The sequence below is a fragment of the Pagrus major genome, chromosome 4, assembly GCF_040436345.1.
Source record: "Pagrus major chromosome 4, Pma_NU_1.0".
Taxonomy (NCBI): domain Eukaryota; kingdom Metazoa; phylum Chordata; class Actinopteri; order Spariformes; family Sparidae; genus Pagrus; species Pagrus major.
In genome coordinates this window covers 27,042,524-27,114,612 of record NC_133218.1, presented here as the reverse complement: position 1 = coordinate 27,114,612, position 72,089 = coordinate 27,042,524, and the positions used below count along the sequence as shown (strand labels likewise).

The 72,089-nt window shown below is 40.8% G+C and overlaps 2 protein-coding genes across 3 annotated transcripts; both read left to right on the top strand.

Annotated features, from left to right (window-relative positions):
* The first annotated feature begins 11,718 nt into the window (after positions 1–11,718).
* Positions 11,719–31,696, top strand: syt9a (synaptotagmin IXa). Its single transcript, XM_073464821.1, has 8 exons — positions 11,719–11,866; positions 20,526–20,750; positions 20,865–20,999; positions 21,313–21,316; positions 22,096–22,651; positions 30,932–31,052; positions 31,144–31,315; positions 31,558–31,696. Exons 1-8 carry the CDS (start codon positions 11,719–11,721, stop codon positions 31,694–31,696), a joined length of 1,500 nt encoding a protein of 499 aa, XP_073320922.1.
* A 13,489-nt stretch (positions 31,697–45,185) lies between these two features.
* On the top strand, positions 45,186–67,955 carry ppfibp2a (PPFIA binding protein 2a). Of its 2 annotated transcripts, XM_073464492.1 has the most exons (24): positions 45,186–45,221; positions 46,856–46,963; positions 47,909–48,147; positions 51,392–51,478; positions 52,602–52,715; positions 54,387–54,518; positions 58,496–58,588; positions 59,780–59,891; positions 60,090–60,122; positions 60,739–60,800; positions 61,846–61,924; positions 62,082–62,206; positions 62,309–62,385; positions 62,476–62,536; positions 62,854–62,992; positions 63,839–63,980; positions 64,750–64,878; positions 65,032–65,182; positions 65,337–65,448; positions 65,729–65,817; positions 65,986–66,108; positions 66,599–66,724; positions 66,854–67,042; positions 67,132–67,955. In XM_073464492.1, the coding sequence occupies exons 2-24, from the start codon at positions 46,900–46,902 to the stop codon at positions 67,351–67,353; spliced, it is 2,700 nt and encodes an 899-aa protein (XP_073320593.1). In that variant the 5' UTR covers positions 45,186–45,221; positions 46,856–46,899; the 3' UTR covers positions 67,354–67,955. The 2 variants fall into 2 exon arrangements, with proteins under 2 accessions (XP_073320593.1, XP_073320594.1); XM_073464493.1 differs by lacking the exon at positions 60,090–60,122.
* The last annotated feature ends 4,134 nt before the right edge of the window (positions 67,956–72,089 follow it).

Here is a 72,089-nt window from a genome sequence, read left to right as displayed (position 1 = left end):
AACCCTACAAAAGAAATGTTTCCATAAAATGCTTGCAGAATTCTCACTGAAGGAAAAAGTCCTTTGAATTTACTTAATTATAAGGTGTGCATCGGTCTCAAATGATCAGAATAAGGCCAACTGACATACATTTTTCTCAATTAATTATTGCTTGTCAAACCAAAACATTTAATTCACATTAGACACATTATTTCTCTGTCACCATAAGACCAATTATTGTGTAACTTTAAAGCATTTTTTTATTATATCCCCGGTACCTGAGTTACATCTGTAAATGTAATTTGATTTGTTAAAGTTAACTCTGTCCAGCGGTATTGCAGATATGCGCTCTATGTTTAAATGTACCTGGTCTTGGTAAATAAAACATTTTAACACTTAATAATGCTCATATGATGCTACATGTCAAAATGATGTATTGTGGCAGCTTTTTTTCTTTTTTCGAGATATAGTTGTGCTGTTTGTCACTGTTACTTGCACCTTAACAGATTCGACCACCCTTGTGACTAATACTGTTATCATATGATAACATTGTGCCTCACAGCCATGACCCGAACACAGGGTTTCTTGATTAGCTTACTTCTGTGTTGCTAAGCAATCTCAGCTGTGCCGGCAGTTACAGATGCCAGAAAATGATCGTTTTTAATTGAAAAGTCCGCCTCAGTCGTAGAAGGATTTTGAATGAAGCATGCAGCTTTAAAAAAGCACTTTCTCTACTTTGTAATGTATTTCTAAAAGCGTACTGCAAAAATTGAGACTAAAAATAGAACAAGAATGTGTAACTTTGTAGTGATAAGACTGGTTAGCCATATCCCCGAGTGGCCCATTTCCGTGCCGATGGAACAGATTTCCACCCTGAAGGAGTCAGTGGTTTCATCAGGTTTTCTTCTCACGTGGTTTTTCGAGTGAGGAACAGGTAGTCGCGCTCAGTTCAGGTCATTCCAAGCTGTTCTGCTCCAGTGCCACCCTGATTCGACACTTGGTGAGCAGAATAGTGATCAATCCATCCAACCTCAGAATGGAAACAGACAGCCATAACCGGAGACATAAGAGCTATAGAGGCACTTGCCGCACTGTTACCACGGCAACAGGCCATGTGGGGGGTGGGGGTGGTGGTTGGGGTGGGGGCATCATCATTGGCTCTCTGAGATTGGCTGTTGGTGGTTTGGTGCAATGGTTCAGCCTAGTTGGGTTGTTCTGCCCTCAGAGAGAAACAGAAAGTGGTTAGCTGGTTTGCAGTTTACCTTGATCTGGAGGAAGCTGAGGGAAAGATGGTGAGGACTGTAGCTCCGACAGCTGAAAGCCTTGGATAATCACATGGAGCTTGAAAATAGACATTTATGACTCAATTACACAACAGCCATTGTTAGAATTTACCATTCAAGAAGCATAAGATTCATTTTGTGTATCACACATCTGTGCTTGTGATATATTCTCACTACATTAGGTGGAAGGTGAGGGTCAAAAACTGTTTTTTTTTTAATTTATTTTACATATATCAATAATATTTATATAAAAAAACAATAAAATTCTGCAACTACTCCATAGTGACTAACTCATTAAATATCTATAACTCAGTCATACCTGGCATATAGTTTTATGTTCCCTAATTGCACTAAGGTTGTGTCTGGATCACCCAGTCAGCAAGGCTTGTTGTGTATCGCTCACCATCCAGAACCCGGGGGACACATGTGCAATATAAACATCCAGGCTAACAGATTCTATCCGATAATGTATTATGACACAGTCTCAAACATGAGATAGCTCACTGTCCCTCGGTGCATGCTGCATGTTCGATATATAATACGAGCCCAGAAAACATGCATTATGCAGCATATGTAAGTACACACATTAACACAAACGGATGAATGCGTGCACACTGATGTACGCACACAACTGTGAGCTTTACCCCTGCCATGCATCCCCTGAGTCTACTTAGCAGAGTTCTCTCAATAAGATGCAGACTTACAGAGAGAGATAGTTACTCCATCGTTCACACTGGTAACCGCCCTCAGGATGAGGCTATCGCTCAAAGAGAATCAATCACAGGGCTGCTACACACAAAGCATTTCAACATGATGTTGTTAAGTGCAACCATTCTCCCACTGAATGTACATTTAATTACAGTATTTTAGGTGTTTAATATTTTTGCACAGGACAAATGTAATTTCTCATCACATATCAATGAGTGGAAATTACAACTTTCAGCAATAAACGTGTCTTCTTCTCCATTAGGGAAATAATGTCTGTTTAGTGTTTAATCAAACTATGACACATGGAACCTGGTAATGTCAGCTCCATTGTTTCCTTGTATTATGCAAATGGCTTATTTTCTAATTGCCATAATGTGCTATGACCAATATGGAACATCTGGGAGCCTGCTACAGACTATGTGACTACTAGCATTTGGTGATTTGCGATTGATTCAAATTGCAATAATGATTAGCACAGCAGCAACGCTCCCCAGTGCCTCGTGGGTAAATGAAACAAAAGAAGCAAATAAGCATTGCAAAGCGGTCCCATGCTTTCAAATGTTAATTGAATTTATTTTCTACAAATGAAGGTATTTCTTCTCCACAGCTCTGGGGCTGTGAAGCACCAGGAACATAGACCATTTATTGTGTCACATACAGCGCATCAACAGGTGAAATGTCAAGGTATGTGGCATGTATAGTGCTGGTGATTGCAGAGATATATTGTAGACTTGGGCCAAGAGATCTATTAAAAGAGCGAGCTGCCTGGCACCAATTCAGGGTTTAACGTGCATGAGGTAAAAGTCAGATACCCTGAATAACACAGAGAGGTCAACACTTGCTCTAACTTTGCTCTGATTTCATACGGATGCCAATTAAATTTATCTTTGCACAGTACAGTAGACGTGTCAGCCGGAGCTGGAAGCTATGTGTGTGTGCATGTGCGTTCCTCTGTTTATCTTCTTCTCGCCCTGCTAAGTCCTTTTTATAGCAGAATCCTCCCACGAGCCTCAGCAGGTTGAGCAGGTGTTAACCTCTCTCTGGGAGGCTCCCTCCTGAGGCAACGCACAGTCTAGCGGAGCAACGCGTCCTGTTCCCTGAGCAGCTCGCAGTCTGCCAGTCACACAGGTGGAGATGATGGACAGGCAGATGAGTCTCCCTCAGTCCCTAAGTAATATCACTCTCTGCCCCCTGTTCGGGAAAACTTTTGAATAATAAGGAGTGTGCACAGCAGTTGTTACTTCCACACTTGGGGCCTCTTGTTATGCTAGCTGTAGCTTTTTAGCTCAATACAGGGCTGGATTTGACACCATGGTAATTGTTGAGACAGCGCTTTGTGGTGCTATTGAATTGTTCTTTTGTACGCCTCTTCAGATTTAATATATTTACAAGGGCTGTTGTGTAATATTGCATCATATTATAAAGCATTCCTGTTATTTCATCCGCTGCCTGTACAGATACAGTACAATCCGTCAAAAATCCTGAGACTCATGAATACAGCATTACTGTCCGTCGGAGGTTTGCCCATAAATAACCTCATTACATGACACGAAATCTGAAAACAAAATTACTTCATTTTTTCCGACCTCATTTTCAGCTACCATACCCTAACCCTGTCTGTGTGCCAATGCTCAGTTATCAAAAGTGTATTTTGGACTTAGCACTGAGTCAGCGCCCTGTCTTGTTACTGCCTGACAGCTGCAGTGAAGGTGGTTAATAATTGTGGAGGGATGTGCTTATCTCTAGCCACCTTCTTGTCCTGATTTTTACAAAGTACATGCTGCACAGAAAGTAAGACAAATCAGCTCTATAGGAAAGAAAACCCAAACCTTTTCTAATAGATTATGAAATAGTCTCACGTCATCTTAATGGAAAAACTACATGTTCAGAAAACAGTGCCCATAAACAGAGACACGATATTTGCTTTGGGAGCTTGAGAGCGCAAGATGGAGCCCGAAAGCATACCTACTGCAAATGCAATAAAGAAGCACCACATATCAGCTGTAGGGATTTGGTGAGGCCTGTATTCAATGACTGTATTAGATGTGAAACATGTTAGAAAAAAAGTTTAGACTCGAGCCAACATAAGTCACGCAGTCCCTGGGATAAACTTTTTCATTTCCTTGTGTCTTCTATCTTGATACAGTGAGACATTTATAAGACCTTGAGGCTTCATGTCCACGCAGATGAGAGACCAGATGCTACATGCTACACACGACGCACATGCTGTAAGTCTGAAATGACTTCTTGATAAAAATCTAGGCGAACAAGGATCTTGTGCGACACACTGCCAGTTAATGGAATTTAAAAAGCAAGATGGAGAGAGAGAGTAATATCTAATATCTAATTCTATCTAATCCAATTCTCTCTGGTTACAGAGAATAGCCCCGCGCCTCTGTGGTTATTTTTAGCATCATTCGCACATGATTTTGCATTCAGGCATGCACAGAGGTTTGAGGCAGTTTAACACTGAACCTTTCAAAGTTGATGGTTTCATGGCTGAAAAATAATTGCCTGACTTTTAATCAGCATATGTTTATCTTCCGATCAGATGATTTGATTTGAATGAAGAAAAAAAAAGTTAATAGGAAATGTGTTGCACACTCGGGAATACGCAGGTCGGATTGTTGTATACATAATGACGCTGAGCGGTGAAACTGCATTTTTCATCTACCATTAGCACATAATACAGAGGGTCTGTACAGAGTGTGTCACAGTGTGCTGGCTGAATCATTAATGCACGTCCATAACTCTTGTGGAGTAAAAAGTTGTAAATATGCCAGAAAGACAAATCTAACTGCCAGCTGGCTGTTTATCCTATTTTTCTTCTTTATTTTCCATTAGAAACCAAAGGATGACCCAAAGGAAAGGAAAAAAAAAACACTTTGAAACATTAGTTATTTCAGTAACGACCCATCTCACTACTGTGAAATGTCTAATGACACAGTGGTTGCAGTAAATGTTTCATATATGAGAGTACTGTATCGTATAATACTTCTATTTGACGATAACCATAACCTCAAGTGCTCTTGTCCGACACGAGTCACTTACTTCTGATGGAGCATCAGAAGTAAGTGATGGTCATAATGTTGCACAGCACACTAGGCCTATGCTCTTCTTGCAAGTGCCTTTCCCACTTGACTTGTCTTTGTGTTTTTAGCCTGGACAAGTAAGTTTGACAATTAGCAAAAGACAGTAGGCTTACCAGCTGGAAGAAGCTGAGCTCAGCGTTATATTTCTGTCTTCTTCTCTCTCTGCAGGCCTCGCAAGCCACAAAACCGAGGGGGGAACTTTTTGTCTTAGCTCAGCAACAAAAGCCAAGGGATAGTAAGTCGATATCTCGGGGCTAAGTGAACGGGTGTTCATCCCAAAACAGCGATAGTCTAAGGCTCTTTTGTTAAGCACAAGTGGGTTGTATTGTATCTTTGTGAAGCAGCCAGCCACTCGGCCACGATCTAAGAGATTTTTATAGCACTCAAGGAGTGTTACATGCTGACAAATCTGATGTAAGGATGTAACACTTCCTGCTTCACCTTTTTCAGGTAGTGTTTTTATCCTTCTTGCACTCAGTCAAAAGGAATGAAACAACTTCAGCATGTCCATCATAGAACCAAAATTCTTGAGTTATAAATACAGCTGCTTAATACTGACTGTTGTCCCACATGACAAGTTTATATCCTTGAATTTCCCTTATTCTCTCTGTGATGTCTTAAAGTTATATACTGTACGTACTAGTTGAAGGAAGAGAAAATGAGTGATTTCATCAGTGAAATGGAGTGCGTTTTTAACCAGCAAAGAAAAATGGCTTGAGGCATTTATGCCAGCTCATGCTGAGGAATGATTTAATGAATGTTTTAGCTTCTGCAGAACAAGTTGTCTGAACTACATGAAAGGGCAGCAATAATATGGAAAATTATACTGTGAGAGCAAATGGTGTTTTGTCAGAACTGTCCAGTTCAAAATATCAAACGGTCATGATGACTCTTTTGCTTCTGTGCCATGTGTTGTTTTGTGGTATCTCGGCTTTACCTCACCTGCCCACCAGGCCCCTTCGGTGCATTTCCTGCTCACCTGCTTTCCATCGACTGATTACCCCTGTGACCCGCCGCCTGCCTGCACAGCTGTCCCTCACTGGCTCATTATCTTACCTGTAACCATACAGGCGTCTCTTTCCAGAGGGACCTGCAATCCCATTGCATGTTATCCGCTTATGTCCTACTTTCCACTGTTGAGTTAAGTGTTTTTTTACACATTATCTGCATTGGCTCACAAGTCCCTTCCTTGACTCCGTGTTGTTATGAAAGGCGAGCAAACTCCCTCTGTGAGCCTCAGATGAATATGTACAACACAATTGTGCAGCTATGCAAGAGGTGGCTTCTGATCAGACTCAACCACTATTACAGGAGAGGAGGGGATGTACAGTATGATGTAGTGCTGCCACAGTCCTGAGGTTTTTAAAAGGGTCACGGTGTTCCTCTTTTCTCAATTTCATTCCAACATATCGAGAGAGAAATGCGATGAGGTCACAGTTAAAGGTCTTATTATCAGCGTACATGAAATAGCTTGAGATATGCTCTTAAGCTAAAATCTTAAAGGGCAACGCTGCCAATTTTAAACATGAAAGTGTGTTAACAGGTCTTGGGGAGTTACTGTATACTGCATACGTGGAAAAAAGTAGTAAAAAGCGTTTTTGTGGCTCAAGAGGAACCTGCACGCAATCTGATAAATTGCCTCCAGTGATGTCACTCAGTCGTTAAGTTGCATTGTGGGTAATGTAGATGCCAGGTTTTAAAAAGTAGTCCACTAATCTAGCATTGCACTCCTATTACACTGTTGGGCTCGTTATGGACAGTTTAAGAAAAAAATATTAAAATCGCGACAGCAGAACCACAGACATTATGCTTTATTCGTCCTTTTCAAAACCTGGTGCCTACATCACCCACAATGCAGCTCGACCACTGATTGAAATCACTGAAGGCAATTTATCCGAACAATGCCATTTCTTCTGGAGCAAATGGCTTTACACTACTTTATCCACATATGCAGTAGTATTGACCTGTAAACACGTGTAATAATGGCGGCTACCAATGGTGGTTGTTGATTTCTGTTTACATTAGAGTAAAACATTTCATGTCGTTAAGCAGTTTCCATCAGATTTGTGAACTGTAAATATACCAAAAAATGAATACACCCAGTGTGTCCAGATATCAAGTCCTCAGAGCATGACTGTCTTCCATGGATGATACATGTATGACACACAAATCCCAGTCTGAGAAACCTCTGCTGGCTTTATGGTGAATATGTCTCTGCGTGTTGCCTGAGTGTATTTTTTTTTCTCTCTTACTTACAATTCTTCCTTCTTATCCCCTCCCCCACACACTAACACCCTCTTCTCCTCTTCATACAAACAGTGTGATCTCACTCGCTCTCTCTCACACACTGTCTCTCACACACACATGCCGAGATATCCTGAATTGGCTCTGCCTCTGTGCCTTTTGTTTTTTGAGACCCGTTCCTCGAGCCCTCAAGGCCTCTCTTTCAGCCATAGAGAAAAATAGAGGCAGAGAAAGAGCAATTGAGATGAGAGAGAATTCCATCTCACTCTCCTCCTCTTCTTCCTCCTCCTCCTCCTCCTCCTCCTCCTCCTCTTCCTCTCTGCACAGCTCCTCTAATAACCACACTTTGTTTGATTCAAAGAATGCTAAGAGGCTTGGGCAGCAGATGTGAGATTTTCGCGGATAACAACTAGTAATTAATCTCCTCAGCACTCATCCAGTCACATGTACGCTGTCTCCCCTGTCTGTGGCTGATGGATCAATTTATAAAAGCAGTGCTTTCTATTCTTCCTGTTATGTATGCACTTAAAGAGAGCATTCACAAGTCTCCATCTATGCATTTTGCTGTTGTTGTTCTTCACATTTGGAGTGCATTTGTTTGCCCAAATTAACACTATTCACACATTCTCTGACAAGCTACATAATTACAATTAAACTAGGAGGTCTTTTTGCCTTCGCATCCTCTGTGTGTTACAGCACATATGGAAACCAAAGGAAACATTTTTAATAGCTCACTCTCAACAATTCACTCAGTGTGAAACACATGTTCAGAAGATCATTACCAGCAAACCACAGTTTTATTGAGATAATCTGCTCAAAATTGAAAAAGCCAGAGGGAGAATCTCATCATTTCTGTCATCGCAGGAAACATGGAGTGAAAGAAGGATCCATAAAACAATGAATACGTCTCTCTGCAGAATGTCCTCATTTCTTCAAAATACATTAGAATTTATGAAGGGATAAGCCAAGGGTACTGGAGAATTTGCATTTAAACGAAAATGGAAGACAGGGCACCAAACCCTATTTAAACACAGCGCTAATTTAAACCTGTTTAATCCATACTTATCTGTTACATCAGCCCTTATTATTCACAAACATGTCGTTTTGAAACGTATATCGGTTATAAAAAATATAGTTTTTTGTATTTATATATTTTTTAATATTTCTGTTTCTGTATATTTAAAGGTGCATTATGTAAGATTTTTTGTTAAAGCATTCAGAAATTAGCAAAGATTATAAACACAGTTTGAAGGTTTGATGTAACGTCAAAGAGAAGTATTTTGTGGCACAAATATGAATTGAAGTTGCATGCTAACCAGCTAGCCCCTAGCTACTGTGTACATTACAATGTGATGGTCAACAACATCAACACTCCCCTGATGCTCTGAATCAATATTCATAACATGAATTAAGTCTTTACAAATTACCATTTTGAGAGATATTACATAAAAAAAACAAAAAACTGCATGCGTTTGTCTTGTGCATCATCTCGGTTTGGAAATTCAAATCCACATCCTCAAGGGTCCAAACCAATCACATTTCAATACAGCACACTCAAACAAAAAAAAGCGAGCCACAGGGGTACTTCACTCTCCGAGAACAGCTGGCTCGTCTTCAGTCCTGATATCGACTCATTTCGCTGCTGCCCAGGCACACTGAACAATCAGATTTTTCTATCTGTGCCAGAAAAAAAATATCAGCAAGTATCAGCATGGCAATGGTTTCAATCCTCCATCATCAGTTGATTTTGACATGTGATGTAGAGAGAAACACCCACAGCAGCTTCACACATGAGCATGGTGTCGCACAAGGTTCAGTGGTTGGGCCCCTCCGTTTCTCTTGATGATGTAAAGGTTTTCCATACAAACTCTGTCTTAATGTAACAGCAGGCCAAGACTGAGTTGCTTCTCTTTTAAAGAAAAGAGCTGTTTTCCGAAGAGGAAATCACGGCAACCAAATTGTACCGATGGTTCTGATGGACTGACTGATTAACTGACTGATTGCTTGGGTGATTGAATTAACTCTTTCAATCCTGTGTGCACCGCAAATTAATGATTCAGTGTGTCGTGGACATTTGGAAAGAATTTCGCCTGTATGCTTCGTATTGGCCTTTCATCACTGACCCGGTGTTTTCGATCTCTTGAGCTACGGGCTTGTAAATCGACAAAATACCACGAGAAAATCATTGAGAGATAACGAGAGACAGAGAGAGTTATGATAGGAAACAGGAAGTAGTTTACAATGAAAGAGGAGTGAAAGGAAAGGAGAGGAAAATGATTTTTAAGATAAAAAATGAAGAGTGGTAGAAAAAGTAGTGGCACATTAAAGGAGGGTGTGGAGGAGGGTGGCTGACAAAATGAGAGTTGAAGAGAGTAAATGGGCGAAGAGTGCCTTCTGTTTTTCACAGTTGCCATGGACACCAGGAAAGCCGACTTCCTTTTGTGCGAAGACTTTTTTGAATGGACAACACACACTCAGACACATGATCACCGCACATTACTGTCACGATAACCACCCTCTCCAATCATAAAACACCCACCTCCTTAGCAGTTCAAAGAAGACAAATGTGTTTTGCATAAATAGCATGCTAACCGCATTCCCATGTTGTCGATTGTGGTGTGATAAAGTCTTTTAGGATGCCTGCTAGGCTCTCATTATTACAAGGTGGGAAAGCTCGCGAGGCGGCGGAGCAACAAGATAAACGCACACATGAGGCGCAGCTCATTAGAAGTTGTGTTTATCTTTGATGGGAGATGACTGCTGGGCTCTTTGTTCTTGGTGGAACAAGCATGAAAATCAGCGACACTGCACACCCGTTTGTCTGTCATCATCTCTTTTTGCTTAGTATCTCCTTTTGTGTGTGTTCCTTTTGAAATTACCAGTGAATGTGGGAGATCCTGAAGCTTTGATATACTAATAAAAAAACTGAAAGTTAGATACACTCTTCCCTCTCTTCATCCTGTTTGAACTTTTCTTTTGTATACAGTAACCTCATTAAGGATTTCTATACATCCCTGCAACATCAAAGCACCATTATAGATAGTATAAGGGATTCTTTCTCATTAAATTTGCCTGAGGCGTATCTTTGTATTATGCATGTCACAAACCACCTAGTTACACACAGCCAGGCAATACACTTTTTGAACCCAAGTGTACCTATATGCACCCTGAAACCCAACAGAGAGATTGAGATATTGACATTTACTGTCCCATGAGAAATACATGGAGCTGCTTATTATAATTATGCCTTGAGCGCCTTAAAAAAAAAAAAATCTGGGACAATGCACCTCTCATGTGATGTCCTCTTTTATTTGTTTATTGTTAATATATTCATTATGTTTTGTCCTTTTTACTCATCTTTGTATATTCATGTTTTTAATCCCTCTGATGTGATGTCATCCTCCTATCGTCCCTTTATTGATTTTATTCTTTTATTTATCTGCACTGCTTTTTTTTTCAACTTCTCCTCAGACTAGGCTCCATTCGTTGGATTGACTGCTGTCATCCTGAGGTCCCTGCTTTTGGTTGCCTGCCAAAACACTTTGTAAACTATTCTTATTCGTGCACGTGCATTCCCAATTTCTAATTAGTCCTGCAAGACACATCATGGGTGTCACTGCAGATGAATCCATAGCTGCTGCTGTGTTGGCAGGACCACGAAGTGAGGAGCTCACTGAAAGTAGGAGGAGGGATCTACGGTGCAGCGCCTCTGACATAATTTACAGTAAACGTACATATGCAACGTCCTGTGAGTGACGTCTCGCTTGCGTCTCAATTAAAAGGGTTCACATAACGAAAAAAAAAAAAAAGCAAAAAAAAAAAAGCATGTCATCCTCTGATTGGCCACGTGCAGCCACGTAAAACCACACCAGGTTCGTCGTATAGGAGAAGTGATCTCTGCTACAGGTAGCACCGCTCCTCTCACATCTCCCTGTAGTAAAATTGCTGCCAAACTTTTCTAGAGCTCGTTCCCGCTCGAAGGCGTGAAGACATCAGGTGAGACCACCTGCTGTCCGCGTCCAGTCCGTCTCCGAGTGCGCGCTCACGTCTCAGCACCTTGGACAGCGCGCGGCGCCGCAGTGGCGGTGCGTGGATTCAACCGGTGGCTTCCGACCAGAGCGGCGGTGTGAGTGTGAGGGGGACCGACTGAGTGCATGTTACATAAAAACTCTTCGTGCTCCACATGTGGGAGAGGCTCAATTTCTGGATCACTTGGACTCGTGTTTTGTCGTTGCTTCTCGCCTCCGTCCATTTCATCGTGCGGGTAGGCGTGCCGCTGGATGCGTGGTCGACTCCGGGAGCCGTGCTGAGCAGCGTGGAATAGGCGGCGGAGTGGTGCGGCGGCGGCGGTGGTGGTGGTGGTGGTGCTGCTGCCTAAGAGACACCTTCATTTATAAGGATGCTGGTGGGAAATGCCTGGAGACAGAGATGACGAGATTTGTCAAAAGGCGCTTGAACTCCTGTCAGATCTTTGCTCGAAGGGGGAAGTGCAGAACGAACACTGTCTGGATTTTATCTACTATTTCCGAGACCTCGCCAGGCCACGGTACACGGATTCAGGTGAGGCATCGTTTTTGCACGCTTCATTCAGAGGCTGCGTTTAATTGAAGCGGAGTGAGCGCGCCTGTGACTTCTCATCCCGCGCGCCTAAAACTCCATAGGCGGTCCGAGCATGTTGGGGGAGAGTGCTTCCAGGAGCAACATCCCTCGTTTTGAAATCATACTTGCATCATTTTTAATTAGCTCACTCATTATGCAGTTTAATTACGCTTTTTTATTTGATTTTTTTTTTTTGCAAGGAAGATGCACCCTTTTTTCTCTTTCTCACCGGGGGGAGATTTTAAATTCTTATTCCTCTTGCACCAATTGGTCGAGTTCATTCTGACACATGTGCACAGATGCCGGCAGCCACATTGTCATATATACAGTGTAATGGGTGTATAGGCTGTAATTCTCCTCTCTGGATGAGTTGCGCTTGTGCCTGCGCTCGCCGGTGTCACTGTGCCATACTTGTTTTAAAGTTCATCTCACATTTAATTCCACGTCCAACCTGAAGCAACGTGAAGCATTCAATAAATGGGCGTGCTAAACTTTAGATAGGCTATATGTTGCAGGAGAGGGCGTTTTTTTTTTTTTTTTTTTTTGATACCCAAAGCAGACATTCAGTCACGTGTGAAGAATTAATGTGACCACAGAGTCACGTTTTATAATTACCAACACCTAGGCTTACCATCTTTATCGGAATGGCATGTGTGTGTGTGTGAGAGGAAGATAATGTGAAGGAGGGAGAGAGCACGGTGACTCCACATACCTACTCCATCCATTCTGCCTCCATTAGTTTGCATTATTATCAGTCATTAGTCACCACATGAAAGCCTTTCTGTGAATTCCCACTCCTCTCCTCTCTGCTGTCCCTCTCTGCAACCCTCTCCTCCAACCTTTCCCTCCTTATTTCCTCTATCTCCCAGCTGCTCCCTCCTCTCTCCCTCTCATTCATCATATAGGCCAAACCTCTCATGTCTTCTCCATTTGACACTTTCAAAAAGTGGAACTGCTATTAGCGGGTGCTGCAGTGGAGTAAGCTATCGGGGATGGCTCACCTATATGAGGTTTAATTTCAGTTCCACCTGGCATGTGTCACCCCACATGATGGAAACACCCGTAATAGAATGACAAGGGAAGTGAATGAAAGGAGATTAAAGATCAAAGGTCCAGCAGCATTTTACTCAGAGTTCAGGATGTTGCTGGTTGGGATTCAGTGTATTTCTTAAGGTGTCATTTATATTGGAAATGTCAGCTTGTCGTATACGTCTGCTTGCAGAAAGGTAATTGGAGTGATAAATGAACATGCAAGTAACAGGAAAAAAACACAAAAATGAATCAATATATCCCTCTCTTCATGTGTAGCGATCAACATTCATGTAACTGTATAAACTTCAGATGTTTTGGGAAATATGTTTGTCAGCTCTAATGAGTGTTAGCTGAGAAGATCAATAAAACTGCCACATCTGCCCATTAAATATGAAGCTATAGCAAGCAGCAAGTTAGCTTAGCTTAGCACAAGGGATTGAAAAAGGCGGTAACGACTGGCCTGGCTCCATCTAAGATGTCAAAAAGACAAATCGGGGTTGTAAGTAATTTTCACTCTTGAGTTTAAAGGTGTGATACATAAGATCTGGAGTCCTGGCATATTGAAACAAACAGGGGCAGCATATCACTAGAAAAACATCTAAATAGCTAGTTAGCTCAGTTAGCTGTGCAGCTAGCAGTCCAGACTGGGAGCTCAGGGCACCGGGGAAGTGTTTGTCTTTACACTGCTAGCACAGGAGCTTTGGACCAGGGCGGACTGGAGCTAGCCTGTTAGCATACTAATTTCAGTAGATATCTCTGTGTCAATCTTTGTATCAAAGCCGTTATTTCTTCATGTTCTGTTGATAATTTAGCTATTTTTTTTATGTTTTCAACTGAAATTCTTACATATCGCACCTTTAAACAAATTATATTTAAAGGGGCTCTGTGGAACTTCTATGTTGTGCTGAAAACCGGTCATTACTTTACGTTAGCGGACTTCACTTCTCAACTAAAGTCAGTTTTTGTTGCTCTCTGTTAGCATAGCAGAGAGAGGCACTAAGAAGAGACTCTCGAGAGTGTGCACAAAGTCACATCCTTTGGACTGTCGTGGAAAATCCTTCATAAAAGAAATCCACAGCACAGCTGCTTTAAACAACTTAAACAAATCGTCCACAGGCTCGTATAGGCAACTGAGAGAGACGGGGCTGGTCTCATTTTTCATGTCGCGTTACAATCCACTTACACATGGACAATAGAAATGTGATTAATACGTGTAAATTGTTCCACATTATTACATAAAGTCCCTTTAATGTGTCAATTAATAAGCTTTAGAGGTGCTGGTAGACTGATTTTGGTACTTTTAAACAGACACAGGCCAACTGTTTCCCCGTGTTTCCAATTTTTAGGCAAAGCTTAGCTGGCAGGCTGCAGGCTTTAGCTTCATAATTACCTTACAGACACAAGGCAGTTAGCTATCATTTCATCTAAGACTTGGAAAGAAAGCAAATAAGTGTATTCCCCGAAATGTGGAACCGTTCCTTTGAGGCTCAGCATGTGCACAACATTTAATAGTATTTGGATCCACAGTAGTGAGGTTAATTATCGCCATCTCATTAGTTAGACACGGACCAGCGGGTCAGTGCAACTTGCAACTAACATCCTGTGAGGATAGAAAGCAGAAGACGTTAGGGCCCTGAGGACAACCAATCAGAACCACCCACATGGGTAATATAACATGTTGTGTATGTGTTGAGAAAATTAATTTCGAACGATTGTAAAAATACAGCTGTTGCTCACAGAGAGATATAATTAAGGCCAATAGCAACATCTCAGGAGGTGGAAGTTCCAGATATTGCTTTTTCAGCACTTGCTTGCCTCCTACACCACTGCACCTTTGAAGGTCCTGGGCTCTAAAATTGGTCCACCCTCTTTGTTGTGGTGGGGTCTCTGAATTCTTCCAGATGTCTGTAGATTCCTCTCCGACAGGCAGTTCTTGTGCGGCCTGCCAAGCTGACTGTGGGCTCAGTGTCCTCAGATGGCAAGTCCCTCAATTTCTCCACATTATTATCCCAAATCGCACATACTCTGGTATACTTCACAGAATCGCAGAGAGCAGAAAGGACAGTTTGTCTGAGTTCCTGTGCGAGGTCTTATGACAGCGCCCACACACACACACAAATACACACACAGAGCAAGTCCTGTTTTAGGCAGTGCTTTTGGATTTGGAAGATTTTAGAAGTAACACAAAAAGCAGTACTATTATTGTTAGTAAGTCTTTTGAAATTTGCTGTGATTGAAACAAAAATTAAGCTTTACAGCATTTCTTCATAAAGTCAGGGCAAAGCAACACCTTCGCAACACATAGTGGTAATATTATCTTATTAAAGGAGACATATGCTCATTTTCAGGTTCATAATTTATTTTGGGTTACTACTAGAGTAGGCTTATATGCTTCAATGCTGAAAAAACTCAGTCTGCTCTGATTGGTCAGCTCACACACGCATGAGCCAGCACCACTAACAACAGCAGAGCAGCAGTTCTTATGTGTCAAACTAGATGACGAGGCGTTTCAGGAGCAGTGATTTCTGTGGGAGACGGGAGCTTCTGCTGGTGCGGACTTTGACCTTTTTAACTTTCAAGACCTTGATGCACAGGAACCTATAAAACATGAAGGAAAGGAAAAAAATGAAAAAACATAATGTCTCACTTAAGCTATATTCCTGTCAGCTGTGACACAGGAGGGGATTAGTGTGCAGCTTTATAAATCTAAATAAAAGTTATCATGGGCACTGCCAAGTAACTGTCATGCGTTTGGTTTAGCCGTCGAGCTGTTTTCATAGACGACTTGTTTGAAAATCAGTCACCGTACAGTGTCCCATCTGGTGGTTTCACTTTATTGTCCAAGCTCTTCATAAAGTCAGCTAAAAATATGTGGCATGCAAATTCTTAATCTACTTAATACGATACTCATTATGTTTACTATGATTATCATTTTCTTGAAACTATATCAGAGGCCATTTCTTATAAAATTCTGCAGTTTTGGCAAACAAAGGGTGACGCTGTGCTAAATAATGTGAGGGTGGAGTTACCCAGAAAAAGCAATCATTAGTGTCTCTACTGAAATGGGATAATTTTACTCATTAGTACAATCAAAGCAATTACACTGATTATACACTCATTTAGTTATTATTTTCCTTGCAAATCCTCATCAATGTTGACTGTACATGCAGGGACGGACACAAAATCCCTTGGATTATTACTGTAGGCAACTAATGGCACGTTGCACAGTCAGCACAGAAACTGGGCACATGTCTGTATCGCTGCCCTCGCAGAGAACGAGGCCCAGCCAATAATAGACATGGTTAGCAGACTGATGCTATTTAAAAAAAAACACACTGTGCAGAAGCCTGGACTGTGCAGATTTCAGATTTACCTCAAAGATGGAAGATATTTCAATACTGTACATAAAACTACTGCAGTAATGCATGTAATGAGTCAATAACTAAAATGTATAATAATGACAGAGGGGGTTCGGCAGATCAATATTGCATAAGCCATCACTGGACGGGCTGTTGTAAGATAGGATGCATCTTTCTTCTTCACGTACAATGTCTGTCCTCCCCGTTTCAAACCGTCTTCTCCCACAACAGTTGTTGCTGGGCAACAGTTCATTCCTGCACATGAATATTAACATGATAATAAAACAATGTTCAATTATCTAAGAACTGAGTCATTCTTCATTTTGGTTTGTCAGCATTCTTTAGCATCATAGGAATATATAAAAGAAAATTGTGGTAACGCACTTCAAAATGTGACAGCAGTGATACAATACTTAGAAATGTCACCCCTAACATCGGCTGTAAATGATCATGTGAACATTTCGATATATGAACATCCAACACAAGCAGCAGAAGCATTTGTATCAACTCTGACTCTCTCACTTTGCTTGGGAGCTGATAAGAGGCAATTCATTCCCATCTGACATAAAAAAATAATAACTGAAGGGAATGAAAGGATGGGATCAGAGTTGTCTTAACACAGTAGGCCTACTCACACATGGACATTGAAAGACTTATTGGTCGCTGCGTTTGTTCTTCCTTTCCATATAAGATATGATGTGATTGCAACTCTGTTGTGCTCCTCCATACCAAACTACATAACATAGTTCAGACAAAGCTAACATGATGCGTCAACAGTCTGAGTTAGCCAAATCAAGTGGCTACTGTCCAAAGTTCCCAGTCTTAATTTAGAACAAAATTCCTTCTTTGTGTTAGCATCCCTCTGCCACAGCAGAGCAAAGAAACACTGTCAAAGGAAGCATTTGGATAATTTTTCCTCAGTGGATCATAGCTTTGGAGGACGTCCATTTAAATTGTCTAACTCAGTGTGCTGAAGCCTCATTTTTAATTTTGGCTGAACTTGAAAATGAATTTCTGCACAGCGTGGACCGTAGAAGTTCCGTAGCGTTTTCCTCTGTCGCACAGTGGAGGGATCACTCCGTGGCTAGTTTGGAAAGGAGGAATGATAACATTTCCTTTTCAGTGACCATGTGAATATTGTGTTATGGTAGACTTGAAAAATTAGAGGGCAAAACTAGGTGAGAAAAAATTAAAGGGGACATTTATGTCATGTCATGGACGGAAATTGCAGTGCCTGGCAACAAATTAACTCTTTGCTCCTGATGTCTAAATGGGCTTGGCTGGTATTAAAACGCTTTAAGGTTCAGAACAATATACGTAATGCTAGTTATTATTTGACAGCACTATCATTATCTGTTAATTTCAAAGCAACTGGCTGTTATATTTTGCCCTCCAGTGAATGCATATGTGAAAGGTACTGTTTAAGACTAGATTTAATTAAGATGCAGTGGACACCGTATCACTCATGTGCAGACTGTGTTGGAGATAGATAACAGCCACTCATGTTGTGAACTGCATTCTGCTCTGCTGTTATCGTGTTGTCGAGTGATTACACAGATCAGCGCCTAATCTTTTCTTTGCCTCAAAAACTCACAAATGCATAGGAGCACAGAGAGTGAGGAGGCGCAGCATATAGAATGTGTATGTCTTTGATTTTTACATGGACCCATTACATATAGTGAGATAGTCTTAAAAAGACTCATCTCAGAAATGTACTCCGTCCATATTGTCATGTGACGTAAACGTAACAGATGAAGTCTTCTGGCTGATTATGCAGATTAAGAAAACAATGTTCTGGACTGCATCTGAATCTTTATCTTTAAATGACTCAAATGATATCAAACATGCTATGATACAACATCTTTATGCAGTTTTTTCGCAGCAAAACGCGCTGCATATGACATTATTTTTGTGGAACTTATCAAAAAGCCATTTCTTTTTTATTTCGCATCATAAATCCTGTTCGGGCTGTGTGTTTTTCAGCTGCGCACCACTGATACCAGATCACTATGAATAAAGAAGGTTCATGGCTTTAAAAGTATAGATCATAGAAAATGTGATTACTATCATGTTGAATGTTCTATTCCTGATGTAAAATGGGCAATTTTTCACTTTAAGACCTGTTTACGATCATTTACATAATGTGTTAAGACGTCAAACTAAAATTACCTAAATTATATGCTGTGCACCTAAATGAAAAAGTAAGGTACACCAGTGCAACCAGTGTAAAAGGTTCAGTCTGCGGCCCTGCCTCTAACCATTCAAAAATATACATTGACTGAAGCAAATTTCACGAGAACTGAACTTTGTGAGAATTTATGAGAAAACATGATTTTAAACTAATGACATGTTCCACAAGTCGGCTACAGAGAGGTCTAAGAGAAAACATAAAGTAGATTTGCATATGTTTTGTATCTGTGATTGATGTTGATAGTACTTTTTACGCAGCACAACCCCTCCCAAATTCTAAATAAGTCTGTTATTTGAGGTTTTTTTCGTCAGTTTATTCACAGGATTCATAAAAAGGTAGTCTAACTGATCTCAAAAACAATAACATCACTTTCATCATATGTGCAAGACTGATTGTGGCAAAAGGCCAGGGTTATCACTTCATTACCTTTCTACATAATGGGTTTAATAATCAATAAAGTCATGTCAATGAATAAAGAAAAAATAGGAGAGATCTATGGGATCTGAGGAATGGGGACGTAAAGCCAATTTCAACAAAACACAAGGGTTACATGTCGATAATAAAGTCCTCCCTCTATTTGCTGATATAAATTCTTTTGACAAGTAAAATTCATCACAAGGAGTCACAGCTTTCACCTCGCACCATTGTGTCGCAGCAGTTTCTATGACTTATCTTTCAAAGAAGAATTCTTTCAGGGAAAGTCACCCACTTCTTGTGTGCAGAGATGATTCAGAAAGCCCTTGATGACTCTGTCGGTTCACACCTCACCTCTCTCTCCATGGCGACTCTCACACCCTGTGCTGGTGTAAACAAATGCACTGCAGGAATATTCAGTGTCATGCTTTGAATCCATAAACTCTTGAAAGACTGGAGCCTGGTGTGATGCTCCTGTAAAACTTTTATACTCCCACATCCACTGCTTCTGCTCTTGCCCACAGGAACATTAACATAAGTGTATGTCGTGCCTGAAAGTTACTTGAGAAATTTTGCTGGAACGTGTCTGGGTAAACTACTTCTGCAGCAGACCTGGTGGGTCTGGTTGGGTTTTATAACATGGCTAAACAACAGTGGTGGATGTTTCAGTGGCAGGGGCGAAGAAAATAAAAAGGGCACCACATGTATGCAGGAGGGGCATCAGCGTGCAGAAAGTCATGATATATTTCTAGTGAGGAGAGGCCATGGTTTGTGTGCTGGAAGGGCACCCTAGAGGTAACTTTATCATGTTGTATCTACCGTAGGGGCATCCAAGAGTCCACCAGTGCTAAACAACATAAATAACAAAGAAAAAAAAGAGTTTGGAAGGCAATTTTAATTAAATGCATCTTCTAATTCTGACAGCTTTAAGGGTTAAATCAACATGAATTTCTCTGTTTTGCATTATGTGTTAACGGCATCCTCTACATGTCGACCATTTTATCGATCCATACTCATTTGTCTAATTCACAGTTGTAGTCACAGACTCAGTATAAAAAGGTTGTAACCTCCATTTACTTGAACACTTTAAATCCCCCCTTTCGAATACTGTTGTAAACAGTTTATATTGTTGTGACTAAAAAACTGCTCAAGCCCTTGACAGTATTCCAGTATGTCAGTGAGAAAGCGTAAAAAAGACTAATGCTGCTTTTGTTTCAACACACTTTTCCCCTGTTATCAGTAAAGCACTAAAAATTACAGCATGGGCCAAAATCCACTTGGGAAGCAGATACAGAATGAGGCTCCACGGGATAATTAAATAAATGTAGCTAATCCTAATTAATCTTGTTGAGATTCTTTGTAACAGTAAAGAAAAGAAGAAGAGGAAATCTCACATGGAACTAACTCCGCCGTTATAATAAATCAAGTTTTAGTTAGGTAGTGTGAAGAAGCTTGATTTGTCACACAGGTGAATGAAAAATCAGCCTAATATATTACATACCTGAGTGTTTTTGTATCGACACTGATAAAATAGGGGTTTTAATACACCTTAATATTTTAAAGTTGCGAATGTTGTTGAATTCATTGTAAGATCCTTATTCCTTGTCTCTCTCGTCACCCTCAGATATATCGGTGAGTCTGTTGTCACTCGTCGTCACTGCCTGTGGCTTGGCCCTGTTTGGCGTCTCCCTCTTTGTCTCCTGGAAGCTTTGCTGGATACCATGGAGGGAGCGTGGGCTTTCCCCCATCACCAAGGAGCCCCATGGGCACCTCAACCCCACCATGAGCCCTCTGCCCTCGCAGGTGGCGCCCAGGCAGCCAGTTTACACAGCCGTGGACCCTCCGGCGCACAACCGCCGTGAGTCGTCGCAATGCTCCATCGCCAGAGAGCCCACTCCCGTGGCGTCGGTGGTATCGGTGGAGGCTCCGGTGACTCCTGTGTCGCCACCACCTGTGGTCTTGGCCACACCAGAGGCAGCTATGAAGATCAGTCATACATCTCCAGACATCCCATTGGATGCCCAGAGTAAAAGCCGGGAGAACGGGGTTCACACAAACCCTCGTATGCAGAGGCAGACCACTGAACCTCCACCCTCTGGTCACTCAATATCTGAAATGGGGTCAGTAGAAGATTTTTCTTTCCTTCGGTGTCTTAGTCAGAGCTAATAGATTTGTCCTTAAAGGTTCCATATTGTACTCGTTTTAAAGCAGCATTATGTATCTTTTTAACCTAATAATAACAGCTCTTATTTGTATTGTACAAAATGCCAATTTCCACATAATGTTGCTTTAAGGTTCATACTCGTATGAAGGGTGTTTACTGGAACATTATCACATCCTTTACTTTGCAACAAACACGTTGTTTTTCTCCATTTTAGTGTCTGTCTCTTTAAGGCCCCCCTCTCAAAAAGCCCAGTCTGCTCTGATTGGTCAGCGCTCACAGGCCTGAGCAGGCACTCGCACCTTGTTTCCACATCAGCTCTGCTGGTGTTTTTGCAGTGTGCTGGGGGCATCTCTGAGGGCGGTGCAAGTCCAAATGACTTGTTGAAGGCACAGTTTGCAAATATGCACCGTGCACATTTCCCTGTAGGTCGACTGTTTTGATACTCTTACGGTACAGTACAGTTACATAGCATCTAGATCTGCACTATAATCAAAAATGACAGGGAAATCTCGCTTTTTAAAATGTGTGACCTTTAAGAAACTTGTAACACTTCTGCTTCTATTATACTGCACTCTATTGCACTGATAGGTGCTCTTCTGCATGTCTCTCAACACTACTGCCAGATAGAATAACATCAATATTTGACAATTCTGCAAAACCTTGTTCAATGCCAACATATTTCAAATTGTTACTCTCAAAACTACAGTTTGTTCAAGCTAGGAGGAGATTGTGGTTATGTTAATGAAATTATGGATAACATTTTGTTAGTGTAAGGCCACTAAAGCACTTGGTTTCAGTTAATAAAGAGCAAACATCAATTGCAAGTGTGTAACAGCACTTGAACTTTGGTCTCCTGCATGAGGGCTGGCCACACTACACACCTTTCCACCAGGCTACATATAGGCTATACTACCTTCTGCATTGGCACACGGGTATATGGGTGTAAAGACTTACATGCCCTTCATGATTCAGCCTGTTGATGTTGCATGATGAAGTTGTCCTGTGTGTTCTTGATTTCCTCTGCCCACAGACAAGGGTCCATACGTAGACATATGAACCTCTCTAACCCAGACTTCAATGTGGCTCAGTTCCAAAGGCAGGACTCCCTCACCGGGATGGGACTGGGCCTCGGTCGCCTCAAACCTGAGCTCTACAAACAGCGCTCCCTCGAGGGAGATGAAGGCAGTCGCAGGGGTGGGGGCTGTGGGCGCCTCAACTTTATCCTCAAATTTGACTGCGACCTGGAACAGTTAATAGTTAAGATCCACAAAGCAGAGGACCTCCCAGCCAAGGACTTCTCTGGTACCTCTGACCCTTATGTTAAGATCTACCTGCTCCCCGATCGTATGACCAAGCACCAGACCAAGGTGCACCGCAAGACGCTGAACCCTGTGTTTGATGAGGTCTTCCTGTTTCCAGTGGCGTACTCTGAGCTTCCCACACGCAAGCTGCACTTCAGTGTCTATGACTTCGACCGTTTCTCACGCCACGACATTATTGGCCAAGTGGTTGTGGACAACTTCCTGGATCTGGCCGATTTCCCCCGGGAGACAAAACTCTGCCGGGAAATCCAGTACGTGTCTACGGTGAGTCAGCGCTTTTGTTCAAACTGATGTCATGTTCAGATACGTTGTGTTATATTTAACTTATCATTAACACAAAAGGCAAAAGGTGTTTTATTAAGTTTGACAGTTTTGTTGCAGCTTTATTGAGAGCCACATATGAGTGCTTCATTTCAGCACAGTCTGCCTCTAAATGACAGTGTCGTGAACAAAGTAAAGTTGACTGCTTTTTGAAACACACTAAGCTGTCAGCTCGGAATAAACAAGCAAAGAATAAGTTGGTAGGTAAGGTGAATAGGTCTCACCGTCAATGTTTTCCAACAAAACGTCTCAGACATCTGCACTGACATGAAATAACTTTAATACATTTGGTTTTATTCCCCTTGAGGAGCCATGTTTTGTAAATGTGCTCTGTTGGGGAGGGGCAGTGATTTCAAACGCCTCCTAGATGCAGATATTACTTTTATTTGCGAAAGCTGTCTACTATTATTACTTTAAAGCCAGTTGATACAAGTGAAGGACAGAGAGGCACTTCCATTTGGTAACACAGTTAACGCATTTACTTTACTACTTATCTAAATTCAGTGCCTTGTGCTGGAACCACCCACTTTTTTAAATGTATGTAAATTTAATCCAGGGTTAGACCGCCTAAGGTCAACAGGATTTTAAGCCTCTCGCCATGTTAAACTGTGTGTGTGTGCTTAGCTGTGTTCTTATACATCTATCTTTCTGAGGACCAATTTGAATTTTAGACCCAGTGAGAGGGGATATTTTCGGGCTAGGGGAGAGAGGAAACGAGTATCTGTCTAAAAACTGACTTGAGCACTGAAGCTGGTACTTGAAGTCACCAGTGTCATTGTTACTTGCTTTACCAGCCATCTTTCTTGCTGCCTCTACCCACATAAGTCAGAGCTCTTTATTATGTTTCTGACTGCTCCCTGTCAGTGATGCTTTCTGCAGCCGATATCTGACAAATCTATTGTGTAACAGACAATATGCGCAGATATGTATGGGTATATGCATCTCGGTGTGTGAGCTTAACCAGCTCTAATGTGCAATTGATCCCCGTTTGTCATGGCATGCCTAATCAGCATTAATAAGGCTCCCTGCCATTGATTGCTGCAGACGTTTCATTCTATCCCAGGTAGGTCAGGAAAGCCAGATCAATGAGGTGAACTGTTTAAAGAAAAACTATGTTAATTTTTCTTTTTGCAACATGGGTTAAATATTCATAGCTCCAGCCCCTTGGTTGTATCTGTTCGGATTAGATTTTACTTGCCAGAGTAATTGCCAAGATCTTGGTTGGAATCACGGCAATACTAAAAATAACATAACAAACACAGACAGTCGGTCAGACGGTCTGTAAACTGTGAACTCATTTTCTCTTGCAAATAAGTTTAACCTGCCTGACTGCTCAGGTTTGCTGCCTGGTTGGATTTTATTTTTAGCAATGTTGAGGTGTTCAGAAATATCCCTTGCGAGCACAATGTTATCATAACCAATAGAACCGATGTCACAAGTTGTAATTTACTGTATAGCTTTTTCTCTGAGACATCACTTTGACTTCTGCTGAACTGAAATGGGAACCGCCTGACACAATTTAGCAACGACTAAGTCAGAACGTTAATAACAGTACATAAAGATGCATTGGGCCATATGACTGAGCAGCTGTAAGTGTCTGTGTATCTAATATGCGAGGTATCCTCTACCTCCACCGGTGTCCAAGTTTGCCTCCTGCAGCTCTCATCCTCGCTGTATATGCAAATGACTTGACTGCACTGCAGCCATTTCAGTTTAATGAGCTTTGTCCCTCAGTAACCTGAATTTGTGTGCCTAACTGATCCAACTGTCAATCCAGGCTAAATATAGCCACCGCTGCAACGTGATGTATGGAATTTAGTCGGGAAAAGAAATCTGTTCAAAAATGAATTGTTTTCTGCTTTGAGAGAGAGAAGAGAGAGCTGCAGCGTTTAATTTTCCTATTAATCTTCGGAGTCATTCATGCTTTCAGTCAGAGTAACTGCTCTGTTGTGTATCATTTCTGTGTATGAATCTTATTATAGCAGCCAGATGGTTGCTTGCTGTACAAGAGCTGAAATACATCAGAAAGGCATCTGTTGAACATGTTTTGATAGTGATGATTTGTGTAACAGCCATATAATAATCGAGAACTGTCTGTCTGAGCATATCTTGCACATTTTGTTCCCAAATATGTTATTTATATGAAATCAAATCAATGACATGCTTAAATATTTTGCCCAGAAAAGCAGCTTAGTTATATATGTAGTTGAATACGACAAAACACCAGCCTCAACCAGAATGTGATCATCAGTCACGTTCATGAGTGTGTATGGGAGGTTGAGTTATATATATATATATATATATATATATATATATATATATATATATATATATATATACATATATATATACATATATATATATATATATATATATATATATATATATATATGAGATATATTTCATTTGTTCATTTTTACAGGGACTATGCACAGCTTCTTAGATGTACCAGAGACAGAGACTATATCTGTGTTAAGAAAATTAACAGTTTGAGTTTGAGTTTCACAATCACTGTCACGTGAAGTAAAACTTGCTTACCTCTACCGAACCCTGAAACAAACTGAAGTCAACTTTAGCACTTTAAAACTTGAAATGTAAAGGAAATGACCAAGGACATTTTGTTCCCTTATTCTGGTCTGTCAGGTTGCTTACATGGCTGCAAATCACCAGTACAGCTTTTTTCTACAATGAGCCACCAGCAAGTTAAGTTAAAACTTCACTGTACAGGTCAGTTTTATAGGTTAGCCAGCTAATATTTTGTATAACCTTGGGAAAAGTCCCAAGGTTTGGAAGAGTCTAGAGTTATACTTATAGACCTTTCATTTGTTCATTTCCAGAAAGGAAACAATATTTATAAAGTCTGTGTGACATATGGTCAGCATTCTTTTGCTTCAAAAGCACTCAAGAGAGTGCTGTGTAATATAATAAACCCTACATTATAATAAAAGCGAATACTCTGCCTTAGACCAAACTCTGCCCCATTGTAAGAGGAGCACTTCTCACAGACCTTGAAAAGTAATATCCAGGGAAGCCAAACTAAATAGGCATCTGAAAGGGAGCCACAGATAGCCATCTCTCACGGCAGCTAGTAACGAACAATCAGGCCACCAAGCTAAAATAGTTTACCTTTTCTTTTCTGAAGATCATTTGTTAACAGTTCATACATTTTACTTAATAATTTCTGTGTCCCTGCAAAAGTAAGCGGGGCGAGTGGCTCTTCTGGTTTAAAAGCTTAGGCGTAGTTGACATAATGCCATTTTGGTTATCATCATTTATACGCATGCAGTGTTCTGTGAAGTTGACATGGGGTTGTATTTTTTTTAGTGTGCCAGATTAATATCGCTTTTAATTAGTTTTATTAAAATTTGGACATCTGATGATTTGCTCTTGTTTTTCAAATGTGTGACTTCAGTAATGAGCTCGTGGCGTGGTGTTTATCTTTCTATTCTGTGGGCTTCTGGTTGCAGCAAATATCAGTTTGCCAGCCAATGGTGTGACACACAAAAAGTCTAACAAACACTGTTCTGCAGACCATTAGCAGCTTCCTACTCATCGCCTCAAAATATTTTATTTCTGCCTTTTTTTCTCTCTCTGTCTGTCTGTCTCTCTCTTTCTTTCTTTCTCTCTCTCTCTTTCTCACACACACACACACACACGCACATAACATAATGTATCCTCCTGCTTCACCTAGCTGCTATATTTGTGCAACCTGTGAGCTCTGAGAAGGAAAGGAAGGTTGCGTGGATCCCTCCAACAGTCTTCTTTGTTTGACCACACTTGCTGCATTGAAATGTGTGTGTGACTGCTCAGCCCCACACAGTATAAGCCATATGCACAGACATCATAACCCCACTTGGCATCGAGAAAGGCAGCAGCTGTGTCCCACTTTCTTGATCCATTCGAATTCTAACTGGGTTCTGCAAAAGTTACAAAAATAAGAAGTATATAAATAGAAAGATGTCAATATGAAGAGTATATTCATTTGAATTTTGACTGTGGTGATAATGGATACTATGGCCTCACAGTATAGGGCACATAGGAAACAGAAGACGTACTCGCAACACGAAAAAATTAAGACTTTAGAAACAGCTGCCTGAAGATCCTCGAAAACAAAACAAAGACTTAAATCTTTGGGGGGAAAAAAGTTTAAATTGGTTCTTCTCGCTAAATTTAATTAGGTGCAGCTGAGTAGTTGATTGATGTTTGCTGACACTTGTCGTCTTGTATCATTTCCCCAACTCAATTAAACTTCGCTAAGCTCAACTTTATTTATAGGGGTCTTTAAACACAACATAATTGACAAAGAACAATGAAAAGTATCGTTAAAAAACACTGGAATAGTTTTTTGTAAGCTCACTGCAAAAAAAAAAAAGCGCACCATACCACTTGTGTTTGTATGTCACGTTGTTTGTAGTGTGCAGTACTGTGTGTTTCAGGGGCATCAGCGGCTTGAGGAGCAGCAGGGTGACAAGTTTAGAGTGCTCTCCCCGTGTTTGTAGTTCCAGGGTCACCATGTGTTTCTCACAGGCCTCAGCCTCTAATGAGCCCTTTAAGTTCACAGGGGCGAAGTACTCCAACTTGACAGGTAAAGGAGTCATACAGAAGTGAGTGAATGCACCCTCAGCACTGTTTGGAAAGGTAGAGAGCCATGCTCAAATGCGATCTATTTGACCCCTATCACAAAGCAAAATCATGCAAAAACACTCTCCCCATGGCAGAACTTGCACTGATTAGCTGAGCAAGTACATGCATATTTCAGTGTTCTTCTCTGGAGGTAGAGCCGCCATGCCAATAGAGTTTGTTAAAGGGCAAAAGAGCCTGTCCTCCTCAGAAAAACGACCATATAAATCGGGCAGCTGCCTTTATGTCATGTTTGGTGTTAGGCGGTGACCTCTAACAACTTACAACTGTAGAGGAGGAAGAGAGGAGAAGTACTAGGAAGAACGAAAACTGCGTACAGGTAGGGAGACGGGGTTGGTGAAGTCAACGGTGAGTTCTTTTAACTTGCTTTGCGTGGCGTAATGTAAGTTACCTAACAGAAAAACGTAATGATTCTAACCCAAACCACAATGTTTTCCTAAACCTTACAAAGTATGTTTCTCACCTAAACCTAGCCAAGTATTTGTCTTGATTAAACCTAACCAGGTATTTTTCTTGCTGAAACTTAACCAAGTATTAGTCTTGACTAAACCTAACCGAGTGATGTTCTTGCCTAAACCTAACCAAGTCCATACAACAAAGGTGCAGTATGTGGGTTGCTGTTATGCTGCCATACAACAGCCATGTTGTTTTGGTAGCAATATGTGTTGTTTTGGGAGACGCTGACAATCGACCTTTTCAGTCTCTTAGGTATGAGGGTGTTGGGGCAAAAGCCTGTCTGATATAGATCACAGGGATGTACACTGACCTGTGCACTTGACTTATGGTTTTATGTAGCTATCAGTTCGATTAGTCTTCATTTACTTATCATGAGAAAGCTGATTTCGGGTCCACATTTGCAGGAAATAAGAGACATGAACAGTCAGTGAGTGAGTAGGAGATGCTGAGAAAATGACACAAAGATATTTTTCCTGTCATGCGGCAGATAGAGACTTGAGGGGAGTATTGATTTTGACAAAAGTATTGATATTTTGTGTAAACTCTAAACTGCTGGTTGTTTCATGGGACAGTACTGTCACTTCTGCCCTCCATCATTGATTGTCAATCAGTGTTGCCCAGTTAGAGTAGAATGGTATGTGACAGCTGGTGATGGGGACCAAATATTCACAGTATCTGGTGTGCTCCGTTCTCACACTGTGCAGTTTTTTTTTCTGTTTCACACCATTGAGCTCATGCACACACAGACACACACACACACACACACACACAGCACACACAGACGCTTGTACAAATGCTCGTTCTCAAACATTTGCACACATTCCCCACACACACATAAACAAGCTAATCATCTCTGGACACCAGTGCTGGAGAGGTAGGGCATTGTGTATGCGATGCAGTAGAGCCAGTTTGTTATAATCACTGTACAGATTCATTGACTTAATTGATATGGGGGATAGAATTATCATTAAGTCATGATTGCCAGTGGGAAGGAGCATATGGTTTGTTTCATTGCCAGATTTGGCTCATTTAGCTCTGCAGAGACAGATTGATGGAAAAATGTGTTTTTTATGATTCTGAAAATTCAAACTACAGCTATGAGTGGCTTTTTTTTATGCATTTGATTTTATTTATCATTTTTGGTTGGTGGTTTTGGCTTCGATGGGCCAGGACAAACAAGTACAGTATGTAGTCGCAATATTTGCACATACTGCAATCCTGAAATTTGGGACAAACCTTATCAGAGACTTGCAGTGTGACATTTTGACCTGCAGGTATTAAATGCCATTTGTTGCCTAAGAGGGATCCTGGAGCACATGAAACACAGCACTAATCTTTCTCTTCCCACCTGTATCTCGAGCGCGCACAAAGACCGTGGACCATGAAGCATGTAAAGCCCACAGGATCCTTCTGGGATGTGAAATGCATTTTCTTTTCTGGAGCCTTTGTCAGTTAATCCATCATGCAAATTAAAATGCCTTATACCATAGCCTCGTTGAATACTTGATCTTGATTGTAACAAAAGAGCCACGCCAAGATACAGGGCGATTTAGGTCTCAGGGGAGCAAATCTTAGACTCTTTTTCTTCCTCTTGCTCCGTCTCTGCCTCGCTTTCCCTCTCTCACACACAGATTGCAGATAAAAACAAGTGCTATATCACAGAAGAGGACATTCATGCTTAGCAACGCTGGGATGACAAGAGAAGACTGAATTATTTTTAAAACAAGGACAGTGAATGAGAGAGAGAAGGACATCGAATGTAATAACTATTTTATCCAGACCTATTTTCATAATGAAATTACAATTTAATTAAATTTCTGCAGACTTGCAAAGCTAAAAGACTGATATTATAATTATGTGTATCATTGCACTGTGTCTCATACTATGCAAAGAGTTTATCTCTCTTTTTAAACAAACATTTATGTTTTAAACAAACTAATCCCAGAGGCTCCAGTTAAAGTTCTACCTAAATTCAGAAAATCTTTTCTCACGCAATGAAGCTCAAACAACAAAGATCAATCACCCAACAGTGTTTGACGCTTACCCAAGGCTTGCTGCAAAAATGAAATGCCATAAGTCATTGATCGCTCCTGCCAGCAGATAGCCAACAGATATGTCTCTCTTAATAAGTGAAAAGTAATTACATTTCTGTCCCATCCCTGTCTACAAGGTGTGTTCAGCCACAGTCAGCACATTGAACACATCGTTCTTGGGCTACAGGATACAGCTCAAGCAGACTAAATTGCTAAGATAAGTGTGTCTTACAAATGCATCTCAGCTTGAATAGAGAATGGACTTTTTGCAAAGGTAAAACCAAGTTCAAATTAAATGTTTTATTTGTCACTCTCATAATACTCATATATGAGCAAACTTTTGATCTCCACAGCAACAATTTTCAACAGACGCCATAAAAGAAAGTCAAAAAAAGAAAAAAAAGAAGAAAGTCCTTAAATGTCTTTATAAACAGATATGAAAAACCTTCTACTTCCTTAATTTTCACACAATACAAGGCTCATTTCAATCTGCTTTAGTCTCCTAATATATTCGAGGAGTGAGATGTCGTTATCTCTTTATCTCAATCCCAGTTAATGGAGTAGCTCTGCAAAATCAATGTGGCACCATAGATTCTTAGTTCTTGGTTTTCATGTGCAGACACTGATTAAATTCTCCGAGCTTGCCTTTACAAATGATTACACTGAAAGTTGATAACAGGTGACAACCTGATTCAAAATACAAGCGTAATCTTCCCGACGTGCCAGTTTATCAGCGAGAGATTCTACTGTAGGAGTTGTTGTCTTCACCAGACACGTTTGTGTGCTTTCCTGGTTCGCACTTCTTTACTGGAGATATTTTAAGAGCAAGTGATAAGTGAGTTCTGCCTTCCTGGGGCTGAACAGAATGTCGGATGAAATGTGGGAGGCTTTTATTAGAGCGATGTGACAGAAGTGAGTGTTCCTTGAGAGAAACGTGTTTCAACTCTGCAACTAAATGTCAGATGGCCACACCATTAGTCTTCACCTTTGGCTGGTGCAAAGTACTGCAAAGCAGCAGTGGTCGATACAAAAATGTGTAATAAATCATCAAGAGAAATCTTATAGAGAAAATGTGTTTTGTGTTGTCTTTCAGGATAATGTGGACCTCGGCGATCTGATGTTTTCGCTCTGTTACCTGCCCACTGCGGGCAGATTGACCATTACCATGATAAAAGCTCGCAATCTCAAGGCCATGGATATCACCGGTGCATCTGGTAATTACAAATTGATACTGTCTAGAAGTACAGACTCTCAAAGTTGAATGAAAATGAATGTCCTCCCGCTCTGTTTCTCTCACTTTCCTAGATCCGTACGTGAAGGTTTCACTCATGTGCGAAGGTCGCAGACTGAAGAAGAGGAAGACATCGACGAAGAGGAACACTCTGAATCCGGTCTATAACGAGGCCATTGTCTTTGATGTCCCTCCAGAAAATATAGAGCAGATCAGCCTTCTGATTGCAGTGATGGACTACGACCGGTTAGGAGTTTTATACAAGTCATACAGCATTCTGAAACTCTTTTGCATGTATAGTTTTTAATTTAAACTTGCTGCAGGACAACAATGGAATGTTTTCATTGTAAGATCCTGGAATCTCTAACTCTATTTCTGTCCCCTGAGTAGTTTGACACTTTTTTTTCCATTTTTTTCATCATTATTCTTGCAGAGTGCAGGGTCAGTCGCGATCACATTATTCCTCTTTCTCTCTCCTGCACCTACAGTGTAGGCCATAATGAGGTCATCGGCGTGTGTCGAGTTGGCAACGATGCAGACAGCCTCGGTCGAGACCACTGGAGTGAAATGCTCACATATCCTCGAAAACCTGTCGCCCACTGGCATCCTCTCGTTGAGGTGAGGTGACCTTACTGTGATGGCTGTGACATGTGTGTCCATGCATGCGCGAGGACCAGATTTGGAGCATGAACACATTTTTGTACTTGCTGAACATAACACTGTCAAAGCTGTTGTGTAGCTCTTACACATGCACTCAGGCCAGAATTGAAATAAGACAGTTCATGTAAAATGTCAATGTTTATGTTAAGAAGCAAACAAAAAGCATGCAAAATGTAGATTTCCAGGAAATAATGTTCGATAAGGTAAAGCTTTATTTAGCTAAGTGATGAAATTGGGTAATTGGATGATCAGAGATCTAAAATGGCAAACACATGGATTACTGACATTTAAGTAAAAGCTTTGACAAGAAAAAGTAAGTATGAGCAATGCAAAAGATTTAGAGAGGAAAAAATAACACTGTTTTGCCAAGGCTGGAGAGGACTGCAGGATAAAAAAAAATGTGTAAATGAATTAATGATTATGATCATCACTGCCCAGTCATTAAGGCACAGTGGGCTCATTAGTATTCAGTGATACAGAAACGTGTTGTTACAGGGAGGCTGTGAAAACATTTTTGGTCAGCTGTAATGGAAAATTGGCTTTAAGCTACTGAACATCGAAGTGAAAAGTAAAAACAGAGAAATTCTGCTTTATGATAGAAGTGCGTAGCCTGGACAGCTCAAAAACTTAAAGGAGACATATTTTACTCAATTTCAGGTTCATTATTTTATTTTGCATTACCACTAGAACAGGTTTAAATGCTTTAATGCTCAAAAAACACATCAGTTTTTTCATTATGTCCAGTGCTGCAGCTCTGTATTCCCCCTCTGTCTGAAACGCTCCGTGCTAGTTCCTGTCTCTTTAAGGCTCATCCTCCGGAATACCAAGTCTCCTCTGATTGGTCGGCTCACACGCGCCTGAGCCAGCACCACTAACGACAACAGAGGAGCTGTGCTAAATCAATTCTTACATGCCAAACTAACAGCTTAGGCTTATGCAAATGTGTGACATGGTACGAATGCCTATTGGTGAGGAGCAGTGTTTTTTGTGGGAGAGGGCAGCTCCAGTTGGTGTGGACTTTATAACTTCCAAGACCTTCGACATGCTTAAGAACCTCTAACACACTGAAGGAAAGGGAAAAACACTAAAAAAGCCTAATATGTCTCCTTTAATATATCTGCTTTAATAATAATAATAAAAGTGGTTCCTTCAAAAAGGTTCACACAAGGGTGATTGTTGAGGTGAAAGTATCTGGATTTGATGGCGGAAACATAACCTGCTCTCAATTAGATCACATCCTTACATGCGCAGTACCTTGTGCTTCTTTTGAGACATAACAGGTCCCTCTACAGGAGAGACCCCTTGTCTTTAAGAGTGTGCCACTTAATCCGTTCTTAGTCTGTGTTTCAATTTTTTTTTTTTTTACATTAGAGTGCAGTAGGAAAGGGAGAGGGAGACAGTGTAGACAAAGCTCTGACGTGATTGAGCCCCAGGCATGTGGTTCCAGATGAGAAGCCACTCAGCTCTCTGAGGGCACTTCATGCTTCTAATATGTGGTAAATGAAATAAATGCAATATGCAATTACCCAAACATCTACCCTTGAATACTAAATATTTACTAGGAATTGCAGAAGAGTAGATGAGGCAGAGCGCTAAGAGAGACTGTAGCCGCTCTTCTGAAAGCAGGAAAGACAAAGTCATGCGAAGAAGTTGAAAGATGGCATTGCTGACCTGTGTGCTCAGCCTGGAAAAATGGCTTCATTGTGTGCATTTGTGTGCACATCAAAGCTCTGCAGCTGAAAAATACAAAGAGACAGTGAGAGTCAGCGAAAACTGGAAATTGTACTTGTCATGTTTCTTCCAGGGCTATTAGACTACGTAGTACTTTGAAATCTTCATTGGAGCCTCAAGAAACTGCATTCATTATTTACTTCTCCCAGTTAATTTCAGTCAAAGTCTTCACAAGCCCCTTCATCTTCACACCACTCCCAAAATGGCAAAGCACTGTAGTCCTAACACGCAGACAGGTTTCAAACGCAGGTCTGTTTACATGTCTGTTTGCCAAGTAAGTCACTTTGTCTGTAAAAGCTTTTATGTTTTTGCCTGCAGTTGGCAAATAAAACAGTCACAGTGGCACAGACTATTCCAACAGAACTGCCTGAATACATAAATAAGCCAACTCCCAACAATCTAAAATAAAATAGGAGACATCCATTGATTGTTTTGCTGCCCAATTCCTAACTCTGTAGGTGGTTAGTACATTTATTTGGAGGTTCCAAGATGAAAAGCTGGGATAAAAAAAAAATATTGGCTCTGGTTTGATTTTAATGACTGTGCATCTGCTTATATGACTGTGTGAGAGATGATTTTGGTAACACTTTCTATGAAGGTAATGTCTATAATGCATTATGAGCACATTCATAAGACATCGTATTGCATTATAAGGCTTTATAAAACTCTTTATGAATGTTTATTTATGTTTATTGACAACTTATTACAAGATTTATGAAGAATTATAAGAGGTGGACATAATATATTGAGTTTAGCTTTATATCTCAAGGCCAAAGTGACAATAGTGTTTGAACCTCAGCTCTGGGTTACACAGGACATTATAACCACAATAACCTTTATAGACATATCTGGTCCACTGCTGCCTGCTGAGTGACAGCAGCATGGGTGGAGCTGCATTAAAGATTGTTAGACACTGGCCCCCGAATTTAATGGAGGCATATTATGCTCATTTTAAGGTTCATTATTTTGTCTTGGGTTTGTACTACAATAGGTTTATATGCATCAATGCTCAAAAAGTTAATCAGTTTTCTCATACTGTCTGGTGTTGCAGCATAATATTCCCCCTCTGTCTGAAATGCTCTGTTTTAGCTCCCGTCTCTTTAACGAGCCCCTTTCCAATTACCCAGACTGCTCTGACACACGCCTGACCCAGCACCGCTAACAACAATAGAGCAGCTTTGCTAAATCAATTCTTGGTTATGACAGAATAGAAGGCTGAGTGTGCCACTATTGTTGGAGCAGCTGAGAACTGCATAGGTTCTTCCTGATCACCAAGATATCATGGTCCAAAGAAACGTAACATAGAGAGTAAAGATAAAAATAGAAAATTCTTCACTTCTAAGTGGAGGCGCCACTGCAGTAACGGTGACTTGTCTACCTCCCTGGATTCGTGTTTAAAGACACATAGAGAACTGCTCCAATGAATCAATGCAAATTATAATTTTCAAGTTTCTAAAATGGAATAATGTCTTATAAACATCAATAATGTGCTATAGCATGACTTTGTGAGCTTCAAGTAAAAGTGACAGAACTGTACACGGTTAAAAGCAATTGAATGATGCTGTAACACGATCATGAAAGCTTAATATGCAGACAGAAAAATGTACAGTGATTATACTCACATCTTCACATTTTGATTAAAACAGACAATATAAGTTCTAAGTGTTCACGCATGACTTTAAATTAACATTTGCATAAACTGCTGTGACATATTCTCTGCTTGACTCTCCTTTGCAGTACCAGGGGACCACAGGTAGTAGCCAGGGAGGATCCTGCAATTCTCTGAAGACGCCTCCTTCTCCGTAGCCTTGAGCAACAATTCACACAAAGGGCACCAATCAGCCTGAAGCCTCGGCCGTACCTTTGGACCTTTGGAGTAGTGCTGCTGAGTGCTGCACGCATAATGGTCCTAAAAGAAGAAAATGCAGATGGCGATACAATTCTACAGAAGAGAGAGAGACAAGAACTGAGCTTTGCTCGGCGGGATCAGTTGCATGTTGAATGACCACAAAGATGGATGTTTTCTTTTCTATAATATCCCATGAGAAAAACAACAGGCGGATGCAGACATTTTAAGTCTGTGCTATTCCTGGGTTTATACAGTAGTTACTGTTTTTTACATAGTCTTGTTACTTGTTTTAATGAGGTGAGTCTGTATTTGCACAATGTACTTACAACCAGTTGAACTGCCATACCGTTTTTAATTTTGGTGGTGAATTGGTGCATGAGGTCATGATTCGGTGGGATATCTTCTCCTCGTTTGTTTGTTTCCGTTTCTATTTTTGGGAATACGATGTGTCGTTCTGTCGGTTGACGTGTAGTGACGGTTAATTTCTAAACAAAATATCTGTATGCAAAATATGTTAAATGTTATCAATAAATATTATTCCATTAAAAAAAAAAACAACCATTGCTGATCTCCAACCAGTTCAGTTTTTGTCTGAATAACAATTTAATTGTGCAGTATATTTTTTGTTTAGTTTTGTTTGTTTTACTTCAATTCAGGAAATAAGAAAACATACTGTCTGATTCTCCTAGTTCTACATGGTGGACAACTAGAAAATCTGTGAAACAATAAAGTATGAAATTAAAATCTTAAAAAGACTTTGAAAAACAATTATATCGTGAGAAAGTTGTAATTTATGTTCACAGCATGTCGGTTCTATTACTGTAAAAGATTAGTGTATTAGAAATAAAATCCATAAAGAGGCAGCCTAGTAGATTTCTGAAAAAGGCAAGAAAGGCTACTTGCGTAAGCAGATTATGTATGCCTGTGGGCACAGCTCTGAAATGAAACTTTGCCAAATTAGCAGCTACTTTAAAGCAGTTTAGATGAAAACAATAAAATAACTTGGAAATACATTATCCCAGCACACATTTGCAATGGTTCCTTTGCAGTGAGCAATCAATTTAATTTTAAAACATGCACAGGATTGGAAGCAGAAGCACTCAAATGTGTTGCTCATAAGTTGGCAATTTGTTGTTGAGCATTAAACTGTGGGATTCAAAATGACCCTCCAGACACTGATGGATGGGTACAGTGTGTTCTATGGCTCAGTTTGTCACATAAACAGGAAGTGATTTTCAAGTTTTATCTAATCCATTTACATCCAGGGGTTGGTGTGACTCACTGGGTGAGTAGGAGAAGTAGTAGCAGTCACGCAGAACTTAATAATCCTGTTTAATATGTTTCCCCCTTTCTATTCCTTTTAAGAACAGCCAGTCACCTTCATACTCATGTCTCATTTTGTTTGCATAAATTGCTTACAACCAGCACTTCTCTCTACTGTGCCTACAGTGATGTTACATGAAGGCTTCTGCTGTTCTATTTGCCTTGTGTGTTGGTGAGAGGCCAGGCCTGGCGGTGAATTAAAGTTACAATAAAATGTTGTAACTGCAATAAAATGTCTTTCATTTATTATTACATGCACAGCCTATGTCCTTCAGGCTACATTCGGTATAGCAAGTGCTGTTTTAATGGAGCGTTCAAAGGTGCAGTAAACACAATTTTCAGAGCAATTGTATTTTCAAAACAACCAGAAGGGAGAGACTTTCAAATATTGAAAGCAATTTTCCATTTACATTACCTTTTCGTCAATGATATCCAAGCCGCTCTTCGATTTCAAATTCAGTTTGGTGTAATGTACTGAATAGGTAAAATGATAGATCGCAATCTAAAATCACATTTGTATTATTCTAGCTTGTACAATAACTAAAGAATAGTACCAAAGATGTGCATAGAGGAACCAAGTTAAGGCAGGTGAAAAAGGGAAGTGAATTTCTAGATCTTTTCCAGGCTATGGGGATAATATATATATAAATAGATATAATCCAAACCAAGATTATGAGTGTATAGTTTCACATTTGGGGACATATATCCCTTATATGATATTTTTCTAGGTTAAGATGAAAGCGACAGGAGGACCAAAAGGAACAATGATGTAACGCCCAACACTTCATATCAGATAATAAATCTTGGTAGGATAAAAGAGTTGAATCTGATAACGACTTGTACTTTACAGATATTAAACTCACGTCATTACATGCTTCCTCGTTTTAATCTACTATATCTATGCATGAACTAAATTTATAATATCACGCGACTTCCATATGATTCAGCTATTTCAGAGGATCGCTCAGAAGCTCTGATCAGTTTACTGGTTTGCTACAGTTTGCTTATCAAGTACATGAAGTTTTGCTCGAGGGCACAGGACAAACTTGTTTCATTGAAACCAAAACTAATTAAAATATCTACATTTTATTTACACTTTCTTTCTTGTCTTAAGTCACCACCTCATCACTTTAATGGTCCAGCGTGTAGGATTTAGGAGGACCTATCAGGGGCGCCCCCAGAAATTTCTTATTGGGGGGGCCAGTAGGGGCCACTGAAAATCTCGGGGCCTTATTTTCATTATTAATTTACTATAAATAAATAGTACCTAATGTTAAATATCAGATAGAAGCATATTATGAGTACAGTACTCATTACTGAAAAGCATATTATGCATATGCAACTCACTAGGGAAACTGGTGACAGTGGTGGTGGGGGGGACTCTGTTGACATCCACCCAAAAAGCTGTTTCTTTCTTCAAACCACATGGTTGTTGTTGTTTTATGTCATATAACATATGTGAGACAATCAAAATGCCATTTCCCTCTGTCACCCTCATAAATATGTTATCTCAGAAGTTTCCATGAAGGCTGCTATCTATAGACGGTATAATGTTGTGGCTTCAGATGAATAATGCAGGTCTACTAAGCACTAATGTCAAGGGTCTCCCATAGTGCCTTCATGACAGCACCCTTCAGCCGCTGCCAGCTGGTTAATACCCATGACCTTGTCCACTTACTGTGTCCCAGATTGTACCTCCCCCTGTGTGTGTATCGTGATGGAATATCATCTAAAAGAGAAAAGGAGAGGGTGGGTGGGGGGTTGTCACTGCAGAGAGTGTGGGCTGCTTGTTAAGGTCTTATTCGTGGGTGCTATGTATGACACATTTCTAGTAGGCTGTACATCTGTGATCCAAGCAGATTGATGGTAACTGGGAAGGGTGGAAGCACTCACAAACACTCTTTCCTAATGATATAATTATCTGTCTGATATTTACAAGGTTCAAGGTTCAAGGTGATTTATTTGTCATAATTTAATGCAGGGTGAAAGTTTGGAATATATACAGTTATTTAGTACGGAAGCCCTAAAGGGCCATGCATTCATACATTTCATCCTCCGTTTTCCCGTGATAACGAGTTAATTTCATTTGTTTTCTTGAGATCTCGAGTTATTATCTCGAAATAACAACTGCCGTTTTCCCGAGATAACGAGATAATTTTCTCGAGATAGCGAAACTTTGTTTTCCCGAGATAACGATATAATTAATTTGAGATCTCCTCATTAACTACATAGCTGGTCAGCTATGTAGTTAATGACGTTAATGACGTCTTTTTAGATTATGCACACTAATGTGTATATTATCTGTAATAGCAAGGCATAATGCTATTTCAGCCTGTGTCAGGCCTTGATTGAAAACATATGTGACGTGGTGATCGATATGCTCCTGCTCCTCTGACATTGCTACACTGAATGATGTTTCCTGCAATGATTTAATATACTACACTATCGTTTCGTTATCTCAAGATCTCGAGAAAATTATCCCGTTATCTCGGGAAAACGGCAGTTGTTATTTCGAGATAATAACTCGAGATCTCGAGAAAACAAATGAAATTAACTCGTTATCACGGGAAAACGGAGGAAATAAAATGTATGAATGCATGGCCCTTTAGGGCTTCCGTACTTTAGGGCTTCCGTAATTTAGGCTATAAACCTGGTTAAATGTAAACAACTGCTATGAGATGGCGATGATAATATGGTCGGCATTTTCACATTAAATGTCCATCAATCTGACTGTGTGTCAGCACCAAGCATCATTATCTCTACATATCTCCACACAAGCATCGGATATCATGCTTGAGAAATCACAATGGCTCTTTGTATGTGACAACTATTGTCAATGGTCTATTCTGAATTAGATTTGTGTGGTTGTTTCTACTCTTCTTAATTTTATAAAACCCACTATTTTCACAGATGAGTCTCTCACGTAGTACTAGAATGATACTGACTCATATTTCTACTTCTGTGAAGCCATCTGAAAGGGCTTAACAGGCTTAGTCACTATAACTCTGCACAGTTATGCCTTAAATTTCCTTAAGTATGGGACCAGGAAATAAAAATTAGCCTAATCAACCCTATGGGAGGCAACAATGCTACTCTGGAAGAGTAACTTACACATCAAACTCATAGATCATACAGCCTCACCTCACTGAACAGGGAGATAAGGCAAAGCCTGATGTCCTGCTACATTTGAACTACCTTATAAACAGGCCTTGATGATGTGCCACTGGCAGCCTGGTTGTTTTTTTATATTGGTATCAGGTGGCAGTTGAATTTTTCCCATTTGATTCTGGGTATGGCAGCACACAGGCAATGCACACATGAAGAAAGTCAATCTCTTGAATGCTCTGTTATTGTAACCACATTACAGTCTCTGTCAATGCAGTTAAAAAATACAAAATGTGGTCTTGGACAGGCGCAGTAATGTCCTGCCATCTTCACTTTTGGCAGGTTCCTTGCCAAGCATACCCAATGTAAAACCATAATGTTTCTTTTTATATACTTGTTTTTGCACAGATTACAATACAAATGAGATTTAGCGTGTTAAAGAGTGCGCTTTGTAGATGCTGGCGGGCAAACTTTGTTACCTTTGGAGGTAACCAGAACAGCCTCTTTCCTCTGTTTACAGTCATCTTGGTCAAGCAAATAATATGGTTGCATTGAATAAAATAAACATATATAGGGTTTAAAGTAGATTATGTAGAATAAACACAATTTCGTTCAACAAAGGAAAAGGTAAATTGACTTGAATTTCTATGGTGCTTTTTCGGTGCCATGCAAGGTACCGACCTGCTCCTCAGGAGCAATTTGGGGTTCAGTATCTTGCTCAAGAATGCTTCGACATGCAGCCAGGGGATCCGGGGAATCGAGCCAGCGACCTTCCAATTGTTGGATGACCTGCTCTAGCTCCTGAGCTGCAGCCATCCTGGCATAGGTGTGACAAGGTGAGCTTTGTATAGAGGGATACTCTCTGGCCTATGTTAAACTATGTAAGAAAGTGCCATAGGATGCATGGGAAGCAAATCCATCTCTCCTCAGTAGAACTAGGCAAGCGATTAAGAAAGTATTTAGCAATCTACCTTTATTTAGGCAAGAACAATGGTCTTTGTGATGCAGATTACTGTCAAACCATGTCACACCTCTCTCTAGAAAGCTCTTTGGGTGTACAACATAAACATTTCTGAGCTGGCCTGTTTCTCTGGTAATGCTGCAGGTGCTATTGTAGAGATTGGACCTACATTGTTAATGCAACTGTTCAACCCTCTGTATTGTAGACAACGACAAACAAAAGGGAAACACATGAATAAAACAGTCCTTTGAACAAAAGCAAAGATATTACAGAATTGAATTGCCCTCCTAATTAAATTATGCAGAGTTCTAAGAGGAAAGCGAATCTTCCAACCGTCAGCCTTTTCCAAAGCCTCTGAAATGGATGAGATGTTTTGCACATGCGTAAGAAATCAAAAGCAAAAGTTCAATGTCAGCTCCCCTCAATGATGTGATTAACTACTAACTTCAAATTACATCTTTAATAGAGGCGATAGTTTATCGCTGTGTGGCCTCCTTTACTCTCTTACATTTCAATGAGGTTTAGAGTGTCTCGTTATTCACACTTGTAGTGTTTTGCATTTCACTGCTGTGTTGTGGTATGCTGGTCTAATTAGGCTGAAGTCTAATTACTTTTGTAGAACGGATACTGTGAACACATACATTATTTAAACTGTCTGACTTGGCATACATGATACAATCCATATCTCATATTACATATTCTTTCTTCATGCAGACTTATCTTACTATATCACAGAAACATATGTTCTCTGAGGTGTAAATGTTAGGCAGAAGACAGGAGTTTATTTCCAGGCTACGTGTTTCTGTGTTGATGCTTGCAAATAAACTGAGGTAGTCCAACATCTTCAGCTACTTTTAACATTATGTTGGTAAATTAATTGCAGCACTGACAGAACAACATGCTACATGGGACTGCAGACTGTATGGTGTATGGTTTGCATTACCTCTGCACATTGGTTTAAAGATGCAATATGTAAGATTTGGCCACCAAATTCATAATTAAAACAGACATATATCACTACAGTAAATGTTGTGAACTGTAGCTGCAATTTGCTAGCTCAGTTAGCCATGCAGCCAGTGGTCCGGACAGGGAGTTTGGCGTCCAGGTGTTGGTCTTTACACCTACAACACAGGAGCTTTGGAATGGGAACAGGTTTGTGCTAGCTGTTCAGCATGCTAACTTCAGTAGAGCTTACAATACATAAATGTCATGATGTCAAAACTGTTTCTTCACATTCTGTTGATAATTTTAGTGATTTTTGTGATAAGTTTGATTTTTTGATGTTTTCAACTAAAACTTACATATTGCACCTTTAAAAGGCCATTTGTGGTTGAATGATCTATTATGAGGAAACTGTAGGAAGCTGCAGTATAACAAATTAGGTCATCAATTGTTGGATACACTTCAAGCATGAACTTAGTGATCTGTATGGTCTACTATAAACCCTTGCCAATAAATAGGTTTTTTAGGTAGCCTAAAGGATAGAGAAGCAAGCTTGTGACCAGAAGGTTGCCAGTACAAATCCCCGGCCTGGCACGTTAAATTTGGAGGGAGAAAGTGAAAGGCAGCTCTTGCCCCTCCCTATTAACCAAAACCGAGGTGCCCTTGAGCAAGGGCCTTTACCCCGACTGCTGTTCACCAGTCATCAATACATGGAAACTACAATCAGGAAGGCATCACAGTTCCTGACCCTAATCCTTTTACTTAATCACAGCTGCATTGCTGCATAGTAATTAACTGAAAGAGGCAAAGAAGAAACAAGGGAACATAAAAGGGATAAAGAACAAAAAAATAGAAGACGGAGATTGGGCAGACTGAGAGGGAAAGTCTCGATCTCATCCTCAGGAAGAGCTGTCTTTTCCATTTTCTCGTATCTTGCAGGGGTGTTGGTGTTGTGTGACTGTGATGAATATAAACAAGGTACTTGTGTAACCTCACTTACTGTGCATCCCCCCTCGCCCAGCTGGGACAGGATCTGCTCGCAGCAGTCCTTAAACTGACCGTGGCTTAGTAGCTCATCTTCAAGACGATCGATTGGCCACTCTGTGGAAACTACATTAGCCTGAACATACTGCTGACACCAAGGTCAGTGCTGCTCAGTGTAAACTCTGCAATGCAAATATAGACATACAGGACTCTAAGTATGCATCGAGGTTATCATTTTCTGAATAATGAGAATTTATATATTTTATTTCGAGTTACATTTTATTCTATTTAAGGCTTCATGCTAATGTCACCAACACAAAATATGTCACTCCCCCACATATCCCTGTGGAAATCACGTCACAGTTCTGTGGAGAACGGGAACAAACAACCCACATTATTGGCATTTCCAAAAAATGCACCTGACCACTTTGCCTCAGGTAGCTATCTGTCTCACCTTCTCTCTTTCTGACATCCACTGGCACACACCAGCACACAAACTCAGATTCAGTTTTTGCTTTGTTGCCACTATATAGATACATTTTAGTTGCTAAAACTCTAACTCTAAAACTAAAACTAAAGATAGATGTTGTCTGTCTTACCATGCTACAAGTTCCTAGGCCATTGAATCTGCAAAGTATCTTAGTTCTGTGTTTCCACTGGATTAAATCCAATGTTCTTGTGTAAACCCAATGTACTCACAAGTCCAGGAGACAGGGAAAATATTAAACGAGGGTTTATTTGAAGATAAATTACACCAGGTGATTCTTATACAAGGTTACATCTCAGCCCGGTCCGCCACCACCTTGATGTTCTATTCCTACTTACATGACACTAAGCATGTGTTTGCAAGGTACCCCCTGCTGTAAATAACAAAATATAGCCACTTAAAAACAGAATAGGAAATATAAACATAACCTTATATTACAGTCCTCCTATAATACACTATTTAAAATATACAAAAACTGTTGTATGAACTTGTTAAAAAGTTGGAACATAGACATAGAAGATATTCGTAAAAAAACAAACACAAAAAAACTATGTGCTTCAGTGACTCTTACAGATGTAAGATCTTATTAGAAAGCTCACCAAGTGATACTTTCATCCTCCACCAATAGAAAACAAAGCATTTCATTCTTTGGCAAGGCCATGAAGCTTTTTCTAAACTTTGAAACAATTTATTTTTAAGTCTTTGTACTCAGAACAGATTCGTAAGGAATAGCTGTCTCATTATCCAAATGCCAGGGTGCAAATATGTCTCCCGGTGTACAGTACGTGATTTCAAATAATGAGCTATATTTCTAGTTTTGTTTTCTTTCACCTTTATCTCTGGCATCTCTCTGGGTTTGGATGGCGATGCTTGCGTTTGACCAGGGAGTGACCAGGGTTTTTTTCAGCAGGACTCTGACCTCCTCGCCTCTGACATCTGTATGTGCCCTGGTAATTTAAACACCAAGTAGCACTGCAGTGTCATCAAAACAAAACACCGTTCAGTGCACATGTACTTTTACATGCCGTTTAACCAAAACATGGCTGAATGGACTGATGTTGTAGTTTGGGAGATGAATAGATAATAAACACCTATACAGTTAATGCTACATATAATATGTTGGAATATATGTTAATCATATTGCCACAGTATATTTTTTCTAGCTGGTGCTCTTCAAAGATCTGACATTAAGATATTACGTTATTAATTGTTTTAGAAGCTTTTGCATGATAGAGATCTGTATGAAGGCATGTTCTTTTTTTCTTGACCACTGATGCACCCTGTTGGCCATACTGTATATAACATGGCACAGGTTTTTAACTGAAACAAGATACGAAAGGTAATGTAATACATAGAAGGTAATAAAAGGTGCTTAACCAGTTAAACCAGTCAAGTAAACTACTCAGACTAAATAAGAAACTACAGCATAGATCAGGTATGACCCTAGTGGCAATTGTGCAGTTAACCCCCTAAAAGAGAACGGGTGAAGAGATGCTAAGTTGTAACTGATTGGTTCCTGTTAAATAAATTAATTAAAGCATTCATTAGCTGAATCTATTCAATTGTGCCAGAAGTCTAACTCTCTAATTAAGAAATTCAATTTTGCATTTACATTGATTTTTTTAGGCTTCACTGTTAAAGGCATAGAGTAAAGTTGATGTAGCAGTGCTATCAGAGCGTAAGTAATATTTCTCTGTAGAGGTTAGTTAGGTATTACAACAAATCTAAATGTAACATTGTGTCAGAAAAATGAAATGACTGGTGCTCTTTGTAACACAACAAGTCATGCACAGGTAGGCAGATCAGATGCAGAATGTTTTTTTTTCCACAATTAACAACAGGAACAGCTGACTGAACAGAGCAGCAGGCAAACACAATAGATGACTCAACAAAGACTGAACTAAAGACTGGAATACAAACTAAACTAACGAGGGCATGAGGTACAAGTGGAGAGAGGGGGAGGAACACAGGTGAGGGTAATGAGTATAGCGGAGAAGAGAGCAGGGAAGGAGCTGATAGGCCTGAGAATACACTGGGAACAGGGCTGGGCTAATGAAGGTGATGCAGTGCAGGTGTGAAGGGAAAGCAGACTGGAGAGGAGCACAGGAGGGTAACAGAACAGAAAACCCAGAAAACACCAAATTAAAGAAGACAGAAATGACAGGACCATGACAACAGTGTAGATAAAAATTGTGTTGAGTGCTCTTGGAAAATGGGATCAAGAGTACTTCAGAAGCGAGAGGCAATCCCAGCCCTCCAAATATAAGAAAATGTATCAGATGAGTAAGGGAATATTATCAGGGCTCTAAAAAAAACCCTGGGCCCCATGTGTTTTTTAATGACTGGCCTTTAAATGATTCAGTCACTATAATAAAGGCTTTTCAATATTTCCTTCCTCATTTGATACATTTTCTCGAGTGCCTGGATCGCCTCTCGTTCTTGAAGTAGCATTATGTAATTTCTTATCAGATCATATGCAAGCGTCCACATTACTTTTTAGTTTGCTGAACTCACTGTGGCAGTGTTTTAAAAAGTCATACTTGAGTAAAACTATCTTATTACTTACTGTAAAAGTAGAAGTCACCCATATGAATAGTACTTGCGTAAAAAAGTTAAGGTATGTGATTTTAAATGTATTTAAGTATCAAAAGTACAAGGAAAAGTAAATTATAAGTATAGTAATTGCTGTATGTGTAATTAACATACATTTACATATATTTACAGGCATGTAAATATGGTGTATACCATGGGTCTATTAATTACTGGCCTGGCTGATTATCATGACTGATTAAATAAATACATTTAAAATGTACCACTTTGGCTCTGATGCATCATGCAATCTGCAAAATATAACTAGTTATAAAATAAATTGTAGTAGAGAAAAAGTACAATATTTAACTCCAACATGTAGAGAAGTAGCAGGAAATTAAAAATACTCAAGCACAAGTACAAGTACCTCAAATTTGTACAATTCTTACGTAAATGTATGATGCATGATTACATACACATTATTGTTTCAGTGGCTCATCCTACTATAATGCTGCTTTGTTACAACAGAGAAGCAATAAAACATGGCAGTTTACTAAATGACAGTATTGCTGTGTGTCAGGGTCACATTTATGTTGCGCAAGTCCAAACACTTACTCTAATATCAAATCGATGAATGAATTATTACCAAACACCGAGCTCTTATGGGTGCGACTGCTCAGTCAGCTTCTGCTTTTTCCAGCTTCATTGTGCACTGCTCATTATAACAGTGTGCTCTCTATCATCATCATCAATCAAAATCTGGTTACCATGGTCCAATGTGCTGATGTGACCTCGGTGAATCCACCAAAACAGCAGGGTTTGAGCTAAAAATTTAAAGAATTGTTGCTTCTTCAGCATTGTTTCTTTACAGTAACTGGTCAAACTTTATTCCCCAATATAGCTGGTCTGCAGTGAAAATATATACAAACAATGAAAACAAAAGGGAGCAAACTATTTTAAATATGAGCTTTGGCCTCATGTGGATAACAGCGCTGACAATGGGTAAGTCCCCGGCCACAAAATGAGAGGAGAGTTTAAAGCCAAAAGCCACATTCAGGAGGTTATTTACTTGGAAGTCAGTCAGATGTCAGGACAGCTGTTGGAGCTTCGCTGTAAAAAGATCTAAGTGTGACAAGGAAGGGGAGTAGTCTGCGACGCTCTGTGTGCTTCTGTTGAAGCTCTCATTCCGCCTGCTAACACTCTCCTACAATCCAGTGAATGAGGATCTACGAGTGCTGCTGTACAAGACGGTCTGAGCCATGGCGTCAAATGCCAGCCACATGTTGGAGGCTGCCTTGGAGCAAATGGATGACATTATTGCTGGTAAGACTTTCTGTTTACGTTATCGATAGACTGCCCAGTTTGTAATTGCAGGCCTCTATAAAACCAGCACTGGTCACATGATTCTCCCAAACGTACAGTAGTCTATATAGTACACAAGAAAAGAAAAAAATGTCAGGATTTTTAAATTGTGATGGATGTGTTAGAAACAAGAGCTAGAAAAGAAGAGGGTTAATAAAGCTTTATGTTGAGACGTTGGAAATAGAAGTTTTTGATCAGAACTGTACTTTGAACTTTTTATATAATCTCTTGTCTCTTTATTCTCCTTCACTCAATCGGACACACACTCAATTATATGCTTTTGCACTTTTATAGCTTCTCCTTGATCTTATGTCTCTCACAGTACACTAATTGCACGGACTCAAAATGACTTACCAGTGTCTTCCCTTCTGTATTTTCTAGTGGAGGTGACACATTTCAGTGAGTGCTCTTTGTCACAACCTTCACTTGCACATGGCTGGAAGACACAGTTCTATTAATAGAGTTGACGTCCAACAATTAGCACCCTCTAAAGACAAACCACACCACACATAACAACTAATTATCGCTCTGTCGCTGAAAATATATGACTTGCATGACAAATCATTGCATTTGTCCGAGTTCTGTCCTTACTGTACCTTTGATTCAGCTCCAGATCGCATGCATGAAAATGACTTTCTGCAGCTTAGACACGATCATTACAGTAACCTACAAGTTGAACCTTTAATTTGTGGAGTCTACCACACTCAGCCATTTGATGCTATTTCTATCCAGTAAGCCTCATGGGAGCACAATGGTGCCCTCAAGAGGTCATCCCAGGAACTACTATTATAGCACAGCAGCCGACCAGTCATTAATCAGTTGCACACTCAGTAGTGATGCACAAGAAAGTAGGATGCTGGAGCAATCAAACTCTCTGTTGATTTCCTGTTCCTTGTCTCTCTTTAGGCAAGGTGGGTGAAGGGCTCTTCACTGCTCTCATGCGCTTAGGCGGCCAGGATTGCCAATCCTCAGATTGTGCTGACCCTCCCCCTCGTGTGGACCCGGCCCTCAAGGCTCTTCAGCTGACTGAAGCCCTCAGGGCAGTACTGGAAGGCCAAAGGAGTGAGGAAGAACAGGAGGCTCTCAGGAAACAAGTCTCTACTGATACCGCAAACGTTATAGTTAAATGGCTGGAGAGAGATGAGGTGAGTACCGGCAGAGATGACAGATCACAAAAGCATTATGTAACCCCCCCCCCACAGTATGCAAATCCAACACCCAAGCTAAGGTATCCAATATAATAGGGCATATATGACTTCAGTCTCCTGCTACAGAGCCTATGGGTTTTATTAGTGGCGTGATACGGTGGTGGTCTTTGATCCTGGTCACCGACATCTGGATGGCTTTTTCCTTCCTGCTAAAAGTAGAGAGCTGGAAGCTGCGTCTACTGCAGACTGCACTGGTAATGAAATCCAGAGCTTCTGTTCAGAGTACAAACAGCTCTGTCCAGTTCTCCTTTATTTCCTTCAGTCTGCACCCCTGAATTACTCCTGTCACGCCAATAGTTTTTTTGTCTGGTGAGTCAAGTATTTGCCCTCTTCTACTCCCCTTAAATTTGCTATTGTAAACTTTAAACTTAAAGTTCAGACTCCTCCACGGCCTCCTCCTCCTCCTCCTCCTCCCCTTCTGCATCGTCTTTACTGCACCACATCTGACAAGCATGTGCTGCAGAAAGTTTCCTCTCCCCTGTGCCCCTTTAGGAAGCCCCGCAAAAATTAGAAAGTGCTTCAGACAGAGCGAAGAGAGGGAGCTCAGAGAGGCACAGGAGACAGAAAGGGAGGACAGAAAAAGATGAGAGATCATGAGGTGCAGAGATGTGGCACATACTGAAGCAGTTTGAGCACGCTTGAGAGAAAAAGCAGGAGAAAGAAAAAAGGGGGAGTTTGAAAGAGAAAGAGAGAAGAAAGAAACGGAGTACAGCCAACTGGCATAGTTTGAGTTATTCGCCTCAGCTCTGAAAGTCTCAAGCTGCCCAGACTCCAAACCACACGGACTGAAGTCCTCTCTGCTCTCACTACAACTGCAGTGTGGAGGGTCTGTGAAAGGAGGAGACTTGGATTCAGGGAGATCGAGAGCACAACATTGTTAAGAGCCATTGTTTGGTCTTGGACTTTGGTATCTGTACATCCTCCTTGATGCTTTTTGGCACTGGCTGAAGTTTGTTAGTAAGATTAAGAGCCAGACCTACAGTACAATGGGCCTGCAGAATGGAGTATGATATTGATTTCTACAAACATTTTGCCTGGCTCAGGAAGGTAAGACATCCTCCACTTGCATGTCTGCTCTTCATACCTTCATACTGCACACAAAGGATGTGAGCTTTTGCTCTTGTTGCTTTTCCCAACATAATTATAGTGCACATGGTGCATAATTTGGGAGGAAGACTTTGTTTTGTTTGTGAGTTGAAGAGGTGTTCTGCAGAATATGCAACACATGCACTCTGATATACCTGCTCCTTGTTGACAGGAAAAGTTAATGATCAGATTAAAGGGGCACTATGTAGTTTCGGGGGAGACATTTTAATCAGAAGAGAAAGATCTCCCTCGATTTTCGTCATGCCTAAACAAACTATACAAACAAACTCTCTTTGTTTTCATGACTGAATAAACTGAGTAAACAAAGTGACCTTAAAGGACAACACAGTTTCATACTGTTTCACTTTGTTTATATTTGGCGGACCCTGCCACCTTTCTAGCTTCAAACACTGTTCTGGGGACCTTATTTTCCACTGTGAACAGCTTGTTTATTCAGTTATGTAAAAATAAATATTCCTGAGTTTGTATTATTACCTCATTCATATTGTAAATATTACAATTCTGAGTTAGAATTTCTTCTCCAAAACTACATAGTGCCCCTTTAAGGCTTACATTAAATATTTCAACATGATAGCTAGAATATATTGAAATGGGTCACTGTGGATGTGACACTTGGGTGAAGTGTTGACTGCACAAACTGGTCATGAGGTTCAAGTGTTTGAGGAGAAAGATTAATGTATATGCACGTCAGCAGAGATCACTTCCTGCCACTTGAACCTATGGGGAGTCATTAGACAACACATACCATCTTGCTACCATTAAGAAGTCATTAGTCCTCACTGCCTCCTTCAGGTTATAATTCTTACTGAATACTAAATCCATAGAGGAAGCCTTTCCATGCGTAGATTGTCAATCATTTTTATGTACAATTCTGAGCCTCAGGTTCATGTTGGCTATTACCTGCTAATCTATATGAACAAAATTAGTTGATTTTTCCCTATAACGGAGGTATGACTGATTGTCACGACATTGTTTGGGAATACAGTTGTCTTCTAGTAAGAACTAACGTAGAAACGTATTTATCAAACTTTTTGAAACTGAAATACACATGGTGCTTTACAATAAATAAAGATAAAAAATATGAAAAGACAAAAACACACTGAATGATGAGATACCCCACACAGTTTCTGAGTGCAACACCACTGTCATGAATACAAAACCCAGGTCTGGCACAACTTGTCAAACCTAATGTAGGTGCTAACTACAAACAAAAGTCATCACGTCATAACAATGTTATGTGTTGAAAACTTGTACGTTGAAGTAAACATGTATGTAAGGCTGTGATCCTACCCTCTCACTGAAGTTACATAGTGCAGAAACAAGTGAAAGGGGGCAGAGTGGCAGAGACAGAGACACCATTCACACTATTACAAGACACTGTACCATCAAAATAATTTTGAAGCTGTTATTTTAAGGTAAAAAGTTACATAATGTTCATTTAAAGTAAACCAGGGTCTATTATTGCCGAATAGTGAACTATGAGAAATATCAAGGGGACTAGAGGAGGTACTCTGCAGGAATCTAACGATATTAATCACAAAAAAAGAAGTGAAAGAGCATCTGTAATAATACTTAAAGTATGCAGTCTGTACATTCAAATATTATACTGCTAATATACATTAAAGGCTTAATGGTATTTTTAAATTATTGCAAACCACTTGAGCTGTCTGGCTGAGGATGATGAACGCTGGGCTACATAATGTTTCCATGATTGTGGTCGAAAGCCTGGATTTCTGAGAAATTTGAGCTCATTTGGTCGCACTTTACTTCCCTGGCTTTGTAATATCTCTGACTGCATGAGCAGACCTGAAGCCCAGCCTTCACCCAACATTTTTTTTTCCGTTAATCAGCTGGTATAAAGTGTTGTACAGAAGATTAATGGTTGATTAGGACTCGTAAACCTCTTACAGACGTTGCCGCTCACGTCCCACTGACACAATAGAAAGTTTGAGAGTTGTGTGTGTGTGTGTGTGTGTGTCTGAGGCTGCAACCTCATGCAAGGAAGTTCAATTTGACCCACTGGGCAACTGTTCTGTATTAACAGGGAAATTAATAGCTGACCTTTGTTCTGAAGGTAAACCTCCATTCATCTGGCAACAGTGAGTCCTACCAGCAGCGATTATCACGTCTGGAGGGAGACAAAGAGTCACTGGTTCTGCAGGTGAGTTAATCATTACAAAATACAAAACAATAGAATCTCTGAGTGTCTCTGTTTGTATATGACCTTTAAAAAGGTTGTTGTGACAGCACGCTCAACCTACAGCAGGAAGGTGAATCCATTCCACTGAATATGAGCCTGCTCAAATAAAAGAAGACACATGACACCGCACTGTTAGTGGGAACTGATTCTACACAGTGCCCATATCACATAACAGTGTTAGAGGAGAAGAGAGGAATGAGAGAGAGGGCGAAGGTAGATCAGAGCTTTGTGTTGTAAATGTTGCGCAATCGTCGTGTTTCTTTTCACCTGCATGGGCGAAGCAACAGTTATAAAGCTGGGTTTGGTGCTGTTACAACACCAGAATGTCCTGTTTTGTGTCATGTGTTTGCCTGCGTATATAAGTGTGTAGGTGTGTGCGGTTATCAGGTGTGCTGAACAAGTGCTTATCTCTGACAGGTTGAGGCTAGCACCGCCATGTGCTGTAGCGTGTAGGTGTGTGTGTGTGAGAGAGAGAGCAGGTGAACTGTTTGTTTCTTCAGGCCTCACTCACATAAAACACTCCTTTGTAAAAATCCGCTCTAGTCGGCTGCTTGGAGCCGGCTTTTAGCATGTGATTGGCTATTATGTGGCCTTTAATACTTTCTTGCTGCAGATTTACATTTAACCTGCGTTCTGCTGACATTGCTGAAGCCACTGAAGTGTTGCAAGCACCTACCGAGGCACAAAGGATCATTCATTTCTTCTGAAAGGAAGTAATTGCACTGTTTGATCTGGCACAGATGTAGAAATTTTGAGCAAAATGAGCGCAGCAATTACATGAAAATAGCTTATATTAAAGGTATTATGGTCATTTTTAGGTTCAGAATTTTATTTTGGGTTGCTAGGGTTAGGGATTTTAACTTTCAAGATCTTTTACATGCACAAGAAAGGAAAAAAAAAAACATAAAAAGCATAATGGTCTCCTTTAATGTGTACCGTGAGAAACTCTGAGGCCAAAAGAATATCCGCTCGGCCTTGGCTTCAATTACGCGAAAAAACATGAAACTCAACAATGGCTAAGCAGTTTTATTGTGAGGTTTTGGGGCCATCTGTCTAACTTTCTGTACAACACAAACACACACAGGTGAGTGTGCTGACTGACCAGGTGGAGGCTCAGGGAGCCAAGATCAGCGATCTACAGAGTTCTCTGGTGGAGCATCAGCACAAGCTCGAATCCACAGAGGAGATGCTACAGCAGGTACACAGCATGTGACTTTCTCAATACCAAATGTTTGATGTATCACTGGACTAAAATCAGGAAACTCTGACCTTCAAGATGAGACATGCAGGGCTTTTATATCACTATTGTTCTCCCATTTAATGAGATATGACAGGCCCCCAGAAAGTCCATCTATCTTTAAAATATGACTCCTCTGCAGATCCAGTCTTTTCTCATAAACTGCAGAATGTAACTCAGGATGAGTCCTGCTTCCTGGGAAGAAATTCCACTGTTTCTGTCTGCATATTACCTTGACGACCAAAATATTTAGGACGCTCAGACTCATTCCAGGACAGTGTCTCACTCGGAGTCAATTTCTGGTTAATGCATGCAGGGCCAGACTGGTCCGTCTGGGCAGGTGATTACAGCAATGCTGGCCACACCCCCAACCTGTAAGCACCATGAAACACACACACATACGCCCAGAAAAAAGAGAGAGAGAGGAGAGCGAGAACAACAACAGAGGCGAGAGGGACAAATGAGTAAGGGAGGAAAAGGTGGAGAGATGGGAGGGAGAAAGAATAGGGGTGGTGCTCTTTTAAGAGTTCGAAGTCTATGTCTGCAAGTTTCAGTTGTTTGCTTTTTGACTTCAGAGACTCTGCTAAAGGCAACAGAGAACACTGAGTGGAATGGATGTATGAAACTTTAATCTACTGAAAAAAGACCCTTGAAACCATTACAACCATGATGGAAATGCACTTACTCTTCCTTTGCTGCAGGCAGACACTGGAGTAAGATGATATTCAGGTATTACAAAGTATCTCATTCTGTCTGTATAATGTCGCTCTTGTGAAATTTCCGTTCAAAGTGGACTGTTTCAACTTATTTTGACTAATTACACGAGTGCCAGGAATGTGTCTTTTAGTGAACTTAATGCTCAGTGTGTACGTATATGCGCAGTGCTGTATATGTAGTGTATCAAAGGGCAGCCGGGGCTGGTTTCTCGGAGACATGGTCATTATGAGGCTTTGGACCTGAGCCTTAAATCTCTTCCTGGTGACAAAGCTCTAATATTTTCCATGTGCAACTGCAGAAGAAGCCCAGATATTTTTCCGAAGCTGGAGTTTTTAAATGGACGTATCCATGTGTACTGTTTGCCTCCCTCTGATGCTCATTTCTGGACTTTAAGTGATTTAGCACCTGCTTGACATCAACCAAATTAGTATTACGTCTGCCTGCGTAGCCTGGCTTAACTCTCAAGGCTGACAGGCAGTCAGGACAGATAGGCACGGAACTGTTTAGCAGACCTGTAGTCTCTTTCAGCACCAGTTTACAGTGACAGGAAAATGCACCTGTCAAAGTTATTTAAATGTTCTTTCTATGAATGTTTTGCATGCTGTCGGTAGCTCTCTCTCTCTCTCTCTCTCTCTCACACACTCACACACACTCTCTCTCTCTCCTTCTGCTGTGTACTTTGAGTGAGCTGTGAAATAGGCATTATAAATAGTGGTCATGGGTTGTGTATATTTAGCCACTCAAACAGCGTCTGAAACCAGTGGGTTTGTCTGAGGGGACTGTCATTACAGCACTGGGAGTGTGCAGTGCCTCATACTTAATGCTGCTGTTGTTCAGTGAGTATAGGACCCTGTATGGCTTTCAAGGGGTAATGTGTTTATGTTTACCTGCATGTCTCTGCGTTGTTGATGACAGGAGCTCCTGCATAGGACGTCATTGGAGAACCAGAAGCTGAGTCTTATGGGGGAGGTGTCCTACCTGAAAGTACAGCTTGCAGACATGGAGGGGAAGCAGAGCCATGGGGCTGAAAGGCAGCACAAAGCAGAGGTAAGGCTTCTCACACAGCTTCCTGTCACTTGTGGTCAGAAAGGTTTTGTTTTTAATTAGCAGCACAGTTCGCTGAGTTTAAGTTGTGTCAGAACTTGTTTAAAGCTAATATGTGTCAGTCAGAACAAGGTTGCCTTGAAGAGTAGTACAAGTTGGACTTGAAACTGGATTTACTGTTTTTCCAAGGTTTTAGCTGTCAAATTCAATCTGACGATAATTTTTTTAATTTAAACTCGTAAATACCAAGCTGTCCTTGCAGTTTGTTTCACCGAGAGCTGTTTGCAAGGAGGAGGAATTAGTTCAGCTAAAATCCTCAGGAACTTCTTTTTTACTTCGGTCCTTGGAAATTTGAAGCTAGCTCTGCCAGGAATGACGAGGGTACACACAAAAATCTGCCTCGTCTTCTGATGGATCTAACCTTGAAGTCAGCTGCTGATTTTATGGAAGACCATAAACACTTTCTGGACGGATGGAGGGGAACATTCACCCAAACCCTGGCTCTGGTGTTCCTGGGCAAAGCCGACAGGAAAAAACGTCTCGGAGGGCTTTAAATTTTTTGTCAGCTTAAACTGAATCATGTATTTGCTTAAGACCGATGTGTTAGGTTACCGGCAGACATCCTGAGCATTTGGTGACCGTGCGAGATGGAGAAAGGGGAAGCAGGGCTGCTAGCAGACAGGATACTGTAATGTATGTAGTTACTGTCAAAACACTGCCGGTCAAAGAGCCTTTGTGTCCTCAGGTTAAAAGAGTTCAGGCACAGCGGAGCTGGCATGATGGATGGCGGGCCAAATATGAGTGTGTGTAGGCTTTAGCCCAGAGAATTTTTGTTCTTGGTAGTGGGTGAAGGTTGACTTGGCTATTCTGAAAAAGCATGTTCCCGAAAACATTTGTCGTCTGTAAAGAAAATGATTTATTTAAATGCTTGAGTGTTTATAGGGTGTTGCTCTGTATTTGTATACTATAGGAGTGTTTTAGTAGACGACAGTGTTTCAGCACTTCTTAATCCTGCTTTCATCACGTGTACAACTTTCCCTTACGACAGCTGCTTGGACTTAAAGAGAATAGGAAAAAAAATCTGCTTTGAACACTTTACTGGCCTCCCACGTGCTGCCTCTAGTACACAAACATATCCACACATATGCACACACACTCATGTGCATGCCTCCTTGCTGTGGAGCCAGTAAACCCACAGTTAAATTTAGCCTTGCAGGCACTCAATATCATCTGTCATATCCGCTGTACCGGACCCCAAGTGAGACTTCCTCTGTCCACAGGCCGAGCATAACTCGGCTGCTGTTTACAGTCTTTCTGAAGGAACATGGGCACGGATCACCTCTAAACGATGGCAAACCTTTCCATCTCTCTTGCAATCATCAATGCAAGATACCCATTCGATAAACAGGATACGCCTGAGTTCAGGAATATGGCACAGTATAATGTTGATACAGTCATGGCCAAAGCAAGAGAGAAGTTCCGGCTCATGAAGAAATATAAAACAATATGTGTTCACCAGATGAGACCAACTGGCACAGTCTCTGTAAATGGGGACCAGCCAAGAGTCTGTGTTTCCAATACAGGTTCACTATCATATTTATGTATTCAGGCTCAAGACCAAATCTACACCTTCTCAAGGTTTATATCATGTATATTTGGTTACGTGGACATGCGATAGAGGGAAAAAACAATTTGAAACAAACAAAGACATATACACCTACTCTACAACATTCCTTCTCCTCTCTCTGAACATTCTTCTCAATTCTTTCTCCACCACTGCATCTGTCAGACTGTAGTGAATTTCATTAGTGAGCTGCAGGAGCAGATGTGTCGGTTTCAGAAGGAGATCAATAGCAAGATCCAGGAGAAAAAGGCTTTAGAGATCCCGGCTGACGGCAGCTCTCCAGCGGCCTGCCCTACTGAGTCCGCTGAGGGCCAGGGCTCGAACCCCGGGCCGTCCTGTGACAGAACCTCAGGGGTGATGCGGGGACTAGAGGAGGCTCCAGACGGGGACACGAGCAGCCTGGAAGAGGGTAGCTCAGATGCAGAGCTGGAGTACCACTGCGGAGGAGAAAGTGTAGGCACAGCCTGCCAGCATGACTTGTAGCGTTGTGTGCAGCATGGGTTGTGTGATCGTTAGGTTCAGATCCATTGAAGCTAGCACTCACCAGATACTCTCTGCACAGCTCGATGTCCATGTTTGGAAAAGCAGCAAAGCTAACCGGATTATCTGTTGTGCATCAGTGTGTGACCTTGTGTGCTATTAAAGAACAATGTGCAGATCTACTAACATCACCTAAATAATTACAGGGGCAATTTGTAATAAATTGAGTTTAAAATTATTTAAAAAAATTAACTAAAATGTGAAGATATAACAGTTGTGATCAAAGACATTTACATATATTGTCGCAGAGATATCAACTGATGTGAGCATGCTAACCAGCTAGCCCTGGCCAGCTCTGTCTCGCAATAGCACTTTGTACCTCAAGAGGTGATAATCCGATTGTATTGCTTAGCCCCGATGTACCATACATGTACCATGCACCATACTCCTTATGAATTCAAGTTTCTCTAGTTGAGTTCTGGTTGGATCCACTGTAAATCACCTCAGAATTGTATTCCCTGTCATGAAACTGGCCTCCGTTCATCTCTGTGCTTGGTTCGCTGTGTTCGTTCCCAGTCCGGGCAAAGTTTCTCTCTTTGACTGAACTAAGACGAGTTTAATTGCCTCATAAAACACACGTCATTGAAACACGACGGAAACGACATAAAACTCACCAAAACCATATCGGTTCAGCTTAACAGTGTTCCAACAATCCCAAACTCTGGTTTTGTCGAAAGGCACCACTCCACCAGCAACGAAGCTTGATTTTATTCAAGTTCAAACTAGGTGTTATCCATACAAGACTGCCTCGTTTTACTACAAAGAGCCTAAATAGTCTCCCTCCTGGTTTTCTGGTAAGAAAAAACACTGTTCGCTATATTGTATTTCATTTCAAGTAGAGAAACATATAACTATTACAGAAGAAAACACAGGACATAGGAAGAAAGGCCTTCTTTGCAAACTCACATATCTTCTACTTTAGTGATTAAGTATCCAGTCTGATCTCCAGAGCACAACTGATAGGTACATGATTTGTGTACATGGTATAACAGAAGGAATATCTAACAGATTCAGTGAGGACAGCATCGACTGACATTGCGACGCATCGGAAGTTTTCCAGGTAGCAAAACTGTTGCGGCCCAGATCCGGCCCACAGCATATGCGTTCATCAGGCCCACATACCATGAAGAATGATGGCACTTGGGCGGATCGCTCCTGTTTGCTAGATCTTTGCCACAAGCGGGCCATAGCCTGGCCAGATGTCAGCCAAGAGCGAACCGAATAAACCCAGATTTCGGCCAGATTCAGCCCACCAGAAATGAATGAACTGTGGCCCAGATTGGGGCCAGTTCTGGTTTATTCGGTTTGCTATCGGCTGACATCTGGATGGGGTACAATCTTGCTCTCGGGGTTGCATGCAGTCAGGATGCAGTATTAATTCACCAAGTTAGATCTAAAAGTGTCCGGGCTCTACGTGCTGTTTTTCCCCGCTGCCATGCACAACTCCCCTCTGGCTCCTCTCCCGCTTCACAACCCCCCTGTCCCTGCCTGAACTGGGTTCGCTATGGTCGTTCCAGTTCCGGCTGTGTTCACTGGGAGGCTGCTGAGCTCGGCCCTGTTTCCTGTTCGCCTGGCTGCGACAACACTCAGTCTGGACAGTCAACTAACAGAACCACTAGCTACAAGACTAACTGAGCTTACTAGCTAACGGCAGCTACATTCATGGATTCATAAAGAGAATACATTTCATAGCAGTTAGCTGTTACCCTGTGTGATATGCTGCCCCCATGTATTTCGAGTATGAATTCAACAGGTGGCCTTTTATTACATGTTGCAGCTTTAAAGCAGCTAAACGTTCTAATGCGTTCTGTTTCAGGGCTTAATCAAGGAGCTCAGGATCCTCAAGGATAAGGTAGAGCACCTGGAGGATCAGAAGATACAGTACGAGAAGAAACTCAAAGCAACAAAGGTAAAAAAAAGTTCTGAATTTCACGGTGTCTAGACTTCTTTTCAGTGAGTGCACCATCAGTGCTTGAATTCCTCTGCTAACTGTCCATTCAACTTTCCTAAATGCTGTCCAATCCGATGTTCCAGCCAGCTAAGTGAGTCATTCTGTTTTGCACACACTGTCTCATTCACGGACACGTTATGTTTTCTTAAGAAGCGAGAACTGTTCTACCTTTTTATTTTAGAGGACTGTAGAAATAGCTTTAATAATGGCTTGGTCCCTTTTTTAATGTCCTACTTGTATACTTTGGCATGATCCCACGTCTCCCAGAGATTAGAATATTTCTCTCTCTCTGTCTCTCTTTCTTTCTTGCTGTTTTTCCCCTCTACCTTTCCCTTAATACCAATATCATGTTGGCAGTTCTTCGTTGTGTGTAATACTGTATAAGTCAAAGTCAAATTGCCATCCGCAGTTCTTTATTTTTAGCTTTTAGAAGTTCTTCAAATACCCTTCTGGCATTATTTCACCAACTGGATGTTTACCCAGAATTGCAAGAGGAACAAAATGCTACATTTCACATCAACATCCTTCTTGTTTTTCTGAGTTTAGAGCTTCGGTTAATGGTAGTAGAATGACAAAAAATCTTTAATCAAGCACAGGAAATCGAGAGTAAATGGCTACAGATGTTGATATGGCTGATGTCGATTACTCTATCTTACTCTGCTAAAACAAACCAGCCATAAATCATGTTTTGATCAAGTGAAACAGGGGTATGATGCGGGATACGAAGCTAAAAGTGCATCTTCCACTTTCTTTTCCACGACGTAAGAACACACTGGCAAATACATCAGCCTGAACTTAACTTTATAGCCATCTGTTCTTTCCTTATACTCTGTAACGTACATCAAAACAAACTATAAACTCCAGACTAATATTTGGCTCCCCTAAATACGGAGAAGAAACATTTCTGTGCTTTGTTGTGGGTGTTTTATATATAGATAGTGGTGGAAAGAAAACATCAATATCTTGCAAAAGTTTGTGTCTCAGATGAGAACATGTACTGGCACTTGACTGCATGCACATGTCTTGTATTTGTGAATTGCTTTTAGCTGTGCATGTTTAAACAGACGTGCTTTTGGCACACGCATTATATTTGTGCAGAACTTCGTGTCCTTTTTACGCTAAGACTTCCTCATTGTGTGGCACCCGCAGGCGGAGATCAGCAGCCTTCAGCAGCTTCTGCTCAGTAAGAACGCCGAGATCGAGAGCTTGCACACTCAACTGCTGGCCAGACCCTCTCTATCCCCTGAGAGCTCGGAGAGAGGTAAGCAAAGCACCCAGCCTCAAGCCCTTCGACCAACCTGCCAACCCGTAGCCTCTCGCTCTGACAGAGTCACCCAGCCTGATAGTCGACACAGTTAACGACTCCTTTTTGCATTCATTAACTTAAGCTGTGGGAAAATTCTGTCTCGGCCCTTTAATTCAATGTCTCATCATGGGTCTCTGTCTGTCTGTCTCTCAGAGGAGATGTACAGGAAGAGGCTAAACACCAAATGTAAGCCTGAACAGAACTTAATGAAAATCACTTTAAACCCCATGGGCCATGGCTACTTTTGATCTTTCATTATTTCCTCTCTCCAGACATGACTCTTTATTTTAGTATCTTTTGTTTCCTCCTGCTCTGAGGGGCAGCTTTGGCAATCACCAACTCATTTCCAAATACTCATACAACGCATCATCTCTCTTCCTTACGGCCTCTTCTCCGGCGTCTTTGTGAATTCCTGAAAACATTAATGTCTTGTTTGTTCTTAATTTTGTCCATCGTAGATAAACGCCTCTCTGGGGTACTTGCTCAGTACGACCAATGTTTCTCACCAGCGTTGCTGCCTGTATGCCTGCAGTTGTTACAACAACTATACGCTGTGGGTCCAAATATGTAAAAGCTGACGTGGCTAAAGATATGATTGGTGGATTAAAAAAAGGCTTGGGCCAATCTAAAAATACTTGGTTTATAGATGGCACCCTAGTGAGGACTACATCTAAAACATGCTAGCATGTATTTTTGCCTTTCCTTTCTTTCTACATAACTATTCCACCATGTGTCTATACATGCTAATTTATGTCATGAGCAGCTGCCTATACATATTAATAATCAGTGCTTCTCTTTATAGATCAGGAACTGCAGAAGCTTAGGAGTGGGATGAAATCACTGGTAGCTGCCAATGATGAGAAGGTAAGTTAGCATTGATCTATGGCGGAAAGTAACTCCACCAATTCTAGACAACAAATATGTTCACAGGTCGTGGTGGCTACTATAAAGCCTTTTGTGTCTCCAGAGGAAGCTGCGTGTAATCTGATAAATTGCCTCCAGTGTTGTCGCTCAGTGGCTAAGTTCCTTTTTTCACATATGCAGTAGAACTCCCCAAGACCTGTAAACACACTTTAATGTGTATAATTGGTGGAGTTACCCTTTAAGTTAGATTTTAAATGGAAAAAAAAAAAAAATTACTTGTGGTATATGTAGAATTGTTATACTATGGCATAATACTATTACTTAAGTTAAAGATTTAAGTACTTCTTTCACCGCTGCCAGCGACCTTAAAAAACTATCCCCTCTCTCTGGTCAACACAGCTGTATGTGATTATGCAGTTTAGAGCAGCATGTGTGTTGTCATCAGTTTACAACAATGTACAGCGTCTTACCGGCCTGTATATAGAAGTGCTATCATCGCTGCTGTTTCTAAAGGTGGAAGGTGACTGTTTTTAGATGCTGTCATTTCTCAGAGGCGCCGCCCTCGAACCTTTTATAGTACAGAGGGGCTTTTGTATTCTCCCTCCCAGCTCCCTCTTAGACTTTAAAGACTTGCAGACACGGGCCTCCATGTGGCACACGAGTGAAGACCCACATGTACGCACCCACCCCAAGGCGAGCCATTTTGGGCAAAGCCACACTTAAGTAGGCCTCGACCTGCCAAGCCTAATTTTGGAGTGAGCTGCATTAAGAGAACCATGTCAAAACCAGGCACGGGCACCACTTCAAAAAACACACACTCCACACAGCTGGTCACCACAACTAAGATTTCCAGCCAGGCCCGTGTCAATCCCCCTCCCTATACACCGCTTTGATGTAAAGGCCATATGGTTAATGAGAGACGTTTGTGTGGCATATCGGTCAGTAACAGAGTGAAGCATAGTCCATATGTGCGTTTTCTAACCTCAGATAAACATCTTAATTGGATTTTGTTGGCCCTGAACGCCCCCTTCTGTGTTTTCTTCAGGACCGACGGATTGAAGAGCTCACTCTGCTCCTGAATCAGTGCAGGCAATTCAGAGAGGTCACTCACGCTACAAGGCAAGGTAATCAGCTTCAATCCTTTCTCCTTCCCTTGCGGCATTTGTTTTCTGTTAGCAACAATGTCTGAGCTTAATGAAAGCCACCGCACTTCCTTCTTTAGCAGAGACACATACCGCTGCATGGGATGAGGAGTAATATTTCCTGTCTTTGTTGCTGTAGCTCCACCTGCTGTTCGTTCGCTGTCAAATGGTAGGACTCCATCAAGCAGCAGTGAGGAAGAAGTGCACACCCTGATGAAGAACAGTGACTCTGCCAGTGCAAAATCTGAGGATGTGAAGTCTGAAGTGGGTACAAACAACCTCAGCTGCGCTCATACTGTTTTATGTTTGCATGAAGATGATTTTGGTGATCGTGTTTTCTCTAAAATGATTTTTGACCTCTCACAGGTATCACATGTTTCCACAAACAGTTCTTCCTCCCAACGGACTTCTCTTTCCTCAGTCAATAAGGACAGTGATTCCAGGTAGTGAAGCAGCTTTTCCTCGATGGCTGACTGCAATATCTCCTAGGTTGTTGGATTTTACTGAGATGATTTTGCCCTTTATCTTCTCAGAACAGAACCACAGACTTTATCAAGAAGCATTGATGACCTGACGAATGGATCTTTACAGAAGGTATTTTCTAATCATCATAAAAATCAAATATGCTTACATCGTGTCATTTATCTTTTAAAGGTGGGGTGAGCTATTCTGGAGAAAGATAGTTGATTACTGAGTCTAAATCCCAGATCGTCAAATGCAGACGTTGGAAGGGGACTCAAGAATCAGCTATCTGTGTATTGTATTGTTGACCCTGAATGCATCAGTAATTTTTCGACAGTGAGCTACTGTACTGTTTCTCACATGATAGTTGCAGAAGAATCTTTTGTTTTGAACACATATTTACAGCTTTTTATTGATCAAAGTCTTGCATCTGATTCCGGTTTATCCAGAGCGATCCGGGTGACACCAGAAGTCAGACGCTGCCTGTGAATTCGTCTCTGTCGGAGCAGAATGGGATCGAAGACAGCAGCAGTGAGATCCAGAGTCAAAGGTCTCCAGATGGAAGCGAGGATGGAGACTCCAGCCAAAGTAAATCCAGGCTTCACAGGATGTTACTTATGATGGGTGATGTAGGATTTATGATGGATAGTGTGCGGTAATAATCCCTAATATAGTATCAGAGCTTTCTCTGTGGACGAGTCGTGAGGCCAGTAATTCCCATGAGTATTCATATACAGAGCAAGCCGCTCTCCTTTGACCAGACGACCACTGCTCCTTTGATCACAGCTTTAATTGCAGGGGCTCCTGACGGAGCAGATGGATTATGGTATAGACTTTCTCACCAAACACACCCTCTGTCTTGCTCTGATTGACCACAGCTCCACCCTTCCTCAGCCTCACTGACCAGTTTTAGCTTGAACCCCACCCTAATTTCTCTGTGTTGCCATCTGCTGTAGAGTAGTGACTAACTGCAGCGTATATCATAAAGATCTCACCTTGTGAAGTTTGGCTTAAACTGCTTCTTTTTCATGGTGCATTACCTGATGAATTATTTGTTGAACTCAATGGTCTGTAACCTGCGCTCCCTCTCCTGAATGGAGCATTGTGAGAAGGCAAAGCACCACATGTGCACTTGGTAGCTTTTAATCTTCTGTTTGGTATGCAGGGAGGGAAAAAAAGGTTTTTATTGCCTTCCACTCAATCATCATCAAGATTTTGTCTTTAACAATGACTGAACTACAGGAAAATATAAATTAAGACTAATCTTTTAGTACCATTGTTGAGATTATTTTTACTTGGCGAGATTACAGTGAGCCAATGTCTTTTTCAACTAATCAAATGCATCTATAAAATCTAAAAGGACATTTTTGCAATTTGAACCATATTTGTACTTGGTCGTATTACACTGACTGTGGTTTTTGTAACCTCTTAAAGGAAAGTCGGAGAAAGTTGACGACAGCACTTCAAGCGATAATTCCCCAGTTCATTCTGGAGCGAGTCCACAGCCTGGCCAGCGAGCTGTGGGCTCACCAGAGTACATGAAGAATAACAGGAGCTTCAAGAGACTCTGGGGAAAGTGAGTGTGTGAAAATACACAGATGCTTCAACAATACATCAACACAGATGTTGATTTAGGCCAGAAAAGGACCATTAGACATTACATAGACCTAAATTACATGTACATGTATAAATATGCATTGCAAGTCTACCTAACATATGCTTTTTGACGAATGTATTTGATAGTGTATAAAAACATGTTGATGCAAAGAGAAAAAAGCCTAAAGGTGCAATATGTGAGAATTTAATTTTAGTTTGAAACATTAAAAAAGTATTAACAGAATGTAAAGAAATAAGAGTTTTGACCTTAACTCAGAGTTGTTTATGTATTGTGTTGCTGAGATATTTACTGAAGTTAGCATGCTAACCAGCTAGCCCCAGCCCATTCTTCCTCATAGTAACACTCCAAGTCCAGACTACTAACTGCATGGCTAATTGAGCTAACTTGCTAACAGCAGCTACAGTTTGCAATAGTTTGTGGTTACTTTGGTGATATGCTGCCCTCTATTTGTTTGGAGCTTGAATTTGTGAAGTGGCCAGTTCTTACATATACCGTAGCACCTTTAATATAAAATGACTGAAATTGCACAAAACTGTAAATAAATGACATTCAGTATTAAAAGACCACAGTAATTTAAAGTATTGTCTATTATTTTTCTGACACCTTAACATTTATATTTCCCTATAAAGTAAATGTATACTGATTGTGCCGAATTGATTATTTTACCCGAGTGAACTAAAGTAGTATCTAGCATGTTTATCCCGAGAGTTTACTTTCATCCATACAGACTTCGAAGAACCCAGTCTGGAGGGCTCCAGGCAGCAGATCCAGATGGTGGTCAGTTTACAAGAGGGGGACTACGAGCAACAGCAGGACCCAGACTGACCCGGACCCCCGAATCTTATGACTCTTCACGGTAAAGCTCAGTGTTGGTTTTGCTGCTTCATCACTACCTCCAACCTTTATTAAACACTGTAATTAAAGAGGCTTCAGGACTTTTGTTAGCATAACAGAGATTTGAAATGTTTGGTATTGGTTTAATTATCTGATTTGGCTTTTCTTATTTCAGAGATATGAATATTCCATTCAGCCAGTGGACCAAGGGGCAGGTGTGTGGCTGGCTAGAGGACTACGGACTGGGCCAGTATCTCAATCTCACCAGACAGTGGGTTGAAAATGGACAGACACTGCTGTCTGCCACTCCTCAGGATTTTGAGAAGGTCAGATAACACATTTATAAATACTATCACAGTATTTAAGAATAAGATCAGAGAGAAAAATAGTCATGGAAATATAAGAAACGTTTAAAAAATGCCATCCTAATCAGGCTAAATGAAATAGCATGGTCTTCAAAACAGTCTTTTCTGATCTCAGGAGATGGGTATGAAGAATCCACTGCACAGGAAGAAGCTGCAGCTCGCTCTGAACGCATTCACCACTAAAGTTATAGAGAAATCGTCTGAGCTGGACTACATCTGGGTCACCCGTAAGACTCTCTCTACATGGAAAATGTTCAACTTCTCATGCTTGCATGTTCTCAGTCAAATCACATGTACAAACCAACAAAGAACTGGTAGTGTGTGAGATGTAAATATATTTGAATTAAGTGCAAATATAGCCAGCATTCAAATCGAGGAACTGTATCTTCATTGAGCAGTTGTCATGAACCTGTTCTCACAGCTCGCAGCTGGTGATACTTGTATCAGCATTAAAAGGTTGAGTGAGGGGAAGTCAAGTTAATTAATGTCTGATTTTCGTCCATTTAGGCTGGTTGGATGATATTGGTTTGCCTCAATATAAAGACCAATTCCATGAAGCTCGAGTAGACGGTCGAATGATACAATACCTCACAGTGGTAAGAGTTCATCCTGCATGTAACGTATAACATCGTCTATTAAAGTGGAGGCCTGCAAACACATTTATTTCAATTTCAGACATGATTCAAAATCGTAAAAATAAAACTATTATATGAATTTCTATACTGTACATAAAGCTCACTGATGTTCTTCTGCTGTTTACGCAGAATGACCTCTTGACTCTAAAGGTCACCAGCCAGCTTCATCATCTCAGTATTAAATGTGCCATCCATGTCCTTCATGCCAACAAGTTCAACCCCAACTGTCTTCGACGTAGACCAGGGGAAGAGGTAATTGTGAGCTGTGTGTTGTATATAGCTGTTGTCTTGTGTTTTATATTGTACTATATTTTGTGTGTAAGCTGAGAGAATGTAGCACAAAGCAGACTTTCAAACATAAGGGCATTTTAATCCAAAGTATTTTACTGAGAAGCTGCTCTAAAGTGGTAAAAGGTGTCATCACCTCAGTAGGCCACAAGATGGAGACAAGCAGACGTTAATACAGCTGCTTCCAAAGAATGCTGTTTGAGCCTTATGCTCACTTGGAGTGTATTTAAAAGCAGGGTAGCAAAGCATTATACATAAATAATTGCTTAGTAAATGGTTTATAAAACATTAAATTGTTCATTAAAAGTAAAAAAACAACAACTATTAAGTAAAGTTTAATTAACTAACTATATTTACCATTTATTAATTAATACTACAAAGTGTTACCAGCAGTTATAAGTGAGATGGTAGAGGGTTTAATACAAATTGACATTTTCTTTTTGAACTTCTCCAGAGACAGCCCTCTCCCTCAGAGGTGGTGCAGTGGTCTAACCATCGAGTGATGGAGTGGCTAAGAGCAGTGGATCTAGCTGAGTATGCTCCTAATCTACGAGGCAGCGGAGTTCATGGCGGGCTGATTGTAAGTATTTTACATTTTGAGTTTGTCTGCAAGTTTTTTTTTTAAGTCATTCTGGCGTTACATGCTTGCATTACGTGCCGAGAGAGCTAAATTTGTTGCCGCCATCTGCCGTCCAACGCTCTCCCACAGATCCTGGAGCCTCGCTTCAGCTCAGAGACTCTGGCCCTCCTCTTAAATATTCCTCCACAAAAGACTTTACTCCGCCGCCACCTCGCCACTGCCTTCTCTGCCCTGGTGGGGACTCAGGCCACGCAGGAGAAACGAGAATATGGCAACGCCACAGGCCATGTGCCCCTCACTACCACTGCTAAAGTAAAGGTAAGAGCACAATCTGAGAGAAAAAATGTGGTCGTTGCAGCATCAAATCAAAGTGATGCGTTAACGGGTTGGACTTTTTTGTGTTTCAGCCAAAGAAGCTGGGCTTCACCCAATTCAGTCACCTCAGAAAGAGGAAACCTGATGACTCTGCGGACTATATCTGCCCAATAGACAGTGGAGCGCTGACAGTGAACGGGATTTCTCGCCTGCCCTCTGCAGCACTGAGGGGCCTCAGCCCCAACCTGGACAGGCAGCCCGAGAGGCGGGAGCCGCTGGGGATAAGAGCTAGGGCGAATAGCCCCAAACAATAATTAAAAAAAATAAAGAAGGAAGCTCCACCACACTCTCTCCCCACCCTCTCACTCACTAAGTGACTTTGTGAATCAGTGGAAATTCTAATACAAGAAAACTTACATAAGAGCAATGGTGATTTGCTGGATGGGCTGCAAAGATGCTGTGGTTAGCAGGTGATGTTAATTGTTGTTAATGTACTTTCATCAAGATGTTGCGTAAACAAAGTTCATCTAAAATTATGATAAATGACATTGTGTGAATTGTTTTGTGAAAGCTGCTCTCTGCATTCCTTATACAGTGTATTTTTGCTTTAAAACAATGCATTTTACTGACCATTTTGTATCTAAGCTTTAGTTAGAATATTGATGACCTTTCCATGTTATATATCTGAATTGACTGTACAGTGTAATAATTGACACCAGGTTCTTTAAGAATGTTTCTCATGTATGACGGACAAACAAATCAAAAATTAAATCATTTTGAGTCTTGATTGTTCATTTACTCTTCTGCACCTTCAAATGAGGCTTGTTAGAATCCTTTAGGATTCTCCCACCCAAATGTGGCCTTGTTTCATAAGATCATTGTGATTTGCAATAAAATAATAAAATTCAGGTCAAAATTAAGTGTTGTTGGATTTTTATGAACTAAAAATTTAAACAAAACAAATAAAGGGATAAAAGAAAAATCTAACTATTTCTCAAGTCTCTATGAAAGCAGATGCTTTTGCTGCCATCTAGTGCACACAGGCTTACTTACATCTTAATTATAATTGTGTTTTTTTCAGGGTTAAGTTTTAAGATTTTTTTTTTATCATTACCATAGAGGCTGTATATTTGATTGCTGTCAGAGAGACAGTTTTGTGTAGTGCAAAGACTTCAAATGTTTAGGATGATATCACTTCCTGAGGATGGATCTTGAATGAGCAGTTAATCCAAGACTGCCCACTACTGGTCAAACACTCAAAAATGCAAGAGGGGACATGGGGCTTGGCATCCCACTACTATACAAGAGGTTTGGTTTGTTCCGGCCCAGGTTCTCTAAAGTGAAGCCTGACTAGCTGCTGACAGAGATGGATCCTGGTTTGATTTGGTTGGTTGGTTGCTTATTTTGATTAAACTAGAATGGCACTAAGTAGAGCGTACACCTCCACCAGGGCCAAAAAGTCCCCTGTTGTACTCATTGATACCAGCCACCTAAATTTAAAATGTTTTTTTCATCAAAATCCATGGAGAAATTATTCAAAATATCAAAAAAAACTGCCCTCATCTCAAAATGTTAAAGAAAGTGAGACAAAAATCCTGGCACCAGAAGTTAATGGGCTCTATTCTGGGCCAAGGCCCATCCTTCATCCGGGTTTTGTGGAAATCTGTTCAGTAGTTTTTGTGTAATCCTGCTGACAAACAAACCAACCAACCAACCAACCAACCAGAAAGCAAATAAACTGATGAAAACATCACCTCCTTGGCAGAGGTAATGAATCAAACAACCAATTATGCTCTGTTTGGTGAATATTAACAGCTTTGATTTCAACATATTCTGGTGTTTATGTGAATTGAACACTTAAATAGAGGCACTTACAGACAGCTTTTGTCCAGTGAATTATGTTGGCCCAAAAAGAGTTTCTGTGGTTTGTTTATATCATCAAAAGGATGCAAAACAATATTTAGCTTCAATTTTAAACTATTTTTAATAAAAATATATTCTGACAATTTCATAGGTCAACACAAAATGTGCTGTACTACATTTTTGGATTTCAAACCTAAATAAAGGATCTCTGGATTGCATTGTGCTCTTTAAAGGTCCAGTGTGTAGAATCAATGCTGATCTATAGTGAGAAATGGAATGTAATATTCATAACTATATTTTAATTAGCGTATAATCACCTGAAGTTATTGTTTTGAATGAGCCTTAATATCTACAGAGGAAGAGGGTCCTCTTCCACAAAGTATGCCATGTTGCACCGCCATGTTTCTACAGTAGCCCGGAACGGACAAATCAAATACTGGTTCTGGAGAGGGCCTTCCACGGTTTTAGCAGTCTCCATTGAAAAGGTTTGGACGAGGGGTATTTCATTTGTTGCAATTTGTAGTCTCACCACTAGATGCCACTAGATCCCACATAACCTCTGGCTAATTCTTTTGAATGAAGTGATGAAAGAGCCCAGAGAGAAAATTCTAAGCAGAGTAGAGTGGTGTTCATATGACATCTCTTAGCAAACTGTAGCTAAGAGGACAAATGAAACATAGCAGACTTGATTGCCTTGATTAGGTTTGCTATGTGCATGCTTTTAGCTAATCTAATGCCACTCTGCTATATAGCATTTACTGTATTTGCCAAATGAGACACACAGGAATATTCCAATTTAGACAGTCTGGGTGAAACATGAAACGAAGCGTTGTGAATGATGCTGAGTGTTTTTTCACTGATTTCAGTCCTAGTGAATCTACTAAGATTCTGCTGGCATGCATGTCTGGTAATGTGGCAGACGGGGCAGCAGCCACCTCCCCTCTGAACCCTCTGGCAGAGGCACACAGCCTCAATTAGACCAAACACAATAATTAGGGAATCTTTTACCTCTGCATATCATTAGTTCCCTAACAGAGAACATCCTGATCAATGATTACAAATGACAGGTTCATAAATAAATTAGTCCTGTGGATAAGTGTGTAACACTACTCAATTGATCCATGTTAAATGGAAATTAGAGGGGGGCAGCAGGAGTGGGTTTTGCAAATGTAAGAGTCTGAAGGATGATATATATGAAAGTTTCTTAATAATTGGGAAAAATCTGATATATATACACATTTATATGAATAAAGGCAGCATACATATTCATAAAATGTTGACAAAGTGATGATTATGTGTAAGTCCTTACTATAAGCCAGCAGATGTCAGTGTTGCCTGTGAATATGTCATGTGCTCTAAATACAACCAGCGCTGAACCTTTACAGTTAGTTCACTGAGATGAGCCACTGGGTATTTAGATAGAAGCTTTTTTTTTCTTTTTTGTCTGTTAACCATTTTGGATTATTGTTAAATTTTTCATTTTTGTACTGTAGGTGTTTGTCAGCGAGGTGGGGTTTAGATTTTGATTCAGTGACACAGCCTTGGCCTTTAGTGTACTAAAAACTTAGCCTTAATACATTTATAATTACACTTTCAGATAGGAAGATAGGAACATAGGTATCATGACAGCACAAAGGACATGAGAGGATGTCACATCATTAATCAAAAACTGGGCTCAGTCTCATGTGGATCCAAGTAAGAGTTCTGGAGGTTGTGTATTGGCCAGACGGGCGATCACAACCAAAATCAGATGATTTCAGATGAACTTTGAGACTCTTAAATAGTCAGAATATGAGTGATCAATCTCAAATATACAGTAAAAACTTCATTAATGTGCTGTGAATGTGTCCAAATGTCTTTCTATTTTATCCCTCTCTCCCCATTCTGCCTTGTGTGTGTAGTCATGTGGTGTTATCTGTGTGTATGTGTTAAGAAAAGATGGCATTGTTTATAATAGTGCATCTTAGCTAATTCCAGTAATGTGATCCAGCCTCCATGAGCTGACAGTTTAATTGCTATTATTTGTGTCGCCCTCTCTCATAACGCTTCAGCAGTAAATTGCCATGTGCAGGAGACGGTAGTATGACTGACACCTTACCTTGTAATATGATATCTATTGTTTTAATTAAGTGAAAGCGATTGTGACATTTATTGGTTTCCAGCTTACTTGTTAATGACAGGATAAGAAAAAAAAAAGTGGAAGTAAATTATCACAGTTTACATTGCATAAATAATTTGCAAACCCTTTGCTAATGATTACACATTATTCTCCCACTGTGACTGTCAATTCATTTGGAATACATCACAAATAAAAACACCGCGCTGGTGATGCAACGCAAACCCCCTCTTGGCAATGCCTGAGCCCCTTCTCTTCTCTCTGGATCATCTTCTTTGTGTGTGTGTGTGTGTGTGTGTGTGTGTGTGTGTGTGTGTGTGAGTCACATTTATTTATTTATTCTGTATCACTTTTGTGGTGAAGTTTTCCATTGAAATTATAAAGACAGACTTTTATTCTGTTACCAAGGCTCCTGTTTATGGTAATGCCAGTAGCCAGGGATGTTAGCGCTTTAAGTCATCACCCTGTCTGTTTGATCTATGGACTCACTCAGATGTCCTTAGTGGAGTGTAATCATGTTTTTATATGATGTCACTGGTCGTTCCTGTCATTAACTTGCCACCAGCTTGCCAGTTTGGGGAACATATTCGATGTTAGGGTGGTGCATGTGTTGCATACTCCCCATCCAGCCACTAAAGCTGTATCTGTCTCCGGCACACCAGTTTGTTCTGACAGGCCTGCCACAATGATGACTGCATCACCCAGATGCGGCAGAGCAGCTTGCGAGCCAACCCTGACACGCCGTCAAAAGGAGCAGCCAGCCGTCTGCATGAGCGTTCTTCTGCCCCATCAAACCTCAGAGCCCATCTCATCCTGTACAGCCAGCCACCATCAACCAGGCTCATCTCTCTGTTTGCTTTCCACGCTCAGTGAGCCTTTCTGGCTTAAATTTTGTTTTATAATATTTACTCCCAAATTCAGTGGCTATGAATCTCCTATGAATTATCTGCAGATGATCTGAAGTCACCACATAACAACTGTGACAGTGGAAGTCCAAAACAAGCATGATGGGACATGATGTGGGGAACTGAAGTAGAAGAGCTTGGTTATGTTCAGCCCCCCTTAGCACTA

Bases quoted from the DNA above. Each gene is read 5' to 3' on its own strand.
- syt9a (XM_073464821.1), top strand. From the start codon at position 11,719: ATGCCTGGAGACAGAGATGACGAGATTTGTCAAAAGGCGCTTGAACTC. The intron at 20,751-20,864 runs ACAACCGCCGTG...CTGTGGTCTTGG, and splicing joins AGCCGTGGACCCTCCGGCGC to CCACACCAGAGGCAGCTATG. The intron at 31,053-31,143 runs GTAATTACAAAT...TCACTTTCCTAG, and splicing joins GGATATCACCGGTGCATCTG to ATCCGTACGTGAAGGTTTCA.
- ppfibp2a (XM_073464492.1), top strand. From the start codon at position 46,900: ATGGCGTCAAATGCCAGCCACATGTTGGAGGCTGCCTTGGAGCAAATG. The intron at 60,801-61,845 runs GTAAGTTAGCAT...TGTTTTCTTCAG, and splicing joins TAGCTGCCAATGATGAGAAG to GACCGACGGATTGAAGAGCT. The intron at 65,183-65,336 runs GTCAGATAACAC...TTCTGATCTCAG, and splicing joins CTCCTCAGGATTTTGAGAAG to GAGATGGGTATGAAGAATCC.